We start from the raw sequence: 62,170 nt of genomic DNA on the forward strand, positions 1-62,170 counted from the left end.
CAGCCTCTGCTATAGACACCCACAACTCCAGCTAGGCTGAGCCGAAACAAACTTGGTCCAGGTCCTTGAGAGTCTCTGGGGAAGGTGAAGAACTTTACCCTGCCAGGACAGCTGAAGAGAAAAGGTGGAATGGTAGAAAAGAGGGTTGAGGGGTTTGGGGAGATTTTGTTTTCATTTTTGTGTTGCATAATCTAAAAGTAAAATCACACACAGTCTCTCCTTCTCCTCTCTCTCACCCACCCACACACACACCCCCACCCATACACGCACACACAATTAAATTTCCTGCCTTTATTGTTGTTGTCATTTTTTGAGACAGAGTCTCATGCTATCACCCAGGCTGGAGTGCAGTGGTGCGATCTTGGCTCATTGCAGCCTCTACCTCCTGGGTTCAATCGATTCTCATGCCTCAGCCTCCCAAGTAGCTGGGATTATAGGCATGTACCACCACGCCTGGTTAATTTTTGTATTTTTTGTAGAGACGAGGTTTCACCACATTGGCGAAGCTGGTCTCAGACTCCTGGGCTCAAGTGATCTGCCTGCCTCTGCCTCCCAAAGTGTTAGGATTATAGGCGTGAACCACTGCGCCCAGCCTGTTGTTGTTTTGAGACAGTATCTCACTCTTACCCAGGCTGGAGTGCAGTGTGTAATCATGGCTCACTGCAGCCCCGACCTCCCGACCTCAGATGATCTTCCCACCTCAGCCTCTCGAGTAGCTGGGACTATGAGCACACGCCACCAAGCCCAGCTTTAAAAAAATTTTTTATAGACATGAGGTTTTGCCATGTTGGCCAGGCTGGTCTTGAATTCCTGGAGTCAAGCAATCCACCTGCCTCAGCCTCCCAAAGTGCTGGGACTACAGGCGATAGCCATCTCACCCGGCCAGCTTTATTGTTTTTAAGATACAATTCTAAAAACTTATTTTCTTTTTCTTTTTCTTTTGTTTTTGGAGACTAAGTCTCACTCTGTCACTCAGGCTGGAGTGCAGTGGCGCCATCTTGGCTCACTGCAACCTCCACTTCCTGGGTTCAAGTGATTCTCCTGACTCAGCCTCCTGTGTAGCTGGGACTACAGGTGCCTGCCACCACACCAAGCTAATTTTTTGTATTTTTAGTAGAGACAGGCCTTCACCGTGTTAGCCAGGATGGTCTTGATCTCCTGACCTCATGATCCACCCTCCTCGGCCTCCCAAAGTGCTGGGATTACAGGTGCGAGCCACTGTGCTCGGCAGAACATATTTTCTATAGACAGCGTTGCTATTCCTATTTACTCTTACTTCTATTTGCATTCTGCCAACCAAGCAGAGCTGAAAGGGAAAATATTTTAAATTAATAGAATACATAATTTTCTCCTGCCAGGAAGGTATGTATATCCAGGCAGCAGGCTTTGAGAGTGAGGACGGCTCTACTTATCCTGGAGCTTTCGTGTGGTGGGAGAGGCACAGTACTGGGTCTGTCCCAGAACAGAGGACAGAGCAGGGCAGGCAGCAGGCCTCCAGAGGTGTGTGCTGCTGCCTTTGTTTTCTTCTCAGCGGGACCCTCGCGTGTGGTTGGGGTCTCTAATTTGTAGTACATTCTCTACCATACAATAATACTCCCTTATTCGATTGTCAGCATAAAAATTCATCTCATTATTGCTAAATATGAGTATTTTCTTTTCTTTTTCTTGAGACAGAGTCTTGCTGTGTTGCCCAGGCTGGAGTGCAGTGGTGTGATCTCAGCTCACTGCAACCTCCGCTTCCTGGTTTCAAGCGATTCTCCTACCTTAGCCTCCTGGGTTGCTGTGATTACAGGCGCCCACCACCATGCCTGGCTAATTTTTGTATTTTTGGTAGAGATGGGGTTTCACCATGTTGACCAGGTTGGTCTCAAACTCCTGACTTTCATATGGGCTGGGCGAGGTGGCTCACGCCTGTAATTCCAACACTTTGGGATGCCAAGTGATCCACCCACCTTGGCATCCGAAAGTGCTGGAATTACAGGCGTGAGCCACCTCGCCCAGCCCATATGAGTATTTTCATATTCTCTACTATTTTGTTGATTTTTTTCCCCTACAGTATTGACTGGTAACTGATTCTTGGTATACTAATTGAGTTATGCATTTATTTAATATTGATTGTATTAGTAGCTGATAATTATTGAGCCAAATGCTGAACTCAGCACATAGGTCATTTATCTAATCTTCATAACTACCCCACAGGGCTGCTGTGTATAGCTGTGCAGTTTGTGACTGGCTGAGGAAGGTACAGAAGACTCAGTGGGGCTAAAATCTACTCTGGTCCCCACTTACGATGCTGTGTGCTGGGGGGAGAGGATACATCCCACTGGTGGGAAGGAGATGTTTTCTTCTCATAAAGGAGGCATCCACAACGGTCCATTTAGAGCCTTTGTTACCCATTAAATAGACACATTACTATCCCCATTACACAGATTAAGAAACTGAGATACAAAGAAATTTCCCTGTGGTCACACAGCAGGCAGCAGGCAGAGGAGGAGCTCACGCCAGGAAGCCTGATTCAGGCACAGGCCCTTAACCCTGTTGGGCTGGTGTCTTTTCTACTCTCTGGGAACGTTCAGTCTTACTCTGTAAACACCTAGAAGACAGGTGTCAACATCCACATGATTCGCCTTAGGTTCTATACAGAACAATCTGCCAGCCAGCGTGTGAAATGATTCTTGACGTTAAAGGAACCATTGTCCAAATTCTATGGACAGACAGCTCCAGCTTCCACACCCAGCTGCTTAGAACTGAGATTTCACAATGCAGAGAGGTGGCATTGGGAACTGTCAGAGAAATGATCCACTGAAGAAATCAACCTCTGGATTCTCTTTTCTAGGATGCACACAGTTCTGATGATAAACAAGTGTCTGGAGCCTGGAAATCAGGCAGCTACGCTTGCTCAGAGGGAGGATTTGATCATCAACTGCCCGTCCTCCCATTTCCCACAAACCCACCCCTCACATCTTTGTGGAGCACTGAGAGATCAGCATGTCCATAAAATCGATCTCCCTTCTCATTGTGTGCCCAAAGTCTCACCAGTTAGTGCCTTCCTTTGGGTTATCACTGCCCCACTTGCCAACATCACCCTCCAATTTCCCCCCACTTGTTCCTTGATGCCTGAAATTCCTTTAATATGGAACAAAGCCTCTCGTTTCATAGAGAGTGATGAGGCTTAACATGCAAGCACCCCTCAGAGAGGCAGCACGTTGATTTAAATTCACACCATGTAACTTAGGTATAAATGAGTGATCAGGTTTTTCTCTGAGAGAATGTTTTGATGGGGAAAGGCAGAGAAGGGAATAAGGACAGTAGAAAATGCAGTGTTGGAAAAAGCGCAGCCTAGAGAGAGAAACACACAGAAAGGAGAGGCAAGGCCTGCCCAAGATGAATCTCTGTGGCATCAGCTAATGCCCAGCACCCTCAGTTGCTACCTGAGTGGCTCCTGTTCTAGCTGGTGCAGGAGAGAAGTGTGGCTTTCATAGGGAGTCAGATCCTGATTTGACACCCAGCTATGTAGACCTAGCAAGGTACCTAACATCTCTGTGCCTGGATTTCCTCACCTGGGGAATAAGAGTAATAAAACCTTATCTTGCATGGCTGCTTTGGGATTGTTTTTTAAACGTGATGAAATACACAGAAAATTTACCATCTTAACCATTTTCAGTTGTGCAACTCAGTGGCATTAAGCACATTCACCTTGTTACATAACCATCACCAAGATCTGTCTCCAGAACTCTTGCCATCTTGCAAAACTGAAACTCCTACCTGCTGATCAGTAACTCCCCATCTCCCTCCTCCCCAGCCCCTGGCAACCACCATTTGCTTTCTGTCTGTGCGAATATAAGGTACTCTAGTTACCTTATATAAGCGGATCATGCAGTATTTGTCCCTTGTGGCTTATTTCACTTAGCATAATGTCAAGGTTCATCCGTGTTGTAGCATGGGTCAGAACTTCCTTCCTTTTTAAGGCTGAATAATATTCCATTGTATGTGCAGACCACATTTTGTTTACCTATTCATCTGTTGATAAACACTTGGATTGTTTCTACCTCTGGCTTGCTTCTTGCAAATAATGCTGTTAATATAGGTGTACAGGTACCTGTTTGAGTCTCTGCTTTCATTTCTTTGGGGTGTATATATACATATATATTGAGAAGTGAAATTGCTGGATCCTATGTAATTCTATTTTTAATTTTCTGAGGAGCTGTCACAGTGTTTTCCACAACAGCTGTAGCATTTTACATTCCCACCAACAGTACGCACATGTTCCAATTTCTCCACATCCTTTCCAACACTTGATAGATTTTTTTTTACACTAAACATCCTAATTTTAAAATGTGAACAAAATAAAGCTGTCTATGGACACATCTAAAAGTCAAACTGAGTAAATCCAACTAGAGAAAACTCGAAGAATAATGTAGAACTTTCTGATTGATCGTCTTGAAGGGCACAAGGATTTACGTAATGGGTCACACAGCAAAGCGTGTTCAACTTCCTCCCTGTCCTGTCTACTCTCACTGCCACACTGCTACATCTCCCCCTCCTCCTCTGCTGGCCCATGCTACCTTGTCATTGTCCCTTTGTCCCTTTCCAAACACCCCCTCTCCTCTGACCCGCCCTGCTGTGTTCAGCCTTCATAGGAAGCAGAATCTGGACTCTATTCACCTGTTTTTTTTTTTTTTTGTTTTTTTTTTTTTTTTTGAAGAGAAATTCTGGAATTCTAGTGAGTAAATTTCTGCACTTCATTATACAGATGGTGAAAATCACCTTGCATGTATTAGATGCTCAGTGAAAGGCAGCTGATCTCATAGTACCTTCTTTTTTTTTTTTTTTTTTTGAGACGGAGTTTCGCTCTTGTTACCCAGGCTGGAGTGCAATGGCGCGATCTCGGCTCACCGCAACCTCCGCCTCCTGGGTTCAGGCAATTCTCCTGCCTCAGCCTCCTGAGTAGCTGGGATTACAGGCACGCACCACCATGCCCAGCTAATTTTTTGTATTTTTAGTAGAGACGGGGTTTCACCATGTTGACCAGGTTGGTCTCGATCTCTCGACCTCGTGATCCACCCGCCTCGGCCTCCCAAAGTGCTGGGATTACAGGCTTGAGCCACCGCGCCTGGCCCCTCATAGTACCTTCTTCACGGAGGTGTTGTGAATGGTAAATGAGTGACTGCATGCACAGTGCTCAGAACCCTGCAGGCACTTAGTCAGTGCTCTCTCCAGGTTAGCTACGACTATTTCGGTAAAGTCATGGGAAGCCTAGCATACAGAACCGAATCACTTTTGAGCAAAAGAAGCTGCCAAACCTTTGGGTCCAGGTGACCACGGAGAGTCAGTCATCTTGGAAGAGATCATCTCGAATTTTCCCAGAACTTGAGAGTGCTCTTCAAGTAAGGATGCAAATGTAAGATAACAGGCATCCATTGTTTAACAGGACCTTTTGTAGCTTGACAAAACCTGCTGTCCCCAGTATTCCCTTAGTAGGGGAAGGAAGCTAACAAATTTGTACTGGAAGCTGGGCACTGTGGTTCACGTCTGTAATCCCAGCACTTTGGGAGGTTGAGGAAGGTGAATCACCAGAGGTCAGGAGTTCGAGACCAGCTGTGGCAAAGCCCCATGTTTACTAAAAATACAAAAATTAGCTGGGCATGGTGGCAGGCACCTGTAGGACTCAGCTACTCAGTAGGATGAGACAGGAGAATCACTTGAACCCGGGAGGTGGTGGTTGCAGTCAGCCAAGATCTCACCACTGCACTCCAGCCTGGGCAACAGAGCAAGACTCTGTCTCAAAATAAATAAATAAATAAATAAATAAATTTGAACTGGATTCAAGAAACCCCTTAGAAAGAAAAAACAAACTGAGCACTAACCCTTCCTTTTTGAGAATCCACAGTACCAGGACTTCCATTCAAAAGGTCCTGACTGAATCTGATGACAGAACAAGACCTGGTTCCAGAGAGGAGCTCATCCAGAGGGAAGGGTCACTGGGAAAGCAGAGCAGCATCCAGGGGCTCGGCAGGAGGTGGTGGAGGAGGGTGGTGGTCAGTTCCAGTATTGTCCAGAGCCCTGCAGGGCAGCCTCTCTGGACTGGAAGTAGCCCACCCAAGCTGTGGAACAGAAGCAACTGGTGGACAAAGCTACAGCTTTGTCTAGTGGCTGGTTTGGAACTGCTTGCATCACCAGTTTTTGCTTCTGAAAGAGACATGTTGAGAATCTTTCCACTTACATGCCTAGCACCTAGCACATGCTGGAATAAAGCAGGTGCTCACTGCAGACTGTGGGACTAGAGTGGGTCTGGTGTGGCAGGAGCCGACACTGGGAGCCTAACCATTTCTCCTCTTCCTGTTTCTGCCCCAGCAGCAACTCCTCTGTGGCTATCTCAGTCTGTTCTGATTGCTATAACAAAATACCTTATGCCAAGTAATTGATAAGCAACAGAAATGCTTTGCTCACTGTTCTGGAGGTTGGGAAGTCCAAGACCAAGGTGCTAGCAGATCTGGTGTCTGCTGAGGGCCTGTTCCTTATAGATGTGTCCTCACATGGTGGAAAGGGCCAGGAGGCTCCCTTGGGTCTGTTTTAAAGGGCCATGCCTAAGGACCCCATCCTCATGACCTAATCACCTCCTATAGGCCCCATATCTTAATACCATCACATTGCAGGTAGGGTTTTCAACATGGATTTTGGGGGGACACAAACATTCAGACCCTAGCAGTGACTGTCCCCTGAGGGGTTGCGGGGAGAGTTAGCCAGTTGGTGTTTGAGCACACTGGATCCTTTGGACAAGGGCCCTTCACAGGGAAGAACATGATAGTAATTGTCTTCTCTTCCACATGAAATGTCATGGTATCACTTTGCTTTTTCAGTACTTGAAGTTACAGCTTTTAAAAACGTAAAATCAAGGTTTGTCCAAGGAATGACTCCTTTCCCTTTACATAGATTAATGCTGTAGAATAGATTTTCTGAGCATTAGATCCAAATGGTTTGGTTGGCTTTGTTTATGGGAGTGGGATAAGATAATCTTTATCTTCTCATGCCTTTTTAAAAAGTACTAAGTGATATGGTTTGGCTGTGTCCCCACCCAAATCTCACCTTGAATTCCCATGTGTTGTGGGAGGGACCTGGTGGGAGGTAATTGAGTCATGGGGGCAGGTCTTTCCTGTGCAGTTCTCATGAGAGTGAGTAAGTCTCATGAGATCCGATGGTTTTAAAAAGGGGAGTTTCCCTGCACAAGCTCTCTCTTTGCCTGCTCCCATCCACATAAGATGTGACTTGCCCCTCCTTGCCTTCCGCCATGATGGTGAGGCCTCCCCAGCCACACAGAACTGTAAGTTTATTAAACCCTTTTTCCTATATAAATTACCAGGTCTTGGGTATGTCTTTATCAGCAGCATGAAAACAGACTAATAGACTAAGTGTTATAGACTGAATGTTGTATCCCCCCAAAACTCATGTATTGAAATGAGGGCCTTTGGGAGGTAATTAAGTCATAGGTGGAGACCTCATGAATGAGATTAGTGTCCTTATAAAAGGGATCTCGGAGAACTCCTTAGCCCCTTTTCCACCATGTGAGGACACAATGAGAAGATGGCCACTCATGAACGAGGAGGTAAGACTTCACCAGACCCCAGATTTTCCAGTGCTTTGATCTTGAACTTTCCAGCCTCCTAAACTTTGAGACGCAAATGCTTGTTGTTTAAGCCACCCAGTCTAAGGCATTCTGTTACAGCAGCTGGAATGGACGATGAAAGAGTATGATGGTTAGGTATTAACTTGGCTGGATTAAGGAATGCTTGGAAACCTAGTAAAGCATTTGTTTTCGGTGTGCCTGTGAGGGTGTTTCCCGAGGAGATTAGCATGTGAGTCTGAGTGGACTAGGTGGGGAAGAGCCACACTGAATGTGAATGGGCACTATTCAATCTGCTGGGGGTCCAGAGAGAATAAAATCAGAGAAAAGGTGAACGGGTTGATCTGTCTGCTGGAACTGGGTTATACCCTTCCTCTCCTGTTATTGCACAAGGACTCCAGGCTCCCAAGCCTTTGGACTCCAGTATTGACACCAGTGGCCCCTGGGTTCTCAGGGCTTTGACCTTGGTCTGAGAATTATACCATCAGCTCTCCTGGTCCTGAGGCCTTCAGGTTTGGACTGAGCCATGCTACCAGCATCCTGGGGTATCTGGCTTACACACAGTGTGTCACAGGACTTCTCGGCCTCCATAATCTCGGAGGTAATCCTATTGATTCTCTCTCTGCAGAACCCTGACTAATTCACTGAGCAAACTCTAGGATCTGGCAAACACAAATGCTGCTCTTCTAGATTTCTAACGAGGGGAGAAGACTGACCCATATCTTGACTATTATACTTATTATGGGCACAGCAACCCTTACCATATAAACACAGCACCAGGCTGACTGGCACAGTCACAGCCCCACCCTTTTATTGTCTACACTTTTTTTTTTCCCCTTTCTCGAGCGTTGTCAAGAGTTGTGCAAAGAAAGCAAGTTACCTGTGCTCCACCCAAGCACGTAGGAAGGACACATGGCAACAAGGCAATGGAGGGTAGGGACTGGGAGGCTGTGGAGGGGCACGGGGAGGGGACAGTAATAACATTCACCTGTGGGCTTGTCTCCTCCACAGATGAGCTATGTGATCTTGCACTATCTTACTCAGTAGCTCTGAGCCCCGGAATCCTCAAAGGTAAAGTGGGAATGATAGTGAATGCGCCTCATAGAACTGTTTGGAGGATGAGATGTGCTCAAAGGGAGTGTAGGGTAGGCCCTCGGTGAAGGGTTGCTCCCCCATGACGGCAACTCAAAAGCTGTCTGTGTTCACCTGGGTCACCCGTACTTTATCGTAACTGCTTCAGGCAGATTCAGAGGAGGTTTCTCCTGTCCAGGACACCCTCTCTAAACACTATCCATCCTCAGGCTGCTTTTCAGTCCAGGGCCCCAGCAGAGGCTTCTAGAATGGAGCCATGAACTCATTCCCCAAGTGCCTGCCTTTCTGCTCATGATAAATTTAGACAGGAGGCAGGTGGTTTCACCTGAGGTCAGGAGTTCGAGATCAGCCTGGTCAACATGGTGAAACCCTGTCTCTATTAAAAATACAAAAAAAATAGCTGGGCGTGGTGGTGGGAGCCTATAATCCCAGCTACTCAGGAGGCTGAGGCAAGAGAATCGCTTGAACCCAGGAGGCAGAGTTTGCAGTGAGCTGAGATCGCGCCACTGCACTGCAGCCTGGGCAACAGAATGAGACTCCACCCCCCAAAAAAAAAAAAAAAATTTAGGCAGGAGGAAGGCCCAGCCAACAGCAATGAAAAGCAGCTCTTCAGCACTGGGTGTTCTTCCCGAGACCTATGAGCCCTCGGGTCTCATAGCCAGAAAAACAGTTGGTGGAGAACTGGAGAAAAGCTTCCCTTCGTTCTCCCTGGCGGGTTGCATTTCAGAGGTGGTACTGGGGCAGAGCATCTTCAGGCCTTTCCCAATCCATTTAAGGGCAACAAAGAGAAATGAAAATATTTCCACTCCCCCTCCCCTCACTATCCCTCCTAGCGCCTCCCCTTGCCATTCTTCTTTGCTTTTTCTCTTCTTATTTCATAACTCCAGTAGCTCTTTCATAGTATCCTGGTACCCACAGGACCACAGAGAATGGTATTTTTTCCTACCCCTCAAAAGATGATTCTAATAATAATTTTGAAGCAGAAACTTCAAAGCCAAGATAATATTATTTTTAAAAAACTTCATTGTTTTGAACGAAAAAGTCCTATATGTTATTGTGAAAAAAGGAATCAAATAGTCCATATATATTTATTGTAAAGTTCCCCTCCATCGTCACCAATTTTCCTCAATTGCATTCCCTTGAAGTGAGCATCACTAAACAGTTTGGCGAGCATGTTTCCAGATATTTCTAACTTGGTCACTGGACAGATATATAGTGATGGCCTACAGTGTTCTAGGTGTGGCAGTGTGCTAGGTGCCCTGGGGCCCAGTGGTGAACAAATACAAACCTCTATGCTGTGCGGGTGCAGTGGTACACACCTGTAATCCCAGCAATTTGGGAGGCTGAGGTGGGAGGATCCCTTGAGACCAGGAGTTCAAGACCAGCCTCAGCAACACAGGGAGACCCTGTCTCTACAAAAAATAAAAAACTAGCCAGGTGTGGCAGTGTCCCAGCTACCCAGGAGACTGAGGCATGAGAATTGCTTGAGCCCAGGAGGTCAAGGCTGCAGTGAGCTATGATTGCACCAGTGCTCTCTCGCCTGGGCAATAGACTGAGACCCTGTCTCTTAAGAAAAAAAAAAAATCAATATACATATATATATGTGTGTGTATATGTCACAGATATTAGCAAAAAATAAGATAATACATTCTTTTAAATAATATCTCAGAGCCACTTTTTCATGTTAGTGCCTCAGATAATACATACATATTGATTTTGAATAGCTGCATCATATTCTGTTTTAAGGATATACCAAAATGCATACAACCTGTGTATGCTGTCTTAAAAATAAGCTGCATTTTCTCTGCTTGTGGAATGTTGAGTAACCTGCTTCCTGTGTCCTGCTTGAGCAGAACCTGGTACAGTCTGGACAGGGTTGCTCTGGGGCCTGTCCCCTTGATGAGAGTAGAGAGATAGCCGACTGAGTGGGCTGACGCTGGGACCCCTTCATCAGGCAGACAAGTCCAGCACCAGGAGCATGATGTGCCTGCCCAGGGTGCCCAGCTGGCCAGTCACATGGCTCAGTTCGTACCTAGGTCCCCGTGACTCCAAAGCTCCAGCTAACACTGCTCCCATCACCCCCTGTTGCCCCGAAAGGGAGCTCTCTCTCTCTCTCTCTCTCTCTCTCCACACATCGCTGGGTATCATCCTGACTGCAGCACTCCTTTATGCAGTAAATTCTGCAGGCTACTATTAAACAATGGGAAAAGAAGGGGAGAAAATAAACTTGAGGTCATGGAAAATGCAGCTAGAGGAGGTGTGTGTGTGTGTGTGTGTGTGTGTGCTTAAAATTAACTACTTTTCTGTGCCTGACAATAGGGTGGTGTGTGTGCACAGGCCACAGGCATGTGTGCGCATGTGTGTACACGTGTGTGCAGGGGCATGGTCAGTGAGTCCCCCCTCAGTGGTTATGGGCAGCAAATGCTGATGTCTTAAGCAGTCAGAGGAAAATGGAAGACGCTCGGCTCCCTCTTCCTCCCTATTATTTGCCTCCGCCATCCCCGCCTTTGCTCCTTTGGAGCTGCTAATGATTCCTCCGTCTTCACACTCAAGTTCGCTCTCCTCCCGGGGACACCCTCCCAGGCGAGGGCACTGCGACGACACGGAGGTTCGGGCCACTCCTGGGCCGCTTCTTAGCCGGGTGGTGAAAGCAAAAATGCCGCCCAATTGGTCACTGGCCGTTTCTCATGAATGAAGGAGGTTTCTGTTTTAAGAAATAAAGTGACTCCTCAGCCGTTGATTCACTGCCCACAAGGAGATTTTGAGCAGAGGCTTCCTAGGCTCCGTAGAAATTTGCATACAGCTTCCACTTCCTGCTTCAGAGCCTGTTCTTCTACTTACCTGGGCCCGGAGAGGGTGGAGGGAGGCCGAGGGCGACCCAAGGTGGAGAGAGACGAGTAGCCGCCGAGAGCCGATCACCCTCCGGGCCCGGTCTGTCTGTTCGTGGTGGTGCTAAGGTAAGTTATTCGGAGTTGTCACTTGCCTGGTCTTATTTCTTCACCACTGACCTATTTTCCAAAACACGCTGTTTCTCCTTTACTGAAATGTTCTGCCTCCACCTTCCTCTGTCTTGCTGTCCCCTCCTTTACCTCGACCGCACAGAGACCATCTTAGCTGAGAAATTGACAGTGAAGTTTGTGCCGCGAGGGTGTGTTGCTGGTATAGTGTTTCAGGCCCCAGCGCCCCGCCGGGTTAACCCTTTGAGGAGGGGAGGCCCGCACACAGGAGCTGCCTGGGAACCCTTCGTGTGGGTACTTAGTGTCCCCACAGGTTTCCATTAAGAATTCAAGCCCCACTTCTCCAAGGAGAGAGCCAGGGATGGCAAAGATTAAGTAATTGGCTTTCAGCCCCAGAACACGTCAGTGGCAGAGTTTTCTCGATCCCTGTTTCGTGCGGGGGGGAGAGGGGGGCGGAAAAAACCAACAGCACATTCTTGGGCCAGGAAGTTCTGCGGAGCCGTGTGCTGGCTGCGAGCCGCCTCCCGGGCCCTCTCCGCAGCCGCCCTCAGCCCTCCCAGGCTGGCGCTCCACGGAGCCTTTGGGAACAAGGGGGAGAAATGCCAGTACTTGATCTTAGAAGCTAATCACGCTTCTTGTGACTTTCAAGTTCAAGATGGTATCTTAGAATAGGGTTTTTGTTTTGTTTTGTTTTGTTTTTAAGGAACAGGAGAACAGGAGGCCAAATAATTTTTTAAAAAGACAAGAAACTTGGTTCCCTGTTCTTCACTTGTGGTTCCATGACAGAGGCAATTCCCTCTGACGCCCCTAGGTCTGGATTTCTTCATCAGTAAATTGATGGGGGGTGGTAAACTAACAGGAGTGAGTCAAATTCCCTTATAAAACAAAGCCAGGATAGTCCCATAGGGGTAGCGGTAGTGGGTGGTCTTCGAGACTTGTTTTGTTTACTGATTATTCACATATTTTAATTTTACCTCCCACTACCTTACCCGTTGGTAAGCCCCTTGAGGAAAAGGACTTTGTTTCCTGATACGTTTCTACCCCCTAGAACCCAGCATGCTACCAAATGCGTGGTAGGTGCTCGCATCCCTTCCTTGTCAGCTGCTTTGAGTTAGAGGTAAAGTAGCAGTCAGGGTGAGAGGCTGGGGACACGTGGCTCTGCGGGAGAGCTGCCTGGAATTAAGGCCTTATTATTGGCTCTAGCCAAATAGGAGAAAACAGGGAGTTTCTCGAATTTGTTCATATTCCATTTGGTTACCCAGGAAGGATCATCGTGCTATATTGCCCACAGAGTCAAGGCAGGCCAGAGAACTGGCAGACAAGCCCAGCTCCAGAAGCCAGAGTTACTGCTGTAGCTGGACCACTCACTGTGTGGGGGGCCTTTAATGGGAGGGGAAGGGAAATTGTGAAACACATCCTAACACCATGTAAGGGTGATGACTGTGATTAGACACATTATTAGACGGCGGATACACAGAATCCTTAACCTTTTCCAGACCGTGACTTAAAAAACAAGTGTTACTGCTTCTTTTTGGCAATTATTTGCCATCAATACAGTTCAAACAGGCTCTAGCTGACAGGGATGGGCTGATGCAGGGCTTTGGGTATTGCTAATCTGTTTCTGTGAGATATCAAGGTCCCAGTATATCCATGTCATGTTTTTAAGCATTTCTCTCTATTCCCCTGGGATGAAAGTACAGGAATTTCAAGATATTTCACCTGCAATGAGTTCCTGATTTTATTTTCAAACAATGATGCACCAGTATCTGAAAGCAGGCTAACTGTTGTGCGCTTGCCAGCCTCGCTCTAATCCTTAAAGGCCACACACCACAGTCATTCTTAATCTGCTGCTGCAGCTACCAGTCATTCCGTGATGAAGCATCAAGAGATGGATAATGTAGTTACTCTGCTCTGATCATCACGTGGGGTGGTCTGAGTATGGAATGAAGTCTGGGTAATGTACCAACATGTCAGATAGAAAGGCTCTTAACTCAGGGTTACTCATTTTTGGAGGCTGTAGAGACCGAAAATGTTAAAGCCTGCTTCACCCGGGATTAAGGAGTTAGTGACTTTCAGATGCTCTGAAAATGAAAAGAAGAGGAGAAGACTGTCATATTTGCAGGCATTCTTTAACAGGCATTCAGAAAGATTATGGTGGGGTAGTTTGTCTAAATTAAATCTATGTTTTACACACTGCAGAATGGAAATCTCAGAAATATCCTGAATTCAAATCATTTTTCTGCTGCAGGCAATTTTAGATTAGCTTCTAAAAACATATATGAATTGCAGGCAATGCTGCAGAAAAGAAAGAGAGAGAACACAGATGAGGCACATTCAACTTTAAATTCCTTTCAGATCCAATGAAATGGTCCCTGATGTTTGATCACATTTCCTTATCAAAACAATCCTGCAGTCCTTCCATGAGAAAGCATCTGGGGATTGGAATCAAGAAGCTGCCCCTCTGGGCCTCTCCTGTTTCTTCCCAATGCGTTGTCACCAAGATATTTTTAGTTCATGAAACCCAGGCTATCCTTTCTCCAACTGTCTTTGCCTCCCGTGCCCAGCAGGCCTCCTAGGAGCATACATGTGCTTGGTTGTGACTACTCAGCTCATTCTGTAGCTGTGTGTGCGTGCTTTGTGTGTGTGCGTGCCTTGTGTGTGTGCGCGCCTTGTGTGTGTGCGTGCCTTGTGTGTGTGCACATGCCTTGTGTGAGTGCCTTGTGTGCGCACCTTGTGAGTGTGCACGTGCCGTGTGTGTGTGCCTTGTGTGTGCGTGCCGTGTGTGTGCGTGCCTTGTGTGTGTGCACGCCTTGTGTGTGCGTGCGTGCCTTGTGTGTGTGCCTTGTGTGCACACCTTGTGTGTGTGCGCCTGCCTTGTGTGTGTGTGTGCCTTGTGTGTGCGTGCCGTGTGTGTGTGCACCTTGTGTGTGCGCATGCATTGTGTGTGTGCACATGCCTTGTGTGTGTGCATGCCTTGTGTATGCAGACCTCCCTGGATACCAGAAGTTGCAGACTGGCTGAAGCAGGGTGGGCTTCAATCCATGGGGTGATCCTTAGGGCTATGCTGGTTTGGCTTGGTTCCCTGATAAGGCAGCTCCACTCAAGCCCTTTAGGAGGGCCAGGACTGATCAAAGCTCCCAGCCTGTGCCCCTCTCCTCGGACTCACAGACCTAACTGCCTGGGGTCTTGGCAGCTCCCCCAGCAATGAGGGATACTTGGCTCTCTGCTGCCTCATTGTTTTCCTGCACTCAGGATGCCAATGTTTTTTCCCTTTTCCCTTCCCAGAGTCAACAGGTCTCCCTCCCAGCTCTGACCTCTCTTCCTACTCTGAGCTGTCTGTCCAAAGTCTTCCTGGCCTTCCAGCTTACCCCGACTCTTGCCTTTCACCTGTATTCATTCTTTCCCTTCCCTTCCAGCTGCCGCTTCTCATACCCAGCACTACATAAACACTACAAGTTAAATAAGTATCTCTCCTACACCAATAAAGGGCAAATACAAAAAATCTTTCAGCGTTTCCCCACTTTCCTTCACTCCATTCTCCTTCCTTCTCCTTCACTCTGTGGCTGGGGCTGAATTAGGGATCACACATGTGTGCTTAGAGAAGCCATCTTATCTGAAGAAACAAAAAAACAAAAACAGTGACGACGGAAAAAAAACCCAACGTGGGCTGGTTTGAGGTTGTTCTCTAAATGTTTATTACAATTTCTAACATGATGGAGTCAGCGTGTTCCCATTAGTCCTCCTCCTCCTCGTTTAGTAGCTCAGAGGAGTCCCACAGCAAACTTCCCAAATCAGGTCAGTTCACACTGTACTGCCTTCGGCCTGAGTCTTACTGTGCTGGGTTGTGTCCAAGGGCCAGTAAATGTTCCCTTCCTTCCAGGGCTCACCACTGTTTCAAATCCTCTGGCAAGCCCAATGGAAGAACTTCTCTATCTGGGAAATTCTGCAAGTAAACTTGGAAGTATTTGTTCACTGGAGTTGGAATCTGAGCCGAACAGTTCACTTAAAATCAACCTTCCGCTAAGCAAACCAGTGTTATGAAAGTTTGCATGCATCTGGGCAGTAAACAAAGGACATTAATGAGTTTAAAGATTTTGTTTTAAATACATGACTTTTGGACACTTATTTAAAAGATTATTCTCTGGGGAATGAAGTGAGGCCTTGAGAATCTTATAATTGAGTTTCTGATCCAAAGTAGATCTCAGGATCCTCCCAGCTGCAAATTTAAAGATGTCTTTTTTATGCCCACCTGAAATATTCATGCTGTGTGTCCCTAGGACTCTTCAAACCTATTCCTGACTCAAAGAAAGCCTAAGGAAAAAAATCTAAGCAGTTGTGAACACCGAGGCCTGATTATGGAAGAGCTGATAATATGGTTTATTAATTACTCAGGCTGCTCACTCCTGCCCTTCCTCTGTTCCTTGCTGTGCTATTTGTCTTCTTTCGGGGACATAACACCTTCATTAAATCCCATCCGTCCTTGCCTTAGAGTTGTCCCCTGGAAGATAGGCCCCCTCGAGATGCATCACCATTTATCATCACTCTTTGTTGGTGCTCTGTCAACCAGTTTTCAATTTATTTTGAATTCAGTTTATGATTAAAATTTAATGAGATCCAATCAAGTGCTTTTCTGAAATCAAGATGCCTCTGCAGCGTCGTCTGTATCCTCTATTGTAATGGCGTGAAGGAAAGCCATGGCAGATTTCCAGCCTGGCGATGCTGTACGGAACACAGGTGGCCTGCTTCCATGCCTCCTCAGTTTCAAGGTGAATGGCTCTGAAGCATATTTATTCCAGAATCTTCCAGGGGTTACGTGGCTTCCCCAGCCCCCTTTTTTCCCTCCTAAGAGCTGAACCAGTCTGTGCTCCCAACCGAGATGCAAGCAGTTAAGTGCACAGGCTCTGGTGCCAACGTGCTTAGATTTCAACCCCAGCTCTGCTACTTACTGGACGTGTGACCCTGGAAAAGTTACTTACCTTCTCTATGCCTTGCTTTTCCCATCTGTAAAATGGGGCTGACGATAGTACCTATGAAATAGAGTGGCTGTGAGAATTAAGTAACTTAATACATCTATCACACTTGTAACAGCATTTCCCACATAGTAAGCATTCAATAAATATTAACAATGATTGCTAACAAAGAGTAGTTTCTTAAGTATGTCAGTTTCATTAGGTTTGTATTTTGGCTTATCAGCCTATAATCTGTATCAACAGTAAACTACAACCCTAGAGTTAAAATTTACCATAACCTGTTTTTAGCACCAACCTATTGCTCAGAATGGTTTTTATATGTTTAAAGGATTTTTTTTCTTTTTTCTTTTTTTTTTTTTTTTTTTGAGGCAGAGTCTTGCTCTATCACCCAGCCTGGAATGCAGTGGCATTTGATTCACTGCAACCTCCGCCTCCCGAGTTCAAGCGATTCTCCTGCCTCAGCCTCCTGAGTAGCTGGGACTATAGGCACATGCCACCACGCCTGGCTCATGTTTTGTATTTTTAGTAGAGATGGGGTTTCATCGTGTTAGCCAAGATGGTCTTGATCTCCTGACCTTGTGATCCACCCGCCTCGCCCTCTCAAAGTGCTGGGATTACAGGCTTGAGCCACTGAGCCTGGCTAAAAGATGTTTTTTATTTAAAAAAAAAAAAAAAAAAAAAAGCAGAATATGAGACAGACACAGCATGTGGGCCTATAAAGCATAAACTATTTACTATCTGTCTCCTTTGCAGAAAAAGTTTGCCAGCCCCTGATTTATATGGTTTAATGGAAAGAGCTTGGAGATCTAAAGGCTTGATTTGGCTTCACCCATCACTTGTGAAGTGACTGTGGGAAAGCTACTCAGTGTGTCTAAGCCGCTGTCAAACAGGAATGGCAAAGGGGTAACACTTACCCTGCTTATGGCCTAGGCTTGTTTTAAGAACCAAAGGAGATGATGTGTATCAAATGTGCCGGAAATGACTCATAAATACCCATGTTTGTTAAAAAGATATGGTCTCTATACATTAGCTTCATGGAATAGGATTAGCACCTGAGTGTAAAACCAGGGACTACTGCCTTTAAAAAAAGCGCTCCATAGCCAGATAACAACTGCAGTTGTAGTTGCGGTAAAAATTTTAAAAATAGCTATTGGTTTTTGAGAGCTCAATGATAGGGGCCAGGCTCTACATTCAGCGCTTTATTTGTATCTACTCTTTATCCTCACAACACCGCTGTGGAGAAGTGAGGCCCAGAGAAGTTCAGTAACTTTGTCAAGAACACAGATCTAATCGTGTCGCTAGCTGGCACAGGGAGAATTTAACCCTAGGGAGTCTGAACCCAGAGCCTGTGCATTTAAGTATTGCATTCTTTCCCACACCCTGGAAATATGTGTTGATTTAGGGTAAGCCCATCTGGAAGGCAGAAGCCACAGTTCACTGTGAATGTGGGCATTAAGTCTGTTCATGTGTGCCCTGGGAGAGACTTGCTTCCACACAGGCCAGGGTGGAGTCTGACGGACCTGAAGAAAGGGAGGCAGGCACGATGGGAGAAAAAGCTTTTTGATGAACTGTGAGATCAGAAGAAAGGTAGCGCTGTGAAGACTAATAGGCTCTGTTTCAAAAAAACTAGTGAGTTAAGGAAGATTGTGCTAGAGGAGGAAAAGCTTGCTGGGAGCAGACATGAGCAAAGTATTGGAGGCAGCTCAAGGGGGTTGACTGAGAGCTGTGTACAAAGAGAGAGAGAGGGTGAAGCATGGGAAAATCTGTCACTGGGACACCAAGGGAGCATTGTCACATGGATGTCAGGGCTGCTGACATCTGGATGTGATATTATTTGTAAAACTAGGTGGCTCGGGGCAGAGTAGAGGAGCCCAAAGAAAGGTCTCAGGCCCAAGGAGACAAAAAGGAAACAAAGCAAGGGACCTGGAGAAACTGACGGAGATTTGAGGAAAGATGCCTGTCAGATCCAAGAGCCAGAACCACAGCTCATAGTCCAAATGGTGATGAGAGTCCAGAGATGAAAAGTTGTCGTCAGGCTGGGTGCAGTAGCTCATGCCTGTAATCCCAGCACTTTGGAAGGCTGAGGTAGAAGGATTCCTTGAGCCCAGGAATTCGAGACCAGCGTGGGCAACATGGTGAGACTCCATCATTACAATAAATAAATAAATAAATAAATAACCAGGCATGGTGATGCACGCCTGTGGTCCTAAGGTGGGAAGAATACCTGATCCCAGGAGGGCAAGGGGGCATTGAACCATGATCACGCCACTGAGCAACAAAACCTAGTCTCAAAGAAAAAAAAAAAAGGAAAGAAAAGCTACTGTGGTCTTTGGGGTTAGCTGTGTGTCCCTGGAAATCAGCTCTGTCCCAGCTCGTGCCCACCCATGCGTACCCGAGGCACATGTTCTCAGCCCCTGCTGAATGGATTTTTTATATTTGAAGAAATATGTTCACTCTCTCCTGGGTGGTCTCATGAGTTCCTCATTCGCATTGGTTCTTAATCTTTGTAAGCATCAGAATCACTAGCAGAGCCTTTCCTTTTCATTTTTATCTTTTAAGTCTATATAGATGGACTTGTTACAAAACTTCAACGGTATAAAATGTTCTGAAAAGCAAGACTCTTTCCTACCCCCATCCAGTTCTTTTCCCAGAGGCAACCTCTGTTCCTCATTTCTTTTGAGATGGCAGACATACGACATTATATCATACAAAGGATGGCATACCCTACACACAGTGCCACTCTTGAGTTTTTTAACTTAATAAATCTTAGAGATAGTTCCATTTGAGTTCACACAGCCCTTCCTCATTCTTTCTTAAAGGATGTGGAGTGTTTATTGTACAGATATACTACAGCTTTAAAAATCAGAATCTTTAGGCCGGGTGCGGTGGCTCAAGCCTGTAATCCCAGCACTTTGGGAGGCCAAGGCGGGCGGATCACGAGGTCAAGAGATCGAGACCATCCTGGCCAACATGGTGAAATCCCGTCTCTACTAAAACAAATAAAAAAAATTAGCTGGGTGTGGTGGCGTGGTGGCGTGCGCCTGTAGTCCCAGCTACTTGGGAGACTGAGGCGGAAGAATTGCTTGAACCCAGGAGGAGGAGGTTGCCGTGAGCCAAGATTGTGCCACTGCACTCCAGCCTGGCACCTGGTGACAGAGTGAGATTCTGTCTAAAAAAAAAAAAAAAAAAAAATCAGAATCTTTAGACGTGGGCCATGTCCAGTGTTAGCTATTATGAACACTGCTGTGTTGCCTGTCTTCAGAGCCTCTTCATTTCACACAAGATAATACATATCCCAGCACTTCAGGAGGCCGAGGTGGATGGATTGTGAAGTCAGGAATTCAAGACCAGCCTGGCCAAGATGGTGAAACCCCATCTCTACTAAACATACAAAAATTAGCCAGGCGTGGTGGCAGGTACTTGTAGTCCCAGCAGCTCAGGAGGCTGAGGCAGAGAATTGCTTGAACCTGGGATGCAGAGGTTTCAGTGAGTGGAGATTGCGCCACCCCACTCCAGCCTGGGAGACAGAGCAAGACTCCATCTCAAAAAAAAAAAAACAAAAAAAAAAAACAAAAAAACAACTTACCTCTCTGCAGAGGAAATTCTTAGAAGTGAAATTACTAGGTCAAAGGGCATAAGCTTTTAAAATTCTAATAGTTATGACCAAATTGCACAGATTACATTTCCCTTGGCAAAGTGTGACCTGTTTACTTGTGAGACTTAAACAAAAATAAACTAATATTTTACATACCATAAACAAAAATACTGAAGAGTCTCTAGGTGTGGGGCCTGGGCATCAGTATCTGGAGCCTCAGAGAAGAGTTCTGAGCCAGGAACTCTCCTGGGTTTCCTCGCCCTCCAGCCCCACTCTCCCACCAGGATTTGTCGAAGTGCTGGTGAGCCTGAGACCACTCAGGGTGCTACCAGCATTGGGGATCCCAGGGTCCTAGCTGGCAGGTCTCCTGTTCCCCTGAGGAGTCAGTGCTTTCTCCCTAGGTCATGGCTGGAAAACAGGGCTTTTCCACTTCAATCCAGGTGCCACCCTCTGGTAGAGACTAGAGCAAAGGCCATGCCAGGGTTACAAGCATATAAATATGGAGAAAGCCTGGGAAAAAAATGGAAAACCAGAAAAACGGCTTGGGTCAGAATAAGCAAGAACCAGGCTCACGTGCACATCTGTTCCATCGGTTGTATGCCCCAGAACTCACCTCTGTCCCCAGTTCATGCTCACCCATGCTTCCCCGGGGTCCGGGGTACACGCTCTCACCCTCTGCTGAATGCTTTTTCGTATTTTAAAAATACAGTGGTGAGATACTGAGTGATTATTTTTTAACGTTTAGTATTTTTACACTATTGACATGAAAGACAAAAGAGAGAAAACTGCCATCCCTGACCGTAACCCATTAATCTGCTGGTGGCCCCCTTTGTGGCATTTGTAATTGTTCTCTGTGACTGCCTCAGGAGAGTTGTCAGGGTTGCTCTTTTTCTACCAGTTCAGTCAGGGGGCTGGGGCTGGAAGGGGCCCATGTGGCAGTGGCAGGGGTGCCCCACCCTTTTCTCTTGTGGGTGGAGCTCTGCAGAAGCATGAAGACCAGCACCTCCCTGCCTGGAATCTATGAGCAGATGCTCCTGTCACACTGGCTGATGGCACCACCTTTATTCTGCAAGCAAGGGTTGTGGTCAATCCTGCCCATGGGCAGGACCTTTGGGCATGGCCCAGAAGTACCTTGGGTGCGTGACCATAGTGGGCATTTAATGTTCATAAGAGAAAAAAAAAAAGAGGGAAGGGTCACCCATGTGGCATAATTTTAAGAACTGAGGACCAGGCCTGCCAGATACTTCTCTCTACTCAACACTGTTATTGACAACATTCTCGTGGTCACAAATCCAGCTACATGGACCTGTCACTGCTCTGAAATATCATCAAATGTTGCCGGGCGCGGTGGCTCAAGCCTGTAATCCCAGCACTTTGGGAGGCCGAGGCGGGTGGATCATGAGGTCAAGAGATCGAGACCATCCTGGTCAACATGATGAAACCCCGTCTCTACTAAAAATACAAAAAATTAGCTGGGCATGGTGGCGCATGCCTATAATCCCAGCTACTCAGGAGGCTGAGGCAGGAGAATTGCCTGAACTCAGGAGGCGGAGGTTGTGGTGAGCTGAGATCGCGCCATTGCACTCCAGCCTGGGTAACAAGAGCGGAACTCTGTCTCAAAAAAAAAAAAAAAAAAATAGGCATCAATTATGTATTCATTCAACAAATCTTTATTGAGCACCTACTATGTGCCAGATGTAGTTCAAGGCATTGAGAATATAGCTGTAAATAGTCCTAGCTACTTGGGATGCTAAGGTGGGAGGATCACTTGAGCCCAGGAGTTTGAGGCTGCAGTGAACTATGATCTAGGCACTGCCCTCCAGCCTGGGTGACAGAGCAAGACCCCCATATCACAAAGAAAAAGAAAAGAGAAAATCGTACCCTCAGGAAGTTTATATTCCGGGAGAAGGGAGAGGTGATGAGCAAACGAGATTATTAGATATTTGTAACATATACATTTGAGTAATACATAAGACAGTGATAACTGCTGGAGAAGAAGATAAAGCAGGGAAGGGAGATGGGAATGAGAGGAGAGTGTAAACATTTTAGAGAGCATGACCAGGGCGACCTCAGCGAGCTGACAGCAGAGGAAAGACCCAAAGGAGAAAGGAAGGGAGCCAAGCAGCTGTGTGTGGGGGAAGAACGTTCGGGGAAGAGGGTGAAACAGCTAAGGTGCCGGCTGTGGGTTTTCTGCATGTTACTTAGTTTCCTCTCTTAGGCTGGATCATAGCAACTTGAAGGTAGAAAGAATGTTTCTGTGCCTTCAGAAATTACTGTGATTATCTCTCACTGCATACCCTTTTGTACCTGTTGAATTTTGTATCACTTGTGGTTATTTAAAAGGTATAGAAACTATTTCTGCTGGACTTGTGCCTCAGAAGGGGGATACACAGCCCTGAGTTGGAGTCTGTAATTATCTGCTATTTGAGTATTTGATAGTGACATGTTTGAAACACCAGGGTCCGTTTTGTTTTTTGAAGATTACTAATTCCATAGTTTTATTAGAAGTTGTTTCTTGCCATGCCAGGTTTATTTGCTAAATATTCAAAAACCCTGTGTTCCTTTTTGGACTCTTTTTTTTTTTTTTTTTTTTTTTTGAGACAGTTTTGCTCTTGTCACTCATGCAATGGCGTGACTTCGGCTCACTGCAACCCTCGCCTCCCAGGCTCTATCAATTCTTCTGCCTCAGCCTCTCAAGTAGCTGGGATTACAGGTGTGCACCACCATGCCCAGCTAATTTTTGTATTTTTAGTAAAGACAGGGTTTCAACATGTTGGCCAGGCTGGTCTTGAACTCCTGACCTCAGGTGATCCACCTGCCTTGGCCTCCCAAAGTGCTGGGATCACAGGTGTGAACCACCAGGCCTGGCCAGAACAGTTTTTTAAAAATTATTTTTATTTCTTGAGACAGGGTCTTGCTCTGTCACCCAGGCCAAAGTGCCGTGGCACAATCTCGGCTCACTACAGGCTGGACCTCCAGGGCTCAAGTGATCCTCTCACCTCAGCCTCCTGAGTAGCTGGGACTACAGGCGCATGCCACCACACCTTGCCAATTTGTTTAATTTTTGTAGAGACAGGGTCTCATTATGTTGCCAACCCTGGTCTTGAACTCTTGGGCTCAAGTAATCCTCCTGCCTCAGCCTCCAAAGTGCTGGGGTTACAGGTGTGAACCACCACACCCAGCCCCAGACCAGTTTTAACTGTGGAGTTCCCATCAGAGGATGACCTCAGATTTCCAGGTAGGTGAGACATCGGGCTCATCACTTTTTTTTTTAAGCCTCCTCCAAGTCCCTATTGGCTCTTCAGCTAGAAGAGTAGAATTTGCAACTTCTTTTCCTTTGGGTAGAAAAGACTTCTAAGGTATTTACATTGGAAAATCCAGAAAGAATGTAAATAGTTGTACCTGAGGGGTGAGGATTGGAAGCGAATCCCATGACAATAAGGAGAGGACAGGAATGAGTCCTGCTAGTCAGGTCCCTTTTTGCATCTCTCTGCCTCCCGTTCAGCTGCGGGCACACAAGTGCATGTGGAAGATGACAACACTCAGCCCGGCCTTGAAGAAAAGACTTTTGTTTTCCAGCCAGCTGAAGAGCATGTTGTATGGCACATGCAGTTTCATAACTGGAAAAATTACAAGAAAGGGAAAAAATGGTGAACATTTTTTAAATAATAGAAAGTTGTGATATTTATGGGTCTTTTTGGTAGGCTCTTGTTTGCTGAGAAATGCTGAGTGTTTGATAAATTGTATTGTTTGCTGAGAATGATGGCAAGGAAAACCCCGCCCTGCCCCCACCTCTTGCCACACAAGTGGAAAACTACTTGGGGCATTCTAAAGTAGCAAAACAGTAGATGCATATCATACACCGGTGAAAACAATTCTTTAAGCCCGGGATATGCGACCCTGCCCCCGCGGCTTCCTCGTGGAGAATACTTTCTAGTTTGTTCTTGATCGGTGGTAAGCAGGCACCAGCTGCCTACTTAGTTTATCTTGGGTCTATGAGAAAACACAGAACACCTGCTGTTAATAATAATCACCTGTTCAGAGAGAATAATTACGTGGGTCAGCATCTGCTTGAGGCCTTCAGCCTATAACGCTGTCAGCCCTCTGAGGCTCTCGGGTTGGAAGGCTGTTGGCCCGCCGGATAGTCCCACTCTGCTGGTCTATCTGGGTGTCTGCTTCTTAATGCCTTCAGTGCCACCTGGATGGGGGTCTCTACGGCGGAGCAGGTCTGAGTACTTGTTCATTTTTATGAGGTCTGATCAGGTCTCCTTTTAGCTGATGAGGTCTCCTTTTCTGCAGAGCCAATGAGAAAAGGACACACACAGCCTGAAAAGGACAAGGACAGGGAAAGGGAGAGATGGCGAGATGGAGGGAGAGCCAGCCCGAAATTAGAAGCTGAGTTTTCTGTTGTGTCAGAAAGCAGAGCAAGGGTCATTGTGCGGCAGGTGGGTAAGTTTGATACCAAGTGGGAGAAGAGTGTCAAAGAGCATTCATTTGGCAGGGAGTGGTGAGGTATCTTTTTATAGGCTGTTAAGTCCATTTGGTGGCAAACTGCTGGCCCTATCTGTGTGAAGGGGGAGCATTTCAAAATGCGGTCATGATCCCATTGGATTGGGTACAGGGTGCGAGAGAAAGTGAATGCATGCTCTCTGAAACTTGTCTTAGAACCGTAATTTATGTAATCTGACTTGTAGGCACAGTGAGCCCTCAGTGAATGTTTGTGGTTGAAATGCGAATTGGAGTCAAAGTAGGAATTTTAAAATCCAGACACAATCCCTTCCCTCTCTCTGGTATTCGAAGTACGCTATGTACAGGCCTGGCATAGAATAACCCTCTGGGATTTCTTTTTCACTTGCTGGCACTTTTACAACACCTACTCTGCAGCCTCCTGCGAAGCCCCAGTCGCTCCTGTGCAGCCTCATCCCTCGACTGCCTTCTTCCTCCCACTGTGGTCAAGGCATCATCTCAACCAGTCGAATGAGAAGAGGAGGCTGGTTTTCTTTCTCATTGTGTTAGGTTAATTAAGAGTTGTTCTTCTTATAGCTAAAAGCAATATTGCCTGGACTGTGGGCTAAATGCTCTGCAGGCTAAGATCCAGTTTAGTGAGCCTTGCTGGTTCAAATACATCACAAACCAGATGGTCATGTCTACCTCTGTTGCAGGCATCGTGCCCAGAGGGAATTAAGTCCTCCAAATGACCTAAAATTATTAGGTAGAAAATGTCACTCTGACCTTTTTTCAATGTGTTTTTTTAAACTTGGACTTTCTTTTTTTCCTTTTTTTTTTTTTTTTTAAAAAAACCCTTTTATTTTTTAAAATTAGGCAATAGTCAAATGGAACAAAATTATAAAAGTTCAAAAGGTGAAAAACTCTTCCTCCCATTCCTCTCCCCCAGGTTAATTCCATCCTCAAAGGCAACCAATGTAGCAATGTCTATGTATCTTCCACACGTTTATACATATACAAGCAGATATGCACACATATACACATTCTCATTTTTTAACACAAAATAGCAGCATAGTATCCACATTGCTCTGTGCCTGCCTTTTTAAAAAAACTCAATATATCTTAGAGATCATTCCAATCCCATATCAGTTACTAAGATTTATTTTATCATGTATTCCACGCACATACAAAGAAGCCCACATTATGGTAATTTCTCTTCCCTCAATACTTGGCAGTTGATTTTCATCTGTGTTTTCCCCTTGCTGGTGAATGATTTCTACCACAGGATGGTCCAATCACATTCTTTGAATTGTCTTCCGGATAAAATATCTTAATAAGCATTAGTGCTTTTGCCTGAAGGATAAGTAAACAATTGTATGTGATTAGGGCTCTGCAAGCACATTGGTGTCTCACTGTTAATTTAAACCACATCCTGAACCAGGCCCCTTAAGGTCATAAAAGGAGGACTCCAAGAATTGATCTATCTTCTAAGGCTGTGGCATGTTTTCTCTTGTTCCAGAAACTAGAATGAGCCGAAGCATTCCTGTGGAGGTTGATGAATCAGAACCATACCCAAGTCAGTTGCTGAAATCAATCCCAGAATATTCCCTGGAAGAGGAATCAGAACCACCTGCTCCAGATATAAGGAACATGGCACCCAACAGCTTGTCTGCACCCACCACGCCTCACAATTCTCAAGCTCACCCAACCCTGAAACTTGCAAATGACCAGCGGCCTGTATCCCAGCAGGTCACCTGCCTGCGCACTCAAGTTGTGGAGGACAGTGAAGACAGCTTCTGCAGGAGACACCCAGACCCAGGCAAAGCTTTCCCCTCTGGGTCCTCTGCAGTCAGCGAGCCCGAGCCTGAGTCTGAGTCTGTGGTTGGAGCCCTCCCTGCAAAGCATCAGTTTTCATTTATGGAAAAACGTAATCAATGGCTGGGATCTCAGCTTTCAGCAGCTTCTCCTGACACTGGCCATGACTCAGACAAATCAGATCAAAGTTTACCTAATGCCTCAGAAGACTCCTTGGGCGGTAGCCAGGAGATGGTGCAACGGCCGCAGCCTCACAGGAACCGAGCAGGCCTGGATCTGCCAACCACAGACACGGGATATGATTCCCAGCCCCAGGATGTCCTGGGCATCAGGCAGCTGGAAAGGCCCCTGCCCCTCACGTCTGTGTGTTACCTGCAGGACCTCCCCAGACCTCTCAGGTCCAGGGACTTCACTCAGTTTGAACCTCAGAGGTATCCAGCATGTGCTCAGATGCTACCTGCCAGTATTTCCCCACATGCTCCATGGAACTATCATTACCATTGTCCTGGAAGTCCTGATCACCAGGTGCCATGTAAGTGATATTTACCTCCTCTGGGCATTCTGGGCTGGGTGACTAAAGAAACAAGGGACTCACATCCATGCCTTGTGTCACTAGACCAGCATGAAGAGGTCAGAATGCTGGGAGCGCATTCTGCTTCTCCTAGGGGCTTTTCACGTGTGGTTGGATTTGCAAAGGGCCTTCAGAGAATGCTTTTTCTTTTTCTTTTCCAAGATGGAGTCTTGCTCTGTCACCTAGGCTAGAGTGTGGTGGTGTGATCTCGGCTCACTGCAACCTCTGCCTCCCAGGTTCAAGCAATTCTCATGCATCAGCCTCCTGAGTAGCTGGGATTACAGGCGCACACCACCACACCTAGCTAATTTTTTTAAAATTTTTAGTGCAGTTGGGGTTTCACAATGTTGGCCAGGCTGGTCTGGAACTCCTGACCTTGTGATCCGCCCGCCTTAGCCTCCCAAAGTGCTGGTATAACAGGCGTGAGCCACCACACCCGACAGAATGCTTTTTCTTAGCCTAAAGCATGTCCCACTTGGAATCTCCTTCTCTAGAGATCTTTAAGGACAAAACAGTTTCCTCTCTCTGGGTTAGTTTAACAAGCCTGCCTAGAAGCAGAGAGATGACCCACATGATTTCTAGAAAATGTATTTTTTGTTCTGATTCTTGGGCAGATGGGTTCTTTCTTCTCTTCATGTTTCTTCCCCATCTTAGACTTGGCAGAGAAAGGGCTTTTAGTTAAAAACAAAGCAAAACAAAACAGAAAACCAGAAGGTGCCCAGAATGTCATTGAGACTCTTGGATTCGGGCCATTACATGAAAATGAAGTTGCTTCTGTGATTCTGTTGCTTAAACCCTTTTGGACGCTTGAGCCATCCACAGCTACCCTGCATTCCAGCCACTCAAAGACTAGCAGCCCCCTTGCTCATCATGATGGTTCACATCTCCATGTGTTTGCCACGCTCTTCTCCCTCTCCGGGATGTTCTTCCCCCTCTTGTGTGTTTGACCCAGTTTCTGTACACCTTTAAAAAAAACTGCTTTGTTGAGATCTAATTTACATAATGTGAGGTTTATCCTTAAGCCATTTTAAATACAAAATTCAGTAAATTTTAGTGTATTTACAGTTATACAACCACCATCAGACACATTTTTTGAGACTTAGCTCAAGTGTACCCCTGGAAACCTCCCAGATCATGTTCTCCTTCAGGGCCTGATGCTGCTCTGGCCCTGTTGGGATCCTCATGCCAGAAAGGCATCTGATTATCTGCTTGTCCCCTCTCCTTCCAGACTGCAAGCTTTTGCACATCCACAAACGCAAACGTGTACTTTCAGTTCGTAATTCCCCAGCATTTAGTACAGTGTCTGGCACTTACTGGACTCTCAAACTACTTCTGAAATAATATGTACTAGTGAAGTTAGCATTTCTGAAAGTGGTAATGTCTTAGATTGAGATAAAAGCTCTATCACCATTTTTTTTTCCTACCACCATTCTTGATATTAAATCTCTGCTGAGGCCACTGGAAAATAACAATAGGGCTTTCCAGGTGAAACACAGGACTGTGAGATGTGATATTTTTCTTAGCAAATAAACAACTCAGAGTAATTCAAGGAGTGTAAGAAGTGCCTGACCAAAGGCCTGATGCCCAACTTTAAATTATGGAAATAATCACAAATGGTGTAATCAACCATAATTTACATATTTGTACATGTATACTAAGTATAAAGCTTCCTAAAGTGAAGAGAGCAACACAGTAATTCATAACTCAAAAAAAAAAAGGAAAACAGGAGATAGAGAAATGTAACTTAGAAGATGCTGGGAAGAAATAGGTAAGAATGAGTGTGACATCAGGAATGAGGGCAGGGGCTGGGGAAGCTGGAGTGTGTGAAGAGAATGGGGCCTTGGGCTGGAGAGGGAGAAAGCCCCTGATGCCTAAAACTGGGACCACTGTATATATGTTGGGAAGCCAACAGAGTGGGAGTGCGTGGATGCCACCGCCTGCTCTAAGTGCCCAATCGTAGGGTGGGTGTGGTGGTAGATTCCCTTAAGTGTGAATCACTGAGAACTGAATGTTAGCAAGGTCAAGGCTGTGTTTCTCAGTGATTGCCAGGTTAAAAAGGAATAATTTGTGAGAATAATACCATAAATTACTTTTTAACATTCTATTATTTGCATTTAAAGGTAATTTTTCACTGGGTACGGTGGCTCACGCCTGTAATCCCAGCACTTTGGGAGGCTGATGTGGGCAGATCACCTGCAGTCAGGAGTTCAAGACTAGCCTGGCCAACATGGTGAAACCCTGTCTCTACTAAAAACACACAAAAAAAGTTAGCCAGGTATTGTGATGGGTGCCTGTAACCCCAGCTACTCAGGAGGCTGAGGCATGAGAATCGCTTGAACGTGGGAGGCAGAGGTTGCAGTGGGCAACAGAGTAAGACTCCATCTTAAAAAAAAAAAAATTTTTCTGATCATTATATTTGGTCACTCCCAAAATTGGACTATGTCCGGAAGTTCAAAAAAGAAAATAAGTTTTCCTATTTCTGCCACCCAAATAGAATTTCTTATTAGGATTTTGACATATTAATTTTCAGTATTTTTTCCTTTGCATATATTTTTAATGTAAAATTAAAATAATTTTCAGTGACATTGAATATACTTATTTCAGCATCATTTAAAACTGCTTCATTGTATGTCATCAGATGAATCTACCAAATTGTTATTAACCTATTCTTTATTGTCAGACATTTAAAATAGTTTCCAGTTTTCTGATCCAATAAGCAATGCTCTGACAGACATTGCCTATATATGTTTTACTTCCGATTAACTCCTTAGATCAGGCATCCCCAAACTATGGGCCCGCGGGCCACATGCGGCCCCCTGAGGCCATTTATCCGCCCCCACCCCCCCACCACCGCTGCACTTCAGGAAGGGGCACCTCTTTCATTGGTGGTCAGTGAGAGGAGCACAGTATGTGGTGGCCCTCCAATGGTCTGAGGGACAGTGAACTGGCCCCCTGTGTAAAAAGTTTGGGGACGCCTGCCTTAGATTAATGGGAAGAAGTGTGAATACTTAAGGCTTTGTGATACAGTCCCAAGCAACTGACTTTGAGTGCTAATAAGAGAAAGCCTCATTGTGATAGACCAAAAAAACATTGACTCATGTTATAATGAAGCTCCCACGACCCTCTGGAAAATACTTCCCACTGGAAAGTACTTTTCCCGTTGTTGGAGCTGAAATGGCACCCTTAGCAATCCTATCTTTGAAGGTGAGCGTTGCCACAGTGGGACAGCCTCCTTTAAAAGGCAAACACTCCTGACTGGGAACACATTTTATGTCTGTTGCCTCAGCACCTGCTTTCGTTCGTCATTTCACCATCCCCTTGCTCTCTGTATTATTTCTTTCTATTGCGGGGTTGGAGAGAGACATCTAGGATCCTGAGGGCAAAAAGAGGTGTTGAAAGGCAGAGGGGAGAGAACTTGCTTAGGAGATGGGAATAATTCACAGAAGATATGCAAATAGCCAACATGAGAACTAAACCAAGCTCAACATCATTAGATTTAAGAAGTGCAAAATTCTTAAAGATACCTTTTCCCTGATTAGTTGTGCAAAAATAAACACTTTGGGCAACATCCAGTGTTGGTGGAGTTACAGAGAAATGAATATTCCCAATCACTCTTGATAGGAGTATAAATTGGTGGAATCCCCCAGAAGGCAGTTTCACTACTGAAATTTTATATGTGCTTCCTCATTGGCCCAGCAGTTTCTCTTACAGGAATCTATTCTACAGAAACATTAAACAAGCATATACAAATACAAAAACAAGAATGTTTATTAAAGGATTGTTGCATTGAAGTAAAAACAAAAAACTACAATGCCTATCAATAAGGGGCCAGATAAGTAATTTGTGATTTATTTATTCAATGGACCACTCGGCCCACGTTGCACTGAATATACATTCTGACATCAAAAAGATTAAGTTGAAAAGCAAGAGGTGCAGTGATTATTGCATCCATATTTATTTTTAACTATATATGTTTATATATACATGTTAAGTCTAGAAGGATCTAATGGTGATCTTGGTAGGAAGGGGAGCAGGGAATTAAGAGGAAGCAGGTCTATTTTTTTCTAATTTCATATACTTTTATTAATTTTTTTAAAATAGCAGGCCAGGCATGGTGGCTCACACCTGTAATCCCAGCACACTGGGAGGCCAAGGTGGGCGGATCACTTGAGGTCAGGAGTTCGAGACCAGCCTGGCCAACATGGTGAAATGTTGTCTACTAAAAACACAAAAATTAGCCGAGTGTGGTGGCAGGTGCCTATAATCCCAGCTGTTCAGGAGGCTGAGGCATGAGAATTGATTGAACCCGGAAGGTGGAGGTTGCAGTGAGCTGAGATCGTGCCACTGCACTCCAGCCTGGGCAACAGAATGAGACTTAGTCTTAGAAACACATAAAAAACCTAAAAATAGTAAACAAGTATTTTATAATTAAGAAATGAGTAAAAATTGAAAAGAACAAAGGGGAAGTGAGCGCATGCAGAAGGCAAGCTTGCCCTAATTCACCTTGCATGTCCCATGGCCCTGGCTCCCATCTAACCACAGAGAAGAGGGTCAGGGCTGCCAGTGCTGATGTCTTTTCTGCAGGGCATTACAGCCCTAGAATATTTATGAGGCTTCCAGCAGCAATGACTCCCACAAAGGTTGCTGTGAGGATTAAATGAGATAATGTATTAAAGGCACTAGGAAAGTGGCTGGCTGGTGGTAAGCCCTCAATACTAACAGGTTTTAGTTATTATTGTTATTATTTAAATGGATCCTGCAGCCCAGTTCTGCAGGGTGCTCCTCTACTTCCAGATCTCGCTCGCTGGCACAGATTTTAAGCATTCAGGGCAGGTGTACAAATGCTTAGTTTCATGTCAGGGCTATAACTGCACTTAATTGCCAACAAAACCACTTCAAAAGAGCTGTTCACCTAAGGGATGCTTGTGCAGTTGGAAACCATGGCTACGTGGCTCTACTCGGCTTTAGAAGAGCATTAGTTCCTTACCCATTAATGAATATATAAATAAATAATGATCACCATGCAAATTGCATATCTAAGCTTTTTGCAAGTTAAAGCAAAAATGGTTATTGGTCACCCCTTTCATGTAAAAAAAAAAAGTTTTCAAAGTAGGTGAAAATAAGGGAATAAGTCTGTGTTTTCTCCTCACCCACCCCCTGGAGAAGTCGGCCTCTTGCTGCCTCCGAATCCTTCCAGTGAAGGTCACCAGCATGGAGTTCATGGCTGTGCAATCAAATGAAACTCATGATGCAAATATATTGGGAAAAGAGAGAATTAAGTCTAAAGAGCCCTCATTTTATTATGAAATTCTTGCATTCTCTACCAAGGAGATTGAATAGAATGAAACTGTGGGTACATGGGTACAGCTGTACCTGTGGACCAAAAAAGGTGATTATTTGTGTGCTAGAATGCACGCACAATTAAAGTGAGGAAAAGAAATAAACCAGATGGAAGAAATGATAAAGAAGGAGTTGCCTTTCAAGACCCACAGCTGCTTACAGCTGTGGGAGTTCCTACAACAGTTTATATTGGCCATTTTGTTTCCTGGCTAAACTGATGGCATTATGTCACGATGTTTTTTGACAACTTGAAAATCAGATTTTATTTCTCTCTCATAAACTCTTTTAATACCATTCTTAATAAGGAAGAAAAATGTTGCATGTTGTGACTGATAAATGGAAAACCTCATTTAGGATTTGGTTTACGCATTCCAAGTGATAAAAGCCCAGTAACATGAAGATCGTGTGTGCTCAAGCCAAGAAGTTCACAGGATCAACAAATAACATACAGTCCTGGGCGCTCATTTGTGATTGTGCAAGATTTTCATTTCTGCTTTGCGATTAACACTGCCTCTGAACTGAGGAGTTACCATGCTAGCAAATCATTTGTCTATCGCATCACCCACCTTTCCTCCCCTACAGAATAAACTCTCCTGATGGAATTGTAGGCACTGGGGACAAGTCCGCAGGGAAGCTATTTTTGAACAGGGATTCTCAAGTAGGTGGCTGTCGACTCATATGTCTCCCCTTCTCATATACTAACTAGTGTGGATTTGTGTTTAAAAACAGACACCCACAGACACACAGATTTTTCTCTTTCTCCATTTATTTTGAGCGACTCCCAAGGGAACTGTATCCTATTTATCTTTGTTCACCAAGCACCTAGCCATCGAGGTTCAATAAATATTTGTTGAATGAATGAAAAGAAATCTGTTCTCTACTTCCTGGAGAAAGGAGTGAGCCTTAATCACGAGTAGAGTCTTTGTGATGTCAAGCCTTAGAAAAGTCATTTGTGTGTATGTGTGTGTGTCTGGGATGGAAGCAAAGAAGGGAGTCAATGAAATTTGGAAATAGAACCTGTCCATCCACTTATCAATTTATTCAGCAAATAGTTTCCAGGTCATCTGGTTGGCACTGGGTATAACGTGGTAAATGCAACGTACACGGTCCTTATCTTCATGGAATTCACAGTCTACTGGAGAGATACATCTGAAGTAGAAGTCAGAAACAGAATGACAAATTATAAGCACTATAAGGGAAGTAACTGGGTGTTGGAACAGACATTAATAGGTTGGCCAGAGAATATCTCTTTAAGCAGATATATGAGCTGAAACCTAAAGAATGAGAAGGTCAAGGAAGCAAGGAGCTTAATGTCATTAAGATACCAAAAGCAAACCAGTGGGGCTGGAGCACAGCGAGCAAGGAGAGAATGAGTGCTAGAAGATGGAGGCTGGGCAGGCTATGGTGAGGAATCTGGATTTTTATTCTGAGTTCAACTTCTTTAGGAAAATGGAAAATTGAACTCTATACTTCTGAATATGGAACTTAGAACAGTACTTGACATGTAGCAAGTGATCAATAAATGTTAGCCATTATTTTATATATATATAAGTACCCAACTAGGATGGGCACCGTGGCTCACGCCTGTAATCCCAGCACTTTGGGAGGCCAAGGCATGCGGATCACGAGGTCAAGAGATCGAGACCATCCTAGCCAACATGGTGAAACCCCGTCTCTACTAAAAAAAAAATGATAAATTAGCTGGACATGGTGATGCATGCCTGTAGTCCCAGCTACTTGGGAGGCTGAGGCAGAAGCATTGCTTGAAACCGGGAGGCGGAAGTTGCAGTGAGCCGAGCTCACACCACTGCACTTCAGTCTGGCGCCTGGCGACAGAGCGAGACTCTGTCTCAAAAAAAAAAAAAAGTACCCAACTAAATTAGCAAGCCTGGATCATAGTAATGAAAATGAATGATTAAAACTTGAGCAATGAAAAAGATGGTCATTTACCTGATAAACATTGTTTTGATTTAGCAGCTTTTCTTGTTTTGCTTTTTTGTATGTTTTGTAGAGATGGGGTTTTACCATGTTGCTCAGGCGGGTCTCGAACTCTTGGGCTCAAGAGATCCACCCCACCTAGGCCTTCCGAAGTGCTGGGATTAAAGGTGTGTTCGGCCTATTTAGGAACTTTTTCCATACAACTAGTCAAATTGCAGACAAAGCTGGTCAAATTCCACTTACAAAAGGGAACACTTATTTTTTATTGATCCACTGATATTCGGCTTTCCTTTGTTTTCAAACAATAAAAGGAGAGCATGGAGGACTATATTGTCAGTACCCTAATTTTAAAAATTGATGAGGTGTATCATTTTCATCTGCTCACATAAACTGGCATAACTTTTGACCACAGGTGGCCGTTTCTGAAATGAAAGTTACAGCTAATCAAACACTTAGCCCACATGCTTTGGTGATTTTAATGATATGATTTGTTGCTATGAGACAAAAACATGTTGTGTGGGAAATAATCTGTTAGAAACTGTTAGAAATCATATGACCTTGATTCAAAGGCTTTTGATTAACAGCACTAACATCTGCTTTCTGGAAAAGAAATAAACCCTATGATTAGAGCTTGGTAGTCCTTTTAAAGCAAATAAAACATTATTAGCCATTCATTAATGGATATGGGAAGCAAAAATGGCTTCCAACATTGAAAACTTCTCAAGATACTTTCAGCCCTTTCCTCATAAAGGCTTTTAAGGCCACTGGCAAAGTTTCTCCTCTTTTACCTTGTCTTTCTCCTTCCTACTTCTGGAGGGAGACACCGATTAAACAATAACAACAAAAAACCCGAAACAAATGGACAGCAGATGAGAATTAGACAGTCTAGGGCATTGGTCCCCAACCTTTTTGGCACCAGGGGCAGGTTTCATGGAAGACAATTTTTCCGAAGACTGGGGACGGGATGGTTTTGGGATGATTCAAATGCATTACCTTTATTGTGTACTTTCATGATTGTTACATTGTAATATATAAGGAATTAATTATACGACTCATCATAATCTAGAATCAGTAAGAGCCCTGAGCTTGTTTTCCTGCAGCTAGATCTGGGGGTGATGGAAGACAGTGACACATCATCAGGCATTGGATTCTCATAGGGAGCACACAACCTAGATCCCTCGAGTGCGCAGTTCACAATAGGGTTCGCGCTCCCATGAGAATCTAATGCTGCAGAGCTCAGGCATAATGCAAGCCGTGGGGAGCGGCTGTAAATACAAAGCTTCACTTGCTCACCCACCGCTCACCTGCTGCTATGTGGCCTGGTTCCTAACAGGCGACAGACTGATACCAGCCTGTGGCCTGGGAGTTGGGGGCCCCTGGTCTAGGAGACCTGTGCCCTAGAAAGTAGTAATAGATTGTGCAGTCCTAAATGGCTTCTCTTTTTCTTCAAGTCAGCTTCATAACTATTAAGCCTTCATTCATTCATCTATTGAGCGTCCCCTGGGTGCCAGTACTATTCTTGGAGACATGGTGGCAAGAGGATATAGTCCATGCCTTCACAGAGCGTATATTCTAGTAGGGAAGTCAGGCAAGAAGTTGACAGGTAAAAGTCACGCTTACTTATGCGAACTCATGATAGGAACTATGAAGAAAGCAAAATAGGAAATGGGATAAAGTAACTGGGTGAAGAGGCAGGCCTCTTCGGACAGGTGATATTTGGGCTGAGCTCTGAGTGGCAAGAAGTCAGTCTGTGAAAAATCTAGGGCAAAAACATTCTGGACAAAGAGGGTGGCAAACTCAGAGTCCCAAAGGAGAGGACAAGTTTGAGATTTTCAAGATGAAGCCAGAGCTTAGTGAGCCAGTGAGAGTGCCGTGGGAGGCAAGATCGACACAGGCTGGAACCTGGTCAAGCAGGGTGGACTGTAAGTGCAATGGGAGGTCTCTGGAGAGGTCTGTCTACCGCTGGGTTTGTAAAGGGTCTGCTCACGCAAGGCTCATCAAAAAGCAGGGCTGGCCCCTACCTGGGGACCTGATAGCAGTGGCATTTTTTGCTGTTTTTTAAACTGGGGGAAAGGAGCAGTAGTGACCTGCTCTGTTGCCCTGAAACTGCAACTGGTGATCTAGACCCCCTGGAATATATCCACCCTGCCCCCAGAAGGCTCCCAAGGCGAAGCGTGTGCAGTAAATCTTGTGCTAGGCTATAGGGGTCTCTGTGGGCTGTCTTCTTTTATGAGAGCTGTCCCTTCCAGTCCCGGTCTCCTTTGTCAGCCAGGTGCACGGATAGACCTACGCAGATCCCTCTCTCCTCCTCCCCTTCTTTAAGCCCCTACTGCTTGTCATGAGCAGCCCTAAGCAATATCAAGACAAGGGTCTTGGGGTCTTGCCAGGAGACAGTCTGGGTTGGAGGGGCATGGTCACTTTTGCCAGAAGCAGCATGATCGGAAGGACCCAGGTGGTGTCACGGGTCAAAGGAGACAGTAAGATTGAGTCCAGGGAATCTGACCATGCTTGAGAGACTAGCTGGGGCACATCCCCAGGTCACCCAAATAAGTTTCCTGAGTCCAGACAGTGGGAACCTGGAGGAGGCCACACTACTGAATGTGCATATTATTTGTCTTTTGTTCTGTGCTTGAGGCCATCATTCCCCTGAATGTTACTTTGAAAATGTAGGTGGATCCTGACTGCTTTACCAAACTAAGAATACAGTTCTTTTTTTTTCTTTTTTTTTTTTCCTGAGACAGAGTCTTGTTCTGTTGCCCAGGCTGAAGTGCAGTGGCGTGATCTTGGCTCACTACAGCCTCCACCTTCCAGGTTCAAGCGATTCTCCTGCCTCAGCCTCCCGAGTAGCTGGGGTTACAGGTGCGTGCCACCATGCCTGGCTAATTTTTATATTTTTAGTAGAGGCAGGGTTTCACCTTGTTGGCCAAGCTGGTCTCGAACTTCTGACCAGCCTGGCCAACATAGTGATCCGCCTGCCTCAGCCTCCCAGAGTGCTGGGATTACAGGTATGAGCCACTGCACCCTGACTTAAGAATACAATTATTAGCCACATTCTCACCCTCCACATTCTGGTTTCACCCTACCTTACCAGTCACTTTTCTGTTGACTTGCCAGTTTTATTTTGCTGTACGTCCCTGTGTGTATCTTACCCACACAGCAGGCAAACACGGTTATTACTTTTATCATCAGGGAAAAAAAAGTTAAGACCAATGAGGGTTTTTAAAATAAATAAATAAATAAAAACCAGGTTCCTTCTGGTCCTAACTAGTTATGCCTCCTCTTGGATCGTCTTACTGCCTATGTGGGAAGCGGGGACAGTGCTCGGATCACTAGGAGGTGCTCACTGTTCATCTTGCAGGGTTACCATTCGGCCCTCTTCAGTCCTTGTGCACCTCTCACATTTCCCAACACCTTAGCCCCTTTGCGCCTGGGCCATTCCCTCAGAGCTCTTCCCTCTCACCCCTGCTTGGTTCCCTGCATCTCTCCTCTGGGCTTTTCGTTCCATTCTTTTGCCTGGTCAGGCTGGCTGCCCTTCCCTGGGGACCCGGCTGTGTCTGGTCCTGCCTGGGACCCACTTTCTCCCAGGTTGCACATTCACATGTCACTGCCAGCTCTGGCTTTGCTCTGAGCCCTGCCCTCTTCAAACAGCCCTGGCTCCAAGTGCACCTAGGCTCTAGCAGGAGAGGACCAAGGAAGCTGGAGGGTGTTGCCAACTGGTTGGCTAGTTCCCAGGAGGCTGAGCCAAGTTTTCATTCATTTACCTCTTCTTCAGAGGAGTGGAGTGTGTGTGTATGCACATGCACATGTGTGTCCACTTAGGGGAGGAAAGGACAGAGCAGTGATTCCACATCTATCATACAGATGATTTTTCCTAGCCTTGGGTTCGGGACATGAAGGAAATTATGGTAGGAACGGTAGTGTGAAAGGGGTGCTTCATGGTTGGATTTTCCTAAGTACCCCACAAAAAGAGGAGCCTGTGTAGAGTTTTTTGAAAAGTTTTTCAATTAGAATACCAAACTGGTGAATTCACAGATGTTTTTATTTAGGACAAACAGTGAATTTCATGAAAACTGTCAAGTAATTAACAGTGGAGAAAGATGGCAAACATCACAGAGGTGGTAACAGATATCTGGACCCCTCAGCTGGTATCAAGACACAAATGAGCATGGAGCTTTCCACTCCTTTCACACGAAGGAGCTAGGATTGATGTTCCCTGTTCTCTTTATTGTCTTCACCTACAGATGGCCATGACTACCCTCGAGCAGCCTACCAGCAAGTGATCCAGCCGGCTCTGCCCGGGCAGCCCCTGCCTGGAGCCAGTGTGAGAGGCCTGCACCCTGTGCAGAAGGTTATCCTGAATTATCCCAGCCCCTGGGACCAAGAAGAGAGGCGTGCACAGAGAGACTGCTCCTTTCCGGGGCTTCCAAGGTACCAGTAAGTATGACAGGCCCAACCTTCAGACATTTTTAACATGCCAGTGCAATGATGATGTAACAGAATTCTCTACAGGTTTGCTGACCCATGTTAATGAGCAAGTCACATAGTGGAACACCCAATATAGACTTTTCAGGTCAGGAGGAAACGGAAGCTGGTTGACAAGGATCTCTTTATCAGACATAGAAAGCCACCAAGGACTAGTCGAAATTCTCTTTCAGGAAAGACTCTTCGGATGTTTTCCAAGTTACACCCCTTTCTTTGATTTTCAGATCATCTGAACTTTCAGTCCACAAAATAGATTTTTGTTTTTTCTATGGCTGACTTCTACTGTTAGCCAGTACATCACATGTCTAGTGTCTGTTCCTATTTAAGCCTATTTCTTACTTTAAAATTTTAAATTCAATTTCCCATCAAAATTTAAAATTACCTGTTTTTTTTTTTCTTTTCTTTTCTTCTTCTTTTTTTTTTTGAGACAGGGTCTCACTCTGTCGCCTAGGCTGGAGTGCAGTGGTGCGAACTTGACTCATTGCAACCTCTACCTTATAGGTTCAAGCCATCCTCCCACCTCAGCCCCCCAGGTAGCTAGGACTATAAGCATGGGCCACCATGTCTAGCTAATTTTTGTATATTTTGTAGAGATGGAGTCTTCTTATGTTGTCCAGCTGGTCTTGAACTCCTGGGCTCAAGTGATCCATCCACCTTGGCCTTCCAAAGTGCTGGTATCATAGGCATGAGCCACTGCGCCTGGCCTACTAGTTTCTTTTGTAATAAAAAACATTTATACAAGGCCGGGCATGGTGGCTTACACCTGTAATCCCAGCATTTTGGGAGCCTGAGGCGGGCAGATCACCTGAGGTCAGGAGTTCGAGACCAGCCTGACCGACATGGAGAAACCCCGTCTCTACTAAAAATACAAAATTAGCAGGGCACAGTGGCATATGCCTGTAATCCAAGCTACTCAGGAGGTTGAGGCAGGAGAATCACTTGAACCCAGGAGGCGGAGGCTGCGGTGAGCCGAGATTGTGCCACTGCACTGCAGCCTGGGCAACAAGGGCGAGACTCTGTCTCAAAAAAAAAAAAAAAAAAAAAAAAAAAAACATACATGTTGAGCACCATTCTTAGGTCTCTCCTATGCTTCTTCAGAAAAACAACTTTGCTTTTTCATGACTTCAGTTGTCAACTCTTTAATCATTTTTTCCCCTTATTCCCTTTGAACTCTCCATCAGGTTTTCCTTTTCTCTTAATTTATGAATCTAAAATACACAGGTAAAACTCATGTAAATGGAGCTTCCTCATTTATGACAATATTTGGAAGAAAGTAGATTAAATGTTTACTCTTGCTCAAAAACAACTTTTTTATACCACTCTAAAACTAGATTCTGTTTTGATAGCATAGAGTAAAATATGAAGTTCTTATTAGAGTGGATTTTTCAGAAATACACAAAGTGGTAATTGGTTTGAAAATTGCATTGAAAGAAAAAAAAGCCCACTTTATTAATAATGGTGAAGAGGCACATGCCTGCTTTCCCTTTTGCTCAGAAGCCTACAAACCTTCATATTTTTCTTCTAGACAGATCCCTTTTTATTCTTTTTCCTTTTTTTTGAGACAGGATCTGACTCTGTCACTCAGGCTGGAGTGCAGTGGTGTGATCTCGACTGCAACCTCTGCCTTCAACGCTCAAGTCATCTTCCCACCTCAGCCTCCCAAGAGTAGCTGGAACTACAGGTATCCGCTACCACATCCGGCTAATTTTTCTTAGTTTTTGCAGAGAAGGAGTCTCACTTTGTTGCCCAGGCTGGTCTCAAACTCCTGGCCTCAAGTGATCCACCCACATCAACCTCTCAAAGTGCTGGGATTATATGTAAGAGCCACTGGGCTGGGCCAGACTCCTTATTTTTCTAAACCATAAATACGTAGAGTTTAAACAATAGAATGAGATAAAGTGTGATTTTATAGCAGGATAGGCACTCTTATAGAAGAAATATCTGAAATTCCAAGGAAATAAACAAAATGAAAACATCTTTATGAAATAAGTTTGGTGTTGAATAGAAAAGAGAATAGTAATTTTTAAATTTTTTATTTTGAAACAATTTAGACTTACAAAAGAGTTGCAAAGATAATACAGAGTAATTGGTTTTGTTGCATCAATTTAAGCCTGCTATGGTCTTCTTGATTTATTTTATCATTTAGGATAATGAAAAATAAGTTCAGGTAAACTTGGTGGCTCACACCTATAATCCCAGCACTTTGGGAGGCTGAGGTAGGTGGATTGTTTGAGCCCAGGAATTTGAGACCAGCCTGGGCAACATAGCGAAAACCCATCTCTACAAAAAAATACAAAAATTATCCAGGTGTGGTGGCACATACCTGTGGTTCCAGCTACTCAGGGGGCTAAGGCAGGAGAATTGCCCAAGCCCAGGAGGTCAGGGCTGCAGTGAGCCATGATAGTGCCACCGCACTTCAGCCTGAGTGACAGAGTGAGACTCTGTCGCAAAAACTAACCAACACACACACACACACACACACACACACACACACACACACACACAGACCCTTATCCAACTGAGCCTGGGCATGGTTGCTCACAACTGTAATTCCAGCACTTTGGGAAGCCAAAGGCAGGAAGATCACTTGAGGCCAGGATTTCGTGACCAGCTTGGACAACATGTTGATACCCTGTCTCTACCAAAGTAATACAAAAATTAGCCAGGCATGGTGGCCCACACTTGTGGTCCCAGCTACTCGGAAGGCTGAGGTGAGAAAATCACCTGAGCCCAGGAGGTCAAGGCTTCAGTGAGCTGTGACTGAGCCACTGCACTCCAGCCTGAGCAAGACCCTGTCTCAAAAAAAAAAAACCAAAAACAAAAACAAAAAGAAAAGAAACAAAAAGAAGCTAATTCTCCTCTTATTGATAGTTTGAAAGAGAACTTTAATATGGAAAGTTTACTCTGTCATTAATTTCCATGGTATTGTTTTTACACAGAAGTTTTTGACTGTTATCAAGGCCTTAACATTTCTTTATCATATAAGCAATCATCTTCTAGAACAACTAAGCAACTTTTGAAACAATTTTTTTTTTTTGGTATAAAAGAATTTAATGCAAAAGAATATGGGAATGGGTTTTTCTTGGAGAAATTAAAAAAAAGAAAATGAGAAAAAAATATGGAATGGGATTCCCCCATTAGATGAAAGCATATTTTATATAAATTATTTTCTCTATATTAATAAAAATATAAAATAAAAACCTTAAGCATTCATATTTTCAAAATATAGTACAGTTGAGATTCTGTGTAATTTTATTTGAAATCCTGTTATATGAGACTTTTAGAATTTCTGAGTACTCTTTGGGTAAAAATATGAAAAGCATAAGCAACAATCCACAAAAACTGGGCATATACATAGAGATTTTGTAGTCAAAACATTTTTTAAAATTTATAATATGACACCGTTTCCAACACACAACAAATAACAGCATCCATGTTCCCACTACCCAGATTTTAAGAATGTTAACATATTGTCACATTTGCTTCAGAATCTTTTTTTAAGAAATAAAACACTGTGGAGACCGCTTTAGTCCCACCACCGGTTAGCACAATGCCACATAACAGGGCCACCAAAAAGGCCGCCTCCTCTGGCGGTCAGGAAGGCGCAGAATCAGAAAGCCAGCGCTGCTGTGACCCCTGCCAACGGTCGGACCTGTTCTGCGCCAGATAGATCTTCACTGATGAAAAACGGATGTCCGTGCCCTGCCCTCGATGCTTGTGAAGCTGGTAACAGGACACTGGATGCTTTCTGGGGAAAACTCAGCACCTTGTCCCTGTGTTTACCAACAGAACCCACAGAAGCGGCAGAGGTGTGCTGCCCGTTTCCTTCTGCCCGCCAAATCTCCGATGGGCATCTGATTGTCCGTCTCAGCAGAATGTTTGTGAGAATACTGGCGACCGAAATGATAAAGATGCTATCTAATATGGTAGAAACTTCTTTAAAGGGTCTTCAAAATCAGATTTCCGTTCATATGTCAACGGTACAAATACTTCTAAACCTACATGACCCTCTTTACCTGTTGATACATAATTAAATGTTACATAGTATGAGCTAAAAGTCATGTCTTTTTATCTGGATGCCTATAACATCAACCATCTATGTCACCTGTCATTCTAGTTTGTTTTGTTGGTGACCTTGTCTGCCCTGTGCATGAGACTTGTTTTTCCAATTAAACAAATCTTAAATAGAGTAATCAAATCCCGCTTCCCTTTTACGACTTGGAGCAGAGGCCTTCACATGTGGCCGCCAGCTGAATGGCTTATTGACTAAAACTCCATGGAGCTCCCTTCTTCCTTCTGTCTCAGATAAGAAATAGAGGCAGAGGAGAGGGAGCCCACTGGGATCTTCCCATAGTTCTAAAAGGCTTTTTGTCCCTGAAGGTTTGCCTTTGTAAAGAATGAAAATTGACAGTAAATGTATTCCTTTCTAGGGACCAGCCGTACTACCAACCACCTAATAGAGCTGGTGCTCCTGGGGAGTCCTTGGAGTCCCCTGCAGAGCTGAGACCACATGTTCCCGAGCCTCCATCCCCAGCTGCTGTGCCTAGACCCCCTAGCAACCCTCCAGCCAGAGGAACTCTAAAAACAAGCAATTTGCCAGAAGAATTGCGTAAGTTGTTTGCAACATCGTTCTCTCCTTCTTGTCACTTCTTGTACTTTGTGATAGTTGGATGATCACTCATCCACATCTCAGTTGTTTTTTTTTTTTTTTTTTTTTTTTTTTCCCAGACAGGGTCTCACTCCTGTTGCTCAGGCTGGAGTGTGGTAGTGTGATCATGGCTAACTGCAGCCTCAACCTCCCAGGCTCAGGTGATTCTCCCACCTCAGCCTCCCGAATAGCTAGGGTTACAGGGGCACGCCACCACACCCAGATAATTTGCTTATACTTTTGCTAGAGATGGGGTTTCGCCATGTTGCTCAGGCTGGTCTCGAACTGCTGGACTCAAGCGATCCATCCGCCTTGGCCTCCCAAAGTGCTAGGATTACAGGTGTGAGCCACTGTACCTGGCCTCATAACCTCAGCTATTTCTCATAGACACACTAAAATAAAATGCACTTTTTTGCTTAAAACGTAACCTGCATTTTGTATGAATGTTTTTAGTGATTCTGACACCACTAGTAACACTCTCAAACTGCTTACCTCTAGATTTCCTTAAGGACATACTCCAAAAATAAATAACCCCAATGTCTTTTCCTTATTCTAAATGATGCTCTTGAGTGGACTTGTCCCTGGGCAAATTGATTGGATGTCCACGTGGTATTGGACAAGGACCCAGCATCTCACCATAAGTTACCAGCAGCCATCAAGAACGAGGTCATTTCCTGTAGGAATGAGCAATCTTATTTGGAAAAAACGGTCTCACATTCTCCAAACTGCAACACAACCAGATGCTAACTAAGCCTTTTATTTAAAGAAACATTCGACTAAGCGTAAGGTGATGATTCTTTTTCCACATTTTGCTGCCAGAACCAGAAATGTTGAAATACCACCAAAATGTTCTCATATTAAGGTCAGTCAGGACGGTCATTTCCAGAAATCTTAAGAAAACAGCCACTACTTGTGCAATTATTACATGATGTGCTTGCTAGAGAAGCTCAGGTAATTCTAATATGCATTTTCCAAATCTGGGAACCTTTTTTAACCAAACCTGAAATGAGGCCTTTTGTATGTGCTGATTCCTTTTAGGGGATCTGTGCTGATTAGGCATTGACAACTCCGAAAGATTTCTATGACAATGATTTGTTGCTATTTTCATTCAAAACATTTTATTTCTGAATACTTTCTTAAAATCTTAATCATTTTAATTTTGAGCATTTCTGGAGAACAGAGCCTGCCCTGCAATATGTCATAGTCCTGATATCAGTTTATAGATCATATACGTCTTACCATAATCCATAAAGGAAATCCTAAAATACATGAGAATTGGGTGAATGTTAGGTGTTCAGAAGAAAATTGAGTGCCATCAATATATCTGGCTGTTTAAATGAGTTAATATGACCATTACACATACTTCCATTTGGGGGTGTGTTTCAAAAAACCTCAGTATAGATACAGACTTGTATTTTCTCTCCGGCCCCCATTTCTTCTCCATCCTCTGCCCCAAAGGCGTCCTGAGATTTAACTGGTCCATTCCAGACTAAAAGCCAACACACAGAGATTATTCAGCTTTCACATTAAAATGCTAGCTAGACAATTTCCTCAAGACTTTAGCCTGAGAAAACACTGGTTCATCCCGACTGGGTTAATCTCGTCCGAACGGTACTGTCTGCTGCTCTAAGCTGACCCAGGAATGAGTGAGGGAGTCTGTGATGTTGGACTGCCCAGAGGCAGTGTCTCTCCTTCAAGCTGCTCAGGCTTTTCTTACTAACATTTCCGAGCTGTGCTTTGGTGTACTCCAAACTTCCTGGCCTTTCTCCAAAAGCGAGTGGATTGCAGGGAAGAAGGGAGCGGGGAACCGCTTTCTCACTCTCCTCCCACTTGCTCTTGTCAGAAGAGCGAGCTTTCAGGGCAGCAGAGAGCATCAGGAGATGAAAAGACGACACTGCTGGGTGGCCCCTTAGCAAGTTTTAGCTTCTCAGCCTGTTGTGAGAGTATTCCTTGGGCACAGTGCCAAGTGTCTCTAAGAAACCAGGCGGTGCCTGATCTGAAGAACTCGAGGATTCTGGGTGGTGCATTTCTTGTTATCACCTCGTGGCTTTTCAGAAGCCCCCTTAGGCTTGTCTAAGCCACTCTGATTTCCATTCACGAAGAGCAGTCTGCTGTCCCTTGGACAGACCCCCTGGCATTTTGGGCCTGAGGAGCTGTGCTCTGGGCACAGCAACCCATACAATGCAGGCATAAGCTCTCAGAGCAACCCAACCAAAGGTTTCCCCTTATTATTCTAGAAGGACAAAAGATACTGCATATAATTTAGAAGTTTGTTTAGAATAGAATAATTTGACCAATTTCTAATAAATGTAAAACTTTCCTCTTAGGGAAAGTCTTTATCACTTATTCAATGGATACAGCTATGGAGGTGGTGAAATTCGTGAACTTCTTGTTGGTAAACGGCTTCCAAACTGCAGTAAGTATTTTGTCCAAGTAGGTAACTGAATAGTTATAGTGAGTACAATGGAGAGAAAAGCAGAAGATGAAAAAGTGCAACAGCTGTTGGTGTTTTAAACAATATTTTTGATTTATGTGATTATGCGTTGAGTGCTTATAGACTTAGGTAATACTTGCTTTCCAGATTTTAAGCTATCTGAAGTCTCCAGCATTTTTTTTTTTACCTATATGCTGTCTGAGTGACCCAAGAACCTCTAACAGCAAGATCAGTGCGAATGTGACCACATATGCGCTGGCCCTGGCCTGAAGGAAATGCCAGGCTCTTGCTGCACTTTGCACCTCTGTCCTTTCTCACCAATCATGCCCACTTTGGTGGAGTTTCTCATGATGTAGGAGGCTGCAGGTGTCACCATGGTCACCTGCTTATTTAACAAGGTCCTTTTGTTCTGCACTGGGTTATGAGGTTTGAAGTAGAAACCCTGCAGCCTGAATTCCCCACTGCACACAGCTGTCATCTCCACACCTTGACATGGTGATGCTTCTGGATGGGTGATACTGGCCGGGTTTTGGGCTGGTCTAATCCAGTTCCAGGGGAGGCAGACCTAACCCAGCCCTACAGGTCCACCGTGATCCATTTACAGGTGTGAGCCACTGCACTTGGCCTCATAACCTCAGCTATTTCTCATAGACACACTAAAATAAAATGTACTTTTTTGCTTAAAAAGTAACCTGCATTTTGTATGAATGTTTTTAGTGATTCTGACACCCCTAGCAATCTTTCCCTGGCAATCCAGTGAAAGAATTATTTCTGTGTTTCTAAAATTATGGTTCCCAATAAAAGTGACTCTCAACAACAACAACAACAAAAAACATTGGCCCCCAAATCTCAGGAAACACACACTGCCCCCTGTAGTCCCTTGACACAGTATAGCTTAAAGCCATGTAAATTTTTCTCTATGATAAATAAAATACCACACGATGCTACTGAGGGGACTGGCTTTCTTCAAACACGAGATAACTACTTTTCCTTTCCAGAGCCCTCTTCTAGGTCTCTTTTAGTGAATTCTAGAGAGTGGTGAAAAATTAAGGGAAATATCTATGTATATAAATGTCTATAGATAAAGAGGGATACTTAGTAACTAAATATCAATTTTAAAGGTTATTTAGCATTGTTTAACAGGTGTTTTTATTTGAAGTTTTCTTTATTCTATAAGACAATTTTGTGGGAGGGAGACTTTTTTGAGACAATTTTTTAAAATGGGATTCCTGTAAAGTACTACAGACTGGGTGGCTTAAGTGTAGAAATTTATTTTTTCACAGTTATGGAGGCTGGAAGTCTAAGATCAAGGTTTCAGCAGGGTTGGTTTGATCCTGAGGCCTTTCTCCTTGGCTAGCAGCTGCTGTCTTCTCCTTCTGTCCTCACATGGCCTCTCCTTTGTGTGGACACATGTCTGTGTTCTAATCTCCTCTTCTGTGGACACCAGTCCTACTGGATTAGGGCCCACCCATATCACCTTATTATATCCAAATTACTTCTCTAAAGGTCCTGTCTCCAAATACAGTCATATTCTGAGGTACTGGGAGACAGGGCTTTAACAGGAATTTTGGGAGCACAATTCAGCCCATAGTAGTAGCTATGTGGAGAAATGATCATGACAGGAGCTGTGGACTTTGGGAGAGACTTGGAGGAACACGTGATAGATGCGCAGCTCATTGCACCACCCAGGATGTCCACCTCAGTAGCTAGGAATAATTTAGGTGCTTGGATAATGACAATATGCAAGCACTTAAATTATTTATGGTTTTTTTTGTTTTTGTTTTTGTTTTTGTTTTTGAGATGGAGTCTTGGTCTGTCACCTAGGCTGGAGTGCAGTGGCACAATCTCAGCTTACTGCAACCTCCGCCTCCCAAGTTCAAACAATTCTCCTGCCTCAGCCTCTTGAGTAACTGGGGTTACAGGTGCCTTCCACCACACTCAGCTAGTTTTTTTTTTTTTTTGTATTTTTAGTAGAGGCAAGGTTTCTCCATGTTGGTCAGTCTGGTCTCAAACTCCTAACCTCAACCGATCTGCCCACCTTGGCCTCCCAAAGTGCTGGGATTACAGGCATGAGCTACCAATTATAGCCATTTATTGAGTGCTTATTTCCTGCCTGGCATTATGATAGGTCTTTTCCATGTTAACTCATTTTGGTCTTCACAACTACCTTAGGAAATCAGTTGATTAACCACGCATTACAAGTGAAAATGATAAGATTTAGAGTTTTAGTAAGATTTCCAAAGTCATATAGCCGGGAAGTGGCAAAGCCAAGATAGAGCCCAAGCTGTCCATCTCTTTTCAACCCTGACACTGTATTGCTTCTCTCTCATATAATAACAATGGATTAACAACAGAGTCACAGAAAGCTACAAAAGCATTCTCAAGAGTAGTCGTTGGCCATCACGCATTTGAAAACGAGTCATCCAAACCAAAATAACAGCCATTCCGTTTTTCATGGAAAGACACATGTTCTGAACTCTGTACCCTATGTATATGATAGCTCAGTGTACACAGGGCAGGGTCTCTTTCCTTAGGAAGCTTAGTGTCAGGTTGAAGAGACACAGCAGACAACATAAATGAGACATGTCATGAATAAAAGAATGTTATCATATGTGTTGTCTAGTGACACTAGTGGTCACAATGGGGTAAAGTTAGGTAAGGTGAGGAGGAGGAGGTTGGCATGTGGGAAGGAATCACAGAGCAGTGGGGCTTGTGCTGTGCTTTTAGGGTACAGGGGACATGAATGTGGGTAGTAAAGTAGACAGAATATTTGGGGAAAAGAGAGGCGAGGATGGATCATGGATGGCACAGAAAGCTTGCTGAAGGGCCGAGACTTGACTTGATCAGTCCTAAACAGTGGTGTGACATTCATTCATTCATTTATTTGAGACAGGGTCTTGCTCTTTTGCTCAGGCTGGAATGCAGTGGTATGATCACAGCTCACTGCAGCGTCTACCTCCAATGCCTAAGCCATCTTCCTGCCTCAGCCTCCCATGTAGCTTATGTCACCATGTCTGGCTAATTTTTTTGTAGAGACACAGCCTTGTTGCATTGCTGGTCTCCAACTCTTGGGTTCAAGTGATCTGCCTGCCACGGCCTCCGAAGTGCTGGGATTACAGATGTGAGCTGTGCCTGGCCTGGAGTGACATTTACGACAAGTAATCTGGGAGGAGTGGAGCTGAATCACCTAACCCCTCCCCAAGGACACTCTCCCTGAGTCACTCATTCCAGTATATAATCTCTTTTCCCATCAAGAGCACATCGTAAACATACACGTGTGTGCGTGCCCACGTACACGCGCATGCGTGCACACACACACACACACACACACACACTGCAGTATAGGCCTGAGCCCAAGAAGGGACTTCCTATTTGGTTTCTTATAAAATAAAAACTAACTGATTTTTCTCCTTTTAAAATATCCCTTCAAAGACTTGAACACTGATAGTAAATATCAGTCTTTTCAAGGCCTAGGAGTTCTACTTCTTGACTTTCATCCTAAACCTCTTCCCTTCCATTTCAGTAATTGTTTTTGTGACCGTTTGTGGCTCTGTTCCAAGTTTCATATAGTCCTATTGAAACATATAGATTGAAACTGGACATAATACCATAATAACGACCTCATTAATGCAAGTAAAGCACCACAATTGTATCTCAGTTACTTGTATGCCACACATCCATTAAAACATTCCAGAATTATGTCTGCCTTCCAAATTTCTAAATTACAGATATGTAATGTATGTATGTTGCTGGCTTACATCCAACTCAGTGGTATACGGTGTCCCTCAGACTTTTAAAAGCATAATTATTGTGTAGCCACAGATATGTTTTGATGTGTATCACAATATCCTAATTACGGATATGGTATTAATTACTTAAATGCCTACTAATGTTGAAGTAGGAAATATTTTCAGAAAATTATATTTTGTTTTTTAGACCTAGGTACTCCTCCTGGCAAAAAGCATTAGTTACTAGTTTTGGAGTTTTAAATGTATATAGTGTTGTGTTTTCTCCTGCTCTGCACCTTGAGAGAACTTCTTACTAAGAGCCAACGCCCACATCTTTGTCTTGCAGATTGACATATTTGAGGATAGAATCCGAGGCATTGATATCATTAAATGGATGGAGCGCTACCTTAGGGATGTAAGTACATTCCAAAAATCAGAGATTGTTTTCTGGTGAGAAAGACAGTGCGCTTATGAAGTTATTTCTGAAAGCAGCCCTGACATACCCACCTAAGTCTGAAGCTGAGAAAGCCCCAACAAAGCCTCCCTTGTTGGAAGCCGTGCAAAGACTTGGAAAGGAAGGATGAGGTCGCCCTCTCGGACATGCACAGGCAGGAAATAACGGTCAAACCAGACACAGGTGGTTGATAACAATCATAGGAAACAATCTTTTGACCAGAATAGGAAAGAAGGAAATGAAGGCAGAGAGTGGGGAGAGAGCAGCAGAATTCAATTTAATCTGAGGCCACCCCAAGTGTTTTGTAGAATTGGGCTGAAGAGGTTTCCCGGGCAGCCTCGGAGGCTGCACAGCACCCCACCCCCGAGGCGCCCACGCGCAGCCCCGTGATTTGTTCTCCACTGACAGAATCTATACCGGCCACTGGGACACGTTGTGTTTAACCAGATCAAAATTGATTGCTGCCAGCATGTCTGTGTCGGCTGCTTCTTTCGGAGGGAGTTGGTGGGGGACGGGAGTCTCAGCAGGCTGGGGTTTTGCGCGTTTCCCTTTGTCTGCAGCCTGATGTTTGCTTTGTGCTGAAGGGTCTGTTCCTACCGACTGTGCTAACCCGTACGCGCAGAAGACAGGGCAGTCAAGAGTGCAGTGATTGGCAGCTCAGATCCAGCTGCGGGGAGAGAGGGTGTTTCTCACTATTGGTGTTGCAGACCCTTTTTGCCATGATGCAGACTCACTCAGTGATTGGGGCTTTCGTTAGAGGTTTATTAGTGATGGTTGTGGAAAATGGTAGGCAAAAGCACATCTATCTAGGAGAGCTCCTCTCTGAGTCATTCACTCTGCATGTTCGAGGTGGGGCTGGGCTGGAGATGGAGGAGAGAAGCAGGGACAAGGGTCTGCCTGAGTGGGGGCCAGTGCTTCTCTTTCTATGGAGAATGAGCCTGACCCTCCATCCGGTGTGTCGGAGAACGCCTACGGTCCTGCTGGCCAGTTTCCAGCCTGCCTTCACCAAACGAACCACACTTTATACTTCCATAAACATGCCTTTCTCCCTCTCATTAACAGAAGACCGTGATGATAATCGTAGCAATCAGCCCCAAATACAAACAGGATGTGGAAGGCGCTGAGTCGCAGCTGGACGAGGATGAGCATGGCTTACATACTAAGTACATTCATCGGATGGTGAGTGGGGAAGGGATCACAGCACCTTACTGTCCCCTGGGGATGGATACCTTGTCCAAGGAAGTCCCATTCTTCCCCAGAGACCAACTGAGGGCAGCATGATGCTGGGTGAAGAGTTCCAGGCCTGCCATGTCAGGAGAGGGGCTGTTGATTCTGGCTCCATCTGCATTAGGGACTGTGGGCAAGTCATTGCACCTCTGGGACTCAGTTGTTCCTATCAGTTACAAGGGGAGCACAATCTGTGATCTCTGGGATCCAAGATTCTGGAAAGAAGTGCTCTCATGGTTTGACTGTTTGCCAGCAAATAAGTCCTAGGAGGTGGGAGACAGGGTGGTGTGGAGGGCTGGCTCCTGCAGCTGAATCATGTTCTGTGCCCTGCCTTTTCAGAAAGCAGTGGCATAGTGAAAGGGACACCTGCCGTTGCATCAGGTGGGCTTGGTTAAAGTTGGCTTCCTCATGTCCAGGCTGTGTGACCGGGGCCCCACTGCTTAAACTCTTCATGCTTCAATGTCCCTATTCACGAAATGGGTCGCTAATACTTACAGGGTTGTTGTGAAGATGAAATGAAATAATGTTTTCAAAGTATCTGGTACATATCAGATGCTCAAACAAGGGAAGGGAGTGTTCTTAGCTCATGGCAGGTGGGGAACTATGGGGCCTGGTTAAATTCAAATCAGTGGGAGAAATCTGTAGGATATTAGACTTGCTCAGCACAGGATGAAACGAGAACATTCTGACCAAAACAATCACCCAGCTTTGGAACTGGCTGTTTTATGGGCTAGCAATCCTCCTGCTCCCTGTGATTATAGAGATGCTATGGAGACAGTTTCTGCTTGGCTAGGATGCGGGGCTACACTTGTGACTTTCAGGCTGTCCTGCAGACTTCCCAGTGGGTGCCCATCTGTGCTGGAGGAGAGGCTGGCTGTGCACCTCCCACCCCACCTCAGCTAGAGCTGGTTTGCACTTCTCAGGCTTGTTTTGTTGACCAAGGATTCTGGCTTGGGAAATCACTGGACTAGAACTGATAAGCTCCATGTCAGCTCTAACACTCCACGAGGAGGGCAGGCACCTGGAATGGGCACAGAGCATCTGACTAAGTTGAAAAGATGGGGAGGACACGGCCAGGCAGTCTCAGTGCACACAGCTTTACCTCAGGGGAAGCAGATGGAGGTCCCAAGTCTGTCCTGTAGATCAACAGTGTGGGAAAGGGGCGGGGTGTTCCCCATCTGAGTCTTCATGGTCTCTGTCTCCCTTTCTACCAAGTGCAGACCTCTCATGTGAGCTCACAACCAAGCCAAAGGAAGAGCTGAGGCAAGGTGATGAGGTTAAAAAGTGAGGCCAGGGAGTCAGGAGATAAGGCTCCTCCTATTCTGGTCTCGACCAGTCTCACAGCCCTTGTACAGTGCCCCGGAAAGGTATCATTTCTGGAAGTAAACTGTCTTAAAAGGTGATGGCAGGCTTTGTCCCTTGGTTCTCTGCTGCACATCTGCATGGCCTCAGAGCATGCGATGCCCTGTCTGCATCTCTAGGAACCTGCCAGTCCTGGGAGCTGACAGCTCGTGCGTGGGAAGGGCTTGAGGCCTCAGCCAGTTCTAAGGAAACCTGTCTAGCTCCGTGGGTGTGCGGCATAGCCAGGCAGTAATACACAGCTCCGCCTCAGAGCTTGTCTGACTGTACCAATTGGAACCAGACTGTCTCCAGACTTGCTTTCTTGGGCCACAGTGTCTTGGGCCCTTCCTCATCACAGAAGGGGTCAAAGAGGCCAGATAGAGAATTGCCTTCCTGCCTGCCTGGCTGACTTCCTGGACCCCTCTGGACAATAGAAAACCCTGGAACAATTAAGAACTTGGTCATGACACAGGGAGTGCAGAGGTACTGACGAGTAACTGCATCACGGAGTGAACTAGTTCACAGAATGCCAGTGTCTGGAAGGAGGAGAGAAAATTAAAAATGTACTGCTGCTGACCGCCCCTCCACAGGCTGGGCAGCCTAGTGCACAAGCCAAGCTTCACAGTATATGGAGTCCTACAAGTCCAACAAAACTCAGTGCTTCACTTGTAACTTGTGCACCCTGCCCCCTGCCTTTCATGTCTACTCCGTGCTGGTGTGACTGGTGCTTCTAGCTGCACAGTACGTGGGTCATTTTAAAACATATGTTCTGAGATGCAGTTACTCGTCAGTACCTCTGCACTCCCTCTGTCATGGCCAAGTTCTTACTGCTCCAGGGTTTTCTGTTGCCTAGAGGGGTCCAGGAAGTCAGCCAGGCAGGCAGAGGTGGTTCTGAGAAAACACCTTGTGGAGGATTTGTGTGTTTTGTGCGATCATGTGTGTGTGAGTATATGTGAGAGTGTGTTTATGAGGGGTTTCTATGGTGATTTCAATAACCGGCCATCACCACTGTCACTTTCTTCTTATTCCATGCACAATGAAAACTTCTCAGTTATAAAAATCAATTGGAAGATGAAATGGTTGGGAACACATAACTCCTCATTTCCTTCTCATCAGATGACAGAAAGCTTTGTGCTGGTCACAGGATTTGGAAGACTCTAACACCCCTCTTATTGAAAATTCTGATTTTTGAGAGAGTTCTTGGTAGTTAAATCTTCTTGGGCTTCTGCAGTATCAGACCATATTGGAACTGGTGTGAGGAACCTAAATCCTGGCAGACAGAGCTCTTCACAATTGACCTCCCCTCTCTGCCAAGCCCATCGTGTGCTCTGGCCACAGTGCATTAATAGTTGGTTCCAACCACATCAACACGCTTTCATACCTCCAGACCTTTGCTCATGTTGTTGCCTCTGCTGAGAAGGTCCTTCTCCTTGCCTCTGTTTTCCCTACTTGAGCAAAATCTTTTCTTTCTGTGCCCAAATGACCCCTCTTTTGTAACTGTCCTTCCAGTTTCTGATGTAGAATGGATGGCCCCCATTCTGGGCTTCCGGAGCAATTGTTCACACTTTTCACCCTGCACTCTGGTTGGTGATTTACCTTTCTGCCTGCTCACTAGACTGCTGGCCTTGTGAAGATAGGGACTGTATCAGTGGTGTTCTGCTAAGCTGGCTCTCCTGATTTGTAGCACTTACCTATTTCCATGGTATAAATACTCTCACCATTGCCAATTTCAAGCTATCAGTGTGAAGTCAGTGAACACAGAATTAGGAAGAGATGTACACAGCCAGCTTTTGTGAGCTGCTGCAAGCCGGTTTCCGCACACCCTGAAGGTATCCTGATCCTGACACCCAAAGTCCAACATAGAATGTGACTTCTAATAGGCCTCTAATAAAGGACTGATAAATGAGTGAATGGAATAGATGTGTAATTAGGGGGGCTTAAAATTATAAGTGTGTGACACTCAAATATGGAAATCAGAATAAAAATACCATGTGGACTTGCATCATTATGGGGACCATTAACTCCTCATCCTCATTCCTAAAATTAAACCTTCAAATTTATTTGGTTTCAGATGCAGATTGAGTTCATAAAACAAGGAAGCATGAATTTCAGATTCATCCCTGTGCTCTTCCCAAATGCTAAGAAGGTAAACAAACAAAGAAACAAAAACCTCATAATTTAATCTTTGGTTTGCTTTGCCATCTGGGATTTTAAGTGGAAAACCTAGTCCATTTTTTTTTTCTTTTAAATGGAGTCTTGCTCTGTCACCCAGGCTGGAGTGCAGTGGCACAATCTCAGCTCACTGCAACCTCCGCCTCCCTGGTTCAAGCGATTCTCCTGCCTCAGCCTCCCAAGTAGCTGGGACTATAGGCACATGGCACTAGCTCAGCTAATTTTTTGTATTTTTAGTAGAGATGGGGTTTTACCATGTTTAGCCAGGATGGTCCTGATCTCCTGACCTTGTGATCCGCCCACCTTGGCCTCCCAAAGTGCTGGGATTACAGGCGTGAGCCACTGCACTTGGAGTTCTTTTTTTTTTTTTTTTTTTTTTTTTTAAGTGAGATGGAGTCTCACTGTGTTGCCCAGCCTGGAGTGCAGTGGTATAACCTCAGCTCACTGCAACCTCTGACTCCTTGGTTCAAGTGATTCTTTTGCTTCAGCCTCCCAAGTAGCTGAGTTTATAGGCACCCACCACCTTGCCTGACTAATTTTTGTATTTTTAGTAGAGATAGGGTTTCACCATGTTGGCCAGGCTGGTCTAGAACTCTTGACCTCCGGTGATCTGCCCACCTCAGCCTCCCAGAGTGTTGGGATCACAGGCGTGAGCCACTGCATCAATTCTTTATCAATCCTTAGAGAAAACAATGTTACCAGAAAGATCAACAAGTTGTACCACTCAGTTCAGCAGCATGAATCAGCAAGGTTTTAAAGCTATCTGATAGGATCACTGCTGCCCTAATTGTTCAAAGAACCACTGCACACAAAGAGGGAGTTTCTGTTTTAACTCAAGAGAGGAAAAGAGAAGGTTCATATGATACTTCTTATCTCTTGTATATAAAAGTCAAGATGTGTACAGTTTTTGCTGGTTGTTCCAGGGAGGTATTTCACTGCACATAGTTCAGTTCTCATAGCCCACAATTACAGGAATTAAATCTACACAGTTACCAGAATGAACTTTGCTGTGATTCATCTGAGGCTTTTCACACCAGAAGGGTCTGCCAGCAAGTTTGAAGAATGGGGGCAAAACCATCTGAGGCCACGTTCCAGGCTTGGCAATGGGAAGGCAGTGGTGGAGTAAACATCTTGAGAATAAGACCATAGCACCCTGTGCTCGGGCCCCTTTTCACCCTGGAGGGATCCTCGGATGTCAGGACTGCACTGAGACCTTTGCCCTGGATGAGAGAGGCTCCAGTTTATGTGACTAGGACACCTCAGGCTGTACGGTGCACAGCCTGTACAACAGCACGCCCTTCCATTCTCCCTGTGTCACCCTTGCCCAGGGTCTCACTGCTCTCACTGATGAGGCTCCTTACTGGTTCCCTCGTCTCCACTTTGACCTTGTGCTAGCCATCCTCTGCTCTGCCATCAAAGAGGAACATCCAAAATGTAGGCCCGATCTGTTTCTTGGCAGCTTAAAAATTCTGTGCTGTTTCCCCATTGACTGCAAGATCATATCCACCTTTCTCAGCATGGGCTATGAGGCCTCTCAGAAGAGGACTGTGTCCCCTTGCGTGGTTTTCTCTCTCTTTTCACCCTCTGTAGATGCTCTGTGCTCTGGTCACCCTGGACGACTTCAGCATGCCCTCACACGTGCTGTGTTCTTTTGGGTTTCTTTGCCTTTGCCTATTCTGTTCCATCTGCTTGCAGTGCCCTTCCCTAACTTGCCTGCCTGGTGAACTCTTACTTATCCTTATATCCAGTCTCTCTAGCCTCCCCTGACACTTCTTTTTTTTGAGACAGTCTTGCTCTGTCACCCAGGCTGGAGTGTAGTGGCGTGATCTCAGCTCACTACAACCTCTGCCTCCCGGGTTCAAGTAATACTCTTGCCTCAACCTCCCAAGTAGCTGGGACCATAGGCACGTGCCACCATGCCCAGCTAATTTTTGTATTTTTAATAGGGATGGGGTTTCACCATTATGGCCAGGATGGTCTTGATCTCTTGACCTTGTGATCCGCCTGCCTCGGCCTCCTAAAGTGGTTTTGTTGTTGTTGTTGTTTTTTGAGACAGAGTCTCGCTCTCTCTCCCAGGCTGGAGTGCAATGGTACGATCTCAGCTCACTGCAACCTCCACCTCCCAGATTCAAGCAATTCTCCTGCCTCAGCCGCCCCAAGTAGCTGGGGTCACAAGCACCGCTACCAGGCCTGGCTAATTTTTGTATGTTTAGTAGAGACGGGATTTCACCATGTTGGCCAGGCTGGTCCCAGCTACTTGGGACCTCTGGTGGTCCACTTGCCTTGGCCTCCCAAGTGTTGGGATTAGAGGCATGAGCCACCATGCCCAGGACCTGACACCTCTTTACCTCCATGCCAATATATTTCATTGTCCCTTTCTTAAGAGTGCTTAGTTCTAGTACCTTGGGTCAATGGCATGTGTTTGGGTTGAGGGTACTGGGAATAATTGTTTAGAATTATTGGAGCATGGTGATATAGAAAACCAAGTTTTCACTGGTTTTGTTATTATTTTTAAATCTCCTTTGACAATGCCTGTATTGCCTGAGCTCAGCAGAGGCTGCTCTCACCACCTGCCCGCTTGGTATACCATTGACTAGAAAATCATTTCTTGACATTTTGCCTTCATCCTAAGATTTGAAGTCCTCAAGGCAGTCCTGTGTCCTTTTCATTTGGGCATCCTCAGTACCCAGCTTGATGCCTGAGATGAAGCGGGTGCTGCTTCTAAGCACATCCCACAGTCCCCAAAGGAGTCCCACGCTATAGTCCCTTGGAGTTAGACTCAAAAGCAAAGGCCTTACCGTGGCCTACAGGGTGCTATCCGATACAGCCCCTTCTACTTCCAGACCTCTGCATCTACTCACTCGGCTCTACTCATAGTGGCCTTGTTGCTTGTGAACAGGCTCAGCACACTCCCACCACAAGGCCTTCACGCTGGCTCTTCCATCTGCCTGGACCCAGAGCCTGCTGCTTCTCCTCTTTTAGGTCTCTGCTCATTTTCTCAGCGAGGCCTCTCCTAAGCACCCTATTGAAAACTGCGAATCTTTCACACCGGCCGCAGCACTCCCTGTCCCCTTTCTTGTTTAATTCGTCTCCACAGCATGCATCACCGCTGAACACACTATCCATTTTCCTTATTACCTACCTCTCCGCACCAGAACATCCACTCCATGAGGGCAGTCTGACACTGCACCCCCAGCATCCCTGGCTAACTGTTTCTGCCTGCGCTTGATAACCGAGGTCTGACGGGCTCCTTCTACTGCAGGCCAGATCAGGGGCTGGAGTCAAAGAGTAATGAATTGATTTAAGCCTATGGCTCTGGCATACTTCTTCTGAAGTCACAGGAGAATTCACATCACTCTGTGTGACCTCTGTCCTACCCCTTTTATGTGAGGGTGGTGAAAAGCACGTTGAAATGCAAAGGGTAGGTAGCCTGGGAGACTGACAGAAAATGCTGTGCACATGTGGTTTGTGTAATGAGATATGCAGCTTGTTCCCGAAGCCAAGAACATTTCACATGCTAAACCTTTCCACAAGCAAAACAGTACAGCTCCCAGGACAGTTTGGTAGGAAACGCCCATGTAGGGAAAGCCAGAAATGTTTGGGAACTGAGCCTGGGATCTGGAATCCAGGTTTTTCTCTAATGACCTTTGCTCCTGTCATTCTGTCTCCCATAGGAGCACGTGCCCACCTGGCTTCAGAACACTCACATATACAGCTGGCCCAAGAATAAAAAAAACATCCTGCTGCGGCTGCTGAGAGAGGAAGAGTACGTGGCTCCTCCACGGGGGCCTCTGCCCACCCTTCAGGTGGTTCCCTTGTGACACCGTCCATCCGCCGAACACTGGGGCCAGGCCATGTTTGGGGCCCTGTTCGGACAGTGTTCTAGCTGAGGCTGGTTGGTGGCACTCCTGGCTGGTTTTTTTCTCTGTTCCTCCCCAGGAGGCCCTCTGGCCCCCAGGAAACCTGTTGTGCAGAGAGCTCTTCCCTGGAGACCTCCACACACGGTAGCTCTGAAGTGGAGTCTGCGGCCGCTCTGCATCCTCTGTTTTTTTAAAAAAAAAAACCCATTGCAGGTGCCAGTGTTCCACGTGTTCCTCCTGACAGTTTGACGTGTCCATTCTGGGCCTCTCAGTGCTTAGCAAGTAGATCATGTAAGGGATGTGGCAGCAAATGGAAATGACTACCAACACTCTCCTGTCACTTCTGGCTACTTTTATGAGTTAGCCAGATGCTTTTGTATCCTCAGAGCAAACTGATTTGTGTACAAATAATAAAATGTTTACTCTTTTGTAAGATTATGTTTTACTTATCTCAAAGGAGATAGATACATATAATTTATAATGATATGGGCAGTTGCTTCCAGGGACATCAACAAAGCTGATTAGATATAATATTAGGTAACAGACCACTCTGTATTAAAGGATTAAAGCTAGATAGTTAAACAATGGTTTTTTAACGATGATCATGGAAGCTTTATTCTTGCAGTAAAGATTTTTAGGCTGGGCTTGGTGGCTCACGCCTGTAATCCCAGCACTTTGGGAGGCTGAAGCAGGCAGATGATTTGAGGTCAGGAATCCGAGACTATCCTGGCCAACATGGTGAAACCCGTCTCTGCTAAAAATACAAAAAAACTAGCCGGGCATGGTGGCAAGTGCCTGTAATCCCAGCTACTTGGGAGGCTGAGGCAGGAGAATTGCTTGAACCCGGGAGGCAGAAGATGCAGTGAGGATGAAATTGCGCCACTGCACTCTGGCCTGGGAAACAGAGTGAGACTGTCTAAAACAAAAACGAAAATGAAACAAAAAAAGGTTTTTAACAAAACGACTTTGTACAGCATACGTCCATGATTCTAAATAGTACACTTATGGTTCTCAGGATCTGACTTTGCATAGATGTATGAAGTAATGGGGGATGTAGGCTGGAACTGTAGTCTGTTTTCTAATCTTGGTTCTACCACCGACTAGCTGTGTGACCTTTAGCAAGTCCTTTCAGGGACTCATTTATAAAATGACATGGACAAAAGCATCTCTAATCACTCTAAAAGCTTTGATGTCTAGAACCTAAATTCTAAATACTCTTTTGAGGAGTGACTGAGTTTTCATTTTCATAATTCTGTCTCTAAGAGGACAAATTTACATTTTCTTAACAGACATTTTCTTCTTTTTTACTTTCTTCGACAGTATCATCAGGTTGATAATTTTGGATATCTATATCTATGTATCTTATCTGATCTGGAGAAAAAGAACACATACACATATCCATGTATAAAATATGTATACATGTATCAAATCTACATAAACTATAAAGGTGGGATGGTTTTAATTAGGGCCCAAGCTACTAAACCAATGAAGACTTTTTGGGGGTGAAAGCTACTGCTTCCCTTTCTTTATCTACCAGCCTCTTAAGGCTCATTTGTGCTACAAGATAGTCCAACTTTTTTTTTTTTTTTTTTTTTTTTTTTTTGGGACAGAGTCTCACTCTGTTTCCTAGGTTGCAGTGTAATCACACAGTCTTGGCTCACTGCAGCTTTGACCTTGCTGGGCTCAGATGATCCTCCCACTTCAGCCTCCCAAGTAGCTGAGACTACAGGCGCGCACCAACATGCTTGGTTAATTTTTGTATATTTCATAGATACAGGGTTTCGCCATGTTGTCCGGGCTATTATGGAACTCCTGGGCTTAAGTGATTCACCGGCCTCAGCCTCCCAAAGTGCTGGGATTACGGATGAGAGCCACCATGCCCAGCCCAGTCCAACTTTTACATGTCAGCACAGGGAAAGGACAAATACTTGTTAACTGTAAATCAGAAACATTGCCAATGCATTGGAAAGAACACTAGTTTTATTTACTTTATAACTTAGCTGTCTACTGGGTGAGATGAATGTCTTTTTTCTTTAAAAAATAGGAAAGGAGAAGAAAAACTAGCATAACGAATGACCAGGTGCAGTGGCTCATGCCACTAATTCTAGCACTTTGGGAGTCCAAGGCGGGCAGATCACGAGATCAGGAGATCGAGACCATCCTGGCTAACACAGTGAAACCCCGTCTCTACTAAAAATACAAAACATTAGCTGGGCATGGTGGCGGGCACCTGTAGTTTCAGCTGCTTGGGAGGCTGAGGCAGGAGAATCGCTTGAACCTGGGAGGCGGAGATTGCAGTGAGCTGAGATTGTGTCACTATACTCCAGCCTGGGTGACAAAGTGAGACTCCATCTCAAAAAAAATAAAACAACCTAGCATAAGTACTCATTTGTAAGACTTTATGATGTATAACATTAGTTTCATAGTTTTGAGACCTGGTAGAACTGACTTTCTTACTTGGATAACCTGGAAAACACCCTAAACACAAACTTCGAGTCTTGTTTCTCTTTTTTAATTACCTTTTTTAGTCTGAGGTGACACTGTCATTAAGGATTTGACACGTTTGTAAATAAAATGACATCACCAATTACTCTGAAATGTTTCTAGTTTGCAAAGATTTAGTAATGTGATGTTATTAACCCTTCCTCCCTTCAGAGACCTGTCCTAAGCTCTCAACCACTCATTCCTTTCACTCTTCCTTCCCCAGGTGGTTGATGAGCAGTGGTCCCTGGTGTTCCACAAAGAGTCATTAAAGTGTTACAGCTGGTAGCACTGGTAGCGAAAAACAAAAGTACACACACACACACACACACACAGGCACCTGGCCAAGTGATAAAAGCTTGGCCCCTGAAATCCGATGACCACCAACATCAAAGGAACTTTTTTCCTTTTTTTTTTTTTTTTTTTTGGAAACAGTCTCGCTCGGTCACCCAGGCTGAAGTGTACTGGTGAGATCTTGGCGCACTGCAACCTCTACCTCGTGGGTTCAAGTGAGTGTCCTGCCTCAGCTTCCCAAGTAGCTGGAACTAAAGGTGCCTGCCACCACGCCTGGTTAATTTTTTTTTTTTTTTAAGTAAAGATGGGGTTTTACCCTATTAGCCAGGATGGTCTCCATCTCCTGATCTCAGGTGATCCGCCCACCTCGGCCTCCCATGCTGGGATTATTGGCATGAGCCACCTCGCCTGGCCCATCAAAGGAATTTTAACAAGTATTTGAGAGCACTGACAGTAGGATTAACACTTGGTTGATTTAGATCAGGTGTCCCCAAACTACGCCCCCCCCCCCCCGCATGCGGCCCCCTGAGGCCATTTATCCGGCCCCCCGCCGCACTTCAGGAAGGGACACCTCTTTCATTAGTGGTCAGTGAGAGGAGCACAGTATGTGGTGGCCCTCCAACGGTCTGAGGGACAGTGAACTGGCCCCCTGTGTAAAAAGTTTGGGGACGCCTGATTTAGATGTTATGCTGGTCCTCGGGCAT

General features: G+C 45.2%; 1 protein-coding gene across 3 annotated transcripts; it reads left to right on the forward strand.

Moving 5' to 3' along the window:
* Positions 1 to 11,297: 11,297 nt before the first annotated feature.
* TRAF3IP2 (TRAF3 interacting protein 2) lies at positions 11,298 to 59,124 on the forward strand. Of its 3 annotated transcripts, none has more exons than XM_010346480.3 (9): positions 11,299 to 11,670; positions 26,201 to 27,028; positions 38,587 to 38,773; positions 43,258 to 43,436; positions 45,803 to 45,891; positions 49,984 to 50,052; positions 51,154 to 51,270; positions 54,731 to 54,805; positions 58,506 to 59,124. In XM_010346480.3, exons 2-9 carry the CDS (start codon positions 26,209 to 26,211, stop codon positions 58,650 to 58,652), a joined length of 1,683 nt encoding a protein of 560 aa, XP_010344782.1. In that variant the 5' UTR covers positions 11,299 to 11,670; positions 26,201 to 26,208; the 3' UTR covers positions 58,653 to 59,124. The 3 variants fall into 3 exon arrangements, with proteins under 3 accessions (XP_074253694.1, XP_010344782.1, XP_010344781.1); XM_010346479.3 differs by having other exon boundaries at positions 11,300 to 11,670; positions 38,587 to 38,779; XM_074397593.1 differs by lacking the exon at positions 54,731 to 54,805 and having other exon boundaries at positions 11,298 to 11,670; positions 38,587 to 38,779.
* Positions 59,125 to 62,170: the final 3,046 nt, after the last annotated feature.

This window comes from Saimiri boliviensis, chromosome 4 (assembly GCF_048565385.1).
Source record: "Saimiri boliviensis isolate mSaiBol1 chromosome 4, mSaiBol1.pri, whole genome shotgun sequence".
Lineage (NCBI taxonomy): Eukaryota > Metazoa > Chordata > Mammalia > Primates > Cebidae > Saimiri > Saimiri boliviensis.

Coding starts and splice junctions, on each gene's coding strand:
- TRAF3IP2 (XM_010346479.3), top strand. CDS start 26,209: ATGAGCCGAAGCATTCCTGTGGAGGTTGATGAATCAGAACCATACCCA. Junction 38,780..43,257: donor CCGGGGCTTCCAAGGTACCA/GTAAGTATGACA, acceptor ATTCCTTTCTAG/GGACCAGCCGTACTACCAAC. Junction 54,806..58,505: donor TCTTCCCAAATGCTAAGAAG/GTAAACAAACAA, acceptor TGTCTCCCATAG/GAGCACGTGCCCACCTGGCT.